This window comes from Salvia hispanica, chromosome 6 (genome assembly GCF_029641045.1).
Source record: "Salvia hispanica isolate PSC_SH4W2 chromosome 6, Shi_PSC_v1, whole genome shotgun sequence".
NCBI classification, from domain to species: Eukaryota; Viridiplantae; Streptophyta; class Magnoliopsida; order Lamiales; family Lamiaceae; genus Salvia; species Salvia hispanica.
The window spans coordinates 13,829,472-13,900,700 of NC_142697.1; the positions used below are offsets into that span (position 1 = coordinate 13,829,472).

Consider the following 71,229-nt stretch of genomic DNA (forward strand, 5'->3'; position numbering starts at 1 on the left):
GGATGGCATATTAGGTGACTCCACCTCTATTTCCTCTTCTTCTTTCTCTTCTTCGGGTACTTCCTTAGCTTCCACTTCGGGCATAGGAGGACTCTCATAACTTGTCCCACTCCTCAAGTAGATTGCCTTGCAATCTTTCGGATTTGGAATTGTAGTGCTTGGGAATTGCCCCGGTTGATGAAGTTGACCCACGGTTTGAGCAATTTGACTCATTTGGTGCTCCAAGGCCCCCATTCTTGTAGCAACTTCTACCACCGCCTTCTCAACTTTATCAATTCTCTTGGTAGAGTGTTCCATAATCCCATCGGTCTTCTCCATCAAAGCTTTTAGAAGCTCATTGGTAACATCACTTGAAGACTTTGAAGTGCTAGGTGAATTGTTAACCCCACTTGGTTGAATAGCATTATTCGGATTCCCATACGAAAGATTTGGATGTGTATTGAAGGATGGACGATAATTACCACCCTCATTGTTGGGGCGATAATTGTAGAAGTTCCTTTGATTTCCTCCTTGATGCACATAATTAACATCCTCTACGGTAGGTTGAGGCTCTACATTGGGTGCCATCCCCAAACTTATGCTATCCACCTTTTGATTGAGAATCATCATTTGTTGGTTGAGGAGATTGAATGCATCCGAATCAACAACCGAAGCTACCGGCATAGAGTCATCTCGACCGGAGCTCCAACTCTTGCTAGTGTAGGCAAGCCTTTGAAGCATCTTCTTGCATTCATCGACCCCTTTGTCCAAGAATGATCCCCCCGACCAAAGGCTAGTTGACTTTTGATAAATTCCGAGCATCCATTGTAGAAAAGGCTCACTTGATGGCCCGGAGACAACCCATGGTTAGGACACTTCTTCAACAAAGCATTGAATCTCTCCCATGCTTCGAACATAGACTCTTGACTCTTCATTTTAAAGTGGGAGATCTCCGCTTGTAGGTTGAGAGTAGAGCTAAGAGGGAAGAACCTCTCCAAGAACTTTTTGGCTAAGTCGTCCCAACTTATAACCGAGCCCGGCTCAAGGTTATCAAACCAATCTCTAGCATATCCCGTCAATGAGAAAGGGAATAGCCTAAGCTTGATTGTATCTTCGGGAACCCCATTAAGCTTGGTAGTGTTGGCAATCTCCAAGAATTTGGCTAAGTGCATATTAGGATCCTCCGTGGGCCTTCCCGAGAAAACACGTTGCTCCACAAATTGGATCAATGCCGTCTTCAACTCAAAATTGTTGGCATTCACTCTTGGATCAATGGGTGGCATTGGGATATTAACGTTCCCAAATGCATTTCTAACCGGTGCATCTCTTCTCCTTTCCTCCTCTCTTTCCCTTCTCATCTCCTCCATTTGTTGTTGTAGTTGGAGGATGATTTGGTCTTGATTAAGGGGAGGTGGAGGTGGAGGCGGTACTTCCTCGTTGTTCCCATTTGGATTTTCCATTGGCTCAACTAGATGTTGAGCTCGTGCTCTCCTCCTTCGTCCTCCTCTTCTTCTATTGGCGGCTTCTATCTCTAAATTAATCGGCTCAAGGGGTAAATGCCTTGAGCGCGTGAGCATAAAAACCTACACAACACAAGAGAGGAAACAAAGGAAAATTAGAGCTAAACTAGAAAACTAAACTAAATAAAGCAAGTAAATGTCTAAACTAGTATTCTCTATTTTATCACAATATCAAACACAAAAGCAAATTAGTCCCCGGCAACGGCGCCAAAAACTTGACTCATGCTAAACTTGCAATCAAAATGTCACCCACAAGTGTATGGGGGTATGTAGCACGTGGCAAGTTAAAATTATCGATCCTCGAAGACTAAGTGCCGGCTTGAGTACTACGATGCAATTTAGAACACTATCTAGACTATTAGAAGGGGTTTTTTTGGTTTTTCTACACTAAGATCAAAGAACAAGTAAGAAAGTAAGAGCAAAAGGAAATTAAGACAAGAAAAAGGATAGTTTTCACTCAAGTTGGAAAGATAGGGATATTGATCCGTTGGTATGGATCACGGGTGTTCACCTAGGGATCATGCTCATCTAAATGGTCTTATGTGTGGCTAGGAAGGTCGGGTTAATTGGTTAGACCCCCTCTCGGGTGCACCTAACACGTTGATCGGCCTCTAAGGTCGGAGTCTCCTCCCTACACTTCGAAACCAACTCCTACAACCTACGGACCCAAGCCCTCTCTCTAGCTATGTCTCTCTCGAGCACATACAACGCACGGAGTTGTTGGTCATTTAACTATATAATTAAGCATCTTTCAACGACAATAATTAGAATAAGACATATCAAACTGGTAGCCAATCAATTGGATAATGAAAAAGCACAACAACCAACAAAACCACCACATAAGACATAGATAAGCATAAATCAAGATTTAGCCCATGAATTCCATACAAACTTCACCAATATCCCTAATAAGAACTTAGCTACTCATAATGGAAGCTAAGACAAAAGAAAATACAAAAACTTCAAAGGAAAACATAGTAAGAAAAGGTAATAGAACTCCCTAATGTAGACTTGATGTTGGGGAGGATCTTTCTTCTTCAATCTCTTGAAGATGGAAGCCTCCTTGCCTTCAATGACTTGTATCTCTCGATTTTTTCTCTCAATTTGTCGTGGGGAAGGTTAGGGTTCGAAAATGAGTGAGAACCCCTTTTATATTTGAAGCTGTCAAAAACACCCGACCGGGTGATTTGCAGGTGGCAAAACACCCGACCGGGTTTTCTCTCTGGAACCCGCTAGTTGCACGAAACACCCGACCGGGTTTTCCGAGAATGGAAAACACCCGGTCGGGTTTCTTCTCTGGAATCAGCCATTTGCTCCATTTTGCTCCGTTTTGACCTGTTTTTACTTCAAAACTCCGACAAACTCATTACTTCATCTAATTGATGACTATATGAGTGAAAACCTATTATAAACACCTTAAACCATCAAAAGCACTCTCTAATCACCCATAAAACAAGCCTAAACTATGAGTTTGTCAGAGGGCGATTTACTGAAATCAATGAAGTGTATGAAGGATGTAATCCTATCAATAGCTCAACAACATGCCCCAGCTGTAAGTGCAAGCTCTCTCATCTTCTTATCATTGAAGAAGCTATCATTGCAATTTCCTAAACCCATGGTAAAGATGAAGTGTAGAGTTGTTTTAACTGCTAGTTGGATCTTAGATACTGATTTTTCAAGACATATTTTCACTGAATCACTTCATCAACTGAAAACGATGAAGATGGTTTTGATTTTGTTGAATTTCGCTCGAAATTCAGTCACAACTGTAGTATTGTCGAGTTAGGGGTGTTGTGGAGATGTACAAACATGCTGGCACCTGGTAGTTCATCACTTGCATTAGATTTCAGAATAATGACAAAACACTTACAGAAAAAACACATAAACACATATGCATGAACTAGCTTCAACTTTTAGGCAACCGTCCCCACAAGATTAAGGTCAATCCAACAGGCTGCACTTCTCCAAATTGGCCCCTTCCCTTCTTCCACCTAATCAATCTATCAGTTCGTCAAGATAGCCTATTACCTTCCCAATTCTTGGTTTCACTCGATCACTCATTCCTCACAGGGATGTTAGGACCGAATCTCTCGTAAGTTGTTGCCACACCACTGAAGCGTCGGGTTATGAGAGTTTTCTCCTTTTTATTCCTGGGTCAGGTTGCTATTGCTCTCTGCCCTTAGACATATTTTCCCTGGACTTCGTCCAGCTTAACTCCTTTACCTGGACTTCGTCCAGCTTATACCTTCATAACCCAAATTTCCCCCTATTTTTTCTCCTTCGGGACTCTTCTCCCTAAGCATTCAGTGGCGGCCCCATTTCACATGTGTTAGCTCAAAAATATTAGGCTTATAACTCGCTCTTATAGTGGGGCTTCACAACTAAGTCAGCTAAGGCATCTTCTATCGTTCTTACTTCATCCAGACTGACCTCGGTTTATTAAAGGAAAAGGTTTCTAAGTTGAAATACATCATGTCTTCAATTTCTCTCACTAAGGAGATCATGTCGTATTATATTCACCAGCTCATGCGACACAAACAAAACTTAGACTTAACGACTCTTAACATTCTAAACACATACAAGCATCGACTCCCCTCCCCCTCCCACTTCACTCAAGCTTGTCCCCAAGCCATCGTCGTGAAGGGGAGAAATAGGGCAGTCAATCCAACATACAACACACAATATATCCAAATAAACTTCTCACACTTAGACCGAGCATCGGGCTAAGTGGGAGAAGACAACATTAAAACAGAAAATACAAACTTCTCACACTTAGACCAAGCATTGGGCTAAGTGGGAGAAGGTAAACACATATAACAATTATCAACAGAAACACAGACAATAACAAAGACATTAAAAAAACAAAAATTAAACTAATACAGAAAATAAAAGTTACTTGGTCATGTGGGGCAATTCATTTCTGGGTCTGGCCCCCTCGAGAGCCAGACTGGGGTGGGATTCCGGGTCGGTCATCTTCACCTTCTTCTTCGCCGGCAGTTCCGGCTCTTCTTCCTCCTTCTCTTGCTGCTTGGACACTGGTTTCTTTATCATTAGGGACTTTGATGTAGATGGGGTTAACACTGGCTTGGATGCGGATGTGACCACTGGCTTGAGCGGGTGTGGGAGTCGCTGGATGGAGGAACTGCCCTGGCCGGGCTGCTTGACCTCACTGCTGGATCCAGGAAGCACCTTCTGCTGGGTCAGGGAGAGTGTCTTCTCCACCCACTTTGACATTTTCATCATGAGCTCCACGGCCTCTGCTATCCGCTCATTTTGCTTGGAGGACTTCATCGCCAAGTCTGCAATGTTCCCCCGCAACGCCTTTATCTCCTTCCGGGCCCCGCTTAATTCTTTCTGCATTCCACCGAGTTCCTTCATCATCTCCTTCCTCATCATTTGCACTTCCTTCTTCAATTCCTCAACCTCCTCACTGGACACAGCCTCCACAGCCTCCGACTCCGTCTTCACTTTATCTCCCACCTCGTAGAAGAAGGTTTCCTTGCCGTGTGCCTGGAGCAGCCCTTTGTTGAAGAAATATTCAACGCTGAAGGTCTCTGGGGGCTCACACAACCTCCTTTAAGAAATGTAATGGAAAGTGGGTTGAAAAAGTTGGTAGAATGTGGGTCATACTTTTAAAGTATTAGTTTTATAATGAAATGTGAGTGGGAATAAGTTAGTTGAATGTGGGGTCCACTACCAAAAATGACAAAAAGTGAAATGTGACAAATTTTGTGAGACAGACAGATATGGAAAAACGTGACAAAATTTCAGGGACAAATGGAGTACTATATATGGAAATGACTCAACTGTGAAGGAACTTCCCGAAATAGAAAAATGACTCAACTATAAGGGAACGGAGGGAGTACATTGTTTATGGGTTGCTAGATAAATCAATGATCATTTAAATGGGTATAATGTTGTATTAGGCCGTTTTATATCGTTTATAATTAATGTTTATGAGAGGAATTACTTGGAATGTATATTTCAAAAGTGTTGGAGAAATCCCTAATAAAGATGGTATATCATTCCTTTATAGTAAAGATATGATCTTCAATTACAGATCTTTAAATAATTGCATTGGTGGAAATATAGAATTAATGTAACTTAATCTCTCTCTAATTATCATCTGGAAAAGTCCTCATGTACTATAATTTAAAAAACCCATCAAATAACCAAATTCTATTAAATATTACAAGTAGTGATTAAAAAATATTTTGGCATGAAACTAGATGATATAGAGTTGGTGTTTTCTAAGTTCAAACTATGTGAGTATGCATTATTTCTATTGATTATGCTTGAAATGGAGTATGAAAATGACTACTATTGTTTAAAGGAAGTTTTGAATAAATTACTTAGATGGGATGAAGAAGAAAATAATGTGATGTTGAGAGACCATCTTGATTCCCTTAATTTGCTTGTACTTTCCTAAATCCTCACTTGCTCATAATAAGAATAACACAGACAAGCACGTGAATGTATGTTACAAGAAGCTCTAAATAAGCATCCCTACCATTGCTGGCCGGACCGCACCTGGATCCCGACCTGCACCTGGGCCGCGCCTGGTGACACAGTCGCGTCTCGGGGCCGCGCCCAGGTCTATCCCGGCCTAGTGTTAGAGGTCTTCCACATTCTTCCACAATTTCTCCATTTCTATCCTATAATTATTTCAATATTTGTGGCTGGTATGGAGTGGTTTAACAGCGACGAACGGCAAATGAGCTAGTTCGTCAACCCCAACAACTGGTATCTACCGGCATCGCCCAACGCAAATGCAGCGCCTAGTCTGGGGGTGGCGTCCAACATGGACTTGCCATCGCTAGTTAACACTGATGAGTACGACATCAGTGATATGGAGTCCGCTCCAGGGAGGGGCAAGGCTGTGGCTGTAGCAGTGGATGATGAGGGGCCGAAGAAGTATAACCCGGAGGAGACATTGTGGCTGCCCAAGAACTTCATCGACGTCTCCGAGGATCCTATCATCGGCAACCAGCAGAGCGGTAAAGTGTTCTGGGAGCGGATTGCCCAGAAATATAACGCTGGTCAACCAAGAGGGACGTTCGAGCGTGGCTACGTGAAGCTACGCAAGCATTGGGGTCAGGTCCAGAAGGAGATGTCCAAGTGGAATGGCAAGTAGACTAACGTAGTCCGGATGTGGCCGAGTGATCACAACGAGATGGACCTCGTGGCTAAAGCAAATGAGGATTTTTATTCTAACGGGAAGAAGCACTTCAAGTACTATGACGGTTGAAAGATTACCGAGAAGAGCCTGAAGTACACCGATGGGGCAAAACTGGCGGGAAGTGGGGTGCCGAAGATAACCAAAGTTTCTGCTTCCGAAAACTACTCTTCGACGAAAGAGGTCCGATAATCGACCTCAACGTGACAGACGACGACATCTTCATCTCATCCCCTAGTACTCAAAGCCGTCCTATGGGAACTAAATCGGCAAAGAGAAAAACAAAGGGGAAGGCAACTACAAGTTTCCCCACTATGCCGCCGCCGCCACCCAATCCTTCTCTGGATAAGATATCCGACTCTATGTCGGATATGAGTATTACCTTGCGGATGGGCCATCTAATGGAATTGACGTTGAGGGATACCTCGACAATGTCGGAGTTCGACCTCGAGTTGCACCATGAGATGATTGCCTACATTTGCGCACAAATGAAGAAGTAGTTTTTTTTTTTCTTTTTTTTTTCATTTCTAGGACTTGTATTTTTAATTTTTCTAGGTTCTGTAATTTTTATTTCTAGGATTTGTAATTTTTAATTTCTAGGGTTTGTAATTTTTTGTTTCGACTGAACAATGAATTTTTCGTGTTTTAATTGTTCAACGTTTTGTATGTCACGTGTAAAATAGGTGGTAAATTGTTAATAGTGCAATTTAATAGTTGTGGCCTGGAGAAGGCCTGCAGGGTTAGAGGAGTTGTGGCCTGGGACTGAAATATAGATGAATGATGACGTGGATGAGACTTGGGGCCTGAATTTGGGCCGAGGTTGTAGATGCCCTAAGACCATGCTTATAGGTGACTTGTGGTCAACCGCCACATCACCACAAATAAAATAAAAAAAAAATTCAAAGTTGAAGCCCCTCTCTCTCCAAAACCATGGTCTCACCCAACCTCCAACCATCGGTCTCCACTCCTTTTAATTTCATCAGCCAATGAGATTATGCCAAATCTCATTGGTTGATATAATATTTTTTCTAAAATTAATATATCTTTAATATATTATATTAAAAAAATTATATAATTTATACCAAAATTCATCATTTTTCATCTTCTATAAATAGAGATCACATTTGCTATAGTTTTGCATATAAAAAAATATCATCTTTTCTCCTAATATAATCCTTCTTGTTTGATACAATTTCATATTTTTCAGTTTCCTTTGTTGCTTAGATTTTCAAAATAAATATATTCTATGATCTCCAAAATTTCAATCATTCCCAAGATTTCAATTATTGTAATTAATATTTTTTATTTACTTATTTTTATAATTTTTAGTTTGTCATATATTGTGTTTTTCTTTTTTTACTGTGCAAAAAATAAATATTTTATGTAATAATATTATTATTAAAAAATAATATAAACATAAATATATAATGATGTGGTTAGGTGGTCATTGATAAACCATAAAAAATGGTGTGGTTGAGTTGGATGAATATTGTTGATGTTTAAGATGATGTGGATGAGATAGAAATTAATTGAATATTAAAAAAGTGAATGGTTGGTTTGGGTTGGATGTTTGTTGATAAACATGGTCTAATATAATTATGTGTTATTTGAAATTATTTTGTGGAATATGATATGTGATTGGTGCAATAGATATGTCAGTGGTGTAATTGATATATGTTTTATATGGCATTAGAATTACTTGAATCATGGGATTAAAGAGGATCTGTGACGATCTTGCCCTGGATCTGAAATCACAATGGATATATTGGGACCTTCGGGGGTCCCGGGTCAAATCATATTGGGACCTTCAGGTCAATCACAATGGGACCTTCAGGTCAAATCATATTGGCATATTGGAAATCTCAAACAGATACCAGACTTGATTTGTCACATGATAATAAACTGGACAGAGATGCACATGCATATGGATATGAATATGTTTGATATTTATTACTCATGATTACATGTGTTGGTTAAAGGATATGTTTGATATTAGTTGTGAAAAATTAAAGGTAAGGTTTATGTACACTGAATTGTGGCTGTATAAACCACTAAATATTGTTCAGTAGTATTTTATAATTGTAAAAGTTTATGTTAGAGGAGTCACACCTCATTTCGCTAAATCGTGCCTGATGCTCGTATTACCGATATGGGTGCTTATTTAGTTATATTTGTTTGATTGAATTGAAAATGTACCCGATTATGGATTTGTCTCGGCCATGAAATTGAAACCGGACCGATGGGGTGATCAATTAGTCCATTAGATAACTTGAACCGAATTAAAAAGTGAAATTAACATGGTTCAAATTTATTGTCGTTGATAACAGTTCTGTGACATCCCTATTCGAAACATGCATCAATTTGCATATTGATATATATTCATTTATTATTATATATTTATAATGTTATTTACACAATTACATATGTATGTGCATGGGAGTGTCTAGTGCATGAAAAATATATATTTTGATAGTGATCCTAAATGAGATATAAATAATAGTAGTAGCATACTTTAAAAAAAATATATGTGTACTTAGCATTACGTGGTCACTATTTCATTGTGCCACCAATAATATGTGACAAATGTCAATTAGGAAAATTAGGTCACTATTTCATTGTGCCACCAATAATATGTGACAAATGTCAATTAGGAAAATTAAGTAACATGCATATATGCCCTGTATTTAAATAATTTTATGATGTATAGTAAGCAATAGCTTTATACTCTCTCCATCCCACAAAAGATGTCACACTTCCCTTTTTAGTTTGTCCCACAAAAGATGTCACGTTTTCCTTTTTAGAAAAAATTCTCTCTCACATGAATATAAAAATTATATTTTCTCTCTCCATTTAACACACAAAACAAAATCTTCTAAAATCTCGTGTCATTCCACAAATGTAACATCTTTTGTAGGACGGAGGGAGTATTTAATATGGATAGGGAGCCGCTCAAATATTCATAGATATATATTTTACATAAAGTCAGGAAGAAATAAAAGGAAAAAAAGTTTCCACCCCTCCAGCTATACAAAGTTGTAGATAAAGAAGGGAATGAGTCTTTGAGTACTTATTGTACTCAGGTGTGGATAATATCACACTTTTAATTTTACATATTTTATGTGGTTGATTACTGTGTTAAATTGGAGTAAATATTTTAGTTATATGATGTGAGCTTGAAATAATTATGTGTTAGTATTTGATATTGATGGTGTAATATGATATGGATATGTGATTTGTGCAATGGATGTCTTTGTTTTTAGTATTGGAGTTAATTGATGGAACATATGAATATGTGATTGGTGCAATTGATATATTTTATATGGTATTAGAATTACTTGAATCATTGGATTAAAGAGGATATGTGACAGTCTTACCTTGGGTCTGATGTCAATGATAATGGAAATAGACCTACGGGTCATATACAATGATAATGGACCCACGGGTCAAAGAAAATATGTAAAAAGGAGCATTCGTGGAAAGGTCAAATCAAAGAGGGACCTTCGTGGAAAGGCCAAAATGCAAAGAGGAGCCTTCGAGAAGGTCAAATCAAAGAGGGACTTTCGCGGAAAGGTCAAATAATTAAAAGGGACTTTCGGGTCGTATACAATGGAAATCCCGGATAGATACCAGGCTTGATTTGTCACAGAATAATAAACTGAACAAAATGGCATGGAGGAGTGATCAATTGCTAACTAATTAGCAATCTCAAACTAAGACTAAATCTTAACCATTAGATTAGAAGATCAAGTGGTTGAAATAATGCCACATGAATTATATTTTTAATTAAGAAAATTAATAAATAAAATTAGAGGGTATTAATGTCAATTCTCTCTCATTAAAATCATCTTAAAACTTTAAATTTACGTAACTCTCTCGATTTAAATTATTTTTTCGCAAAAAAATAATCAAATTAAAGATAATTTTATAAGGATTCCAACGAGATCTCAATTGCATGTTCCGACGACGTTCGGATGATGAAATTTTTATTTTAGTTTTCGTAAATGTTGATAACCAGATTTTATCAACAAATACATCGAAAAATCTCAATAAAACCATGTAAAAACCTCAATAAAACCATGTAAAAATCTCAATAAATATGCGTTGATATTTTATTGTACTATTGTTGATATTCTTATGTCATACTGTTGATATTTGTAATACACTGCTGATATAAAAAAACATTCATGAAAATTATCATATGATTACATAATGACGATATTACCCTTTTGTTGATACTCTGTCTACTATTTATTGAGATTCGTAAGATTTAATTTCATCCACTCATTTTAAAATCTAAGGGTGGAGATTTGGTCTTGATTTTGGATTAGGGTGCTGTAAGCATTGGAATATGACCCAATTGGCATGTGCATATGTATATGAATTTGTTTTTAATATTTGTTGGGTATTGCTACATATATTGGTTAAATAATATGTTTGATTTTTGGGTCGTGGAATTAAAGGTAAGATTTATATACACTGAGTTGTGGCTCATATAAACTACTCCCTCCGTCCCGCTTAAGATGATACGTTTTCCTTTTTAGTTTGTCCCAACTAATATGACACATTTCCTTTTTTGGTAACTTTCTCTCTCCAATTAATACACTCAACCACTTTTTCTCACTCCTATTAAAATATTCATCTTTCTTTATCTCTCTACTTTAATACTTACACCCACCTTCTCTCTCCAATTAAACACTTTAACCAATAACTCCTAAAATGTCGTGCCGGCTAAGCAATGTGTCATCTTAGCCGGGACGGAGGGAGTAATATTTTTCAGGAATAAGATATCAGTGAAATTATTCGTTGACGTGGGTCGTAGAAACTGCACGTGTTAGCAGGTTTGGCGGCTGTCGCATTTTTGCAACCTTCTCCTCCTCATCATTTTTGCATATAGATAAATATATAGTATAAAGAGTGGTGAGAGAGTCTCACTACTGTTTAGAATGTTTTGTAATACGTACTTGATAAATGTTGGTTTTTGAAATTTTATAATATGTGTGTTTTTGTACTTAATGTGTGGATTATTTCTTTTAAAATTTTATATTTATTTATAGTAAGTGCATAAGTCATAAGAGTTGGGATATGACAAGTTCCACATTAAAACTAGCCACTTTCTCTCTCCTAAAAAACGTCTCAAAACTTTTAATTCAACTCTTTAATTTAAATTGTTTTTCAAAAAAAAAAATACTCATACATACTATAGAATAATGGTAAATTTTACAAGGTATCCACAGACTGCTAATTGCATATGTTAAAACCAATAAATTTGATAATATTTTGTATTTGTTCATACATTTTCGAACAGCAGTCAACTTTATATTAATTGATACTGCTATGTCTTTTCCTAGAAATTGGTATATAATTAAACCAAGGGGTAGTATGATCGATGTATTCACAGACGTCCTAATTACACACAGAATTTGCAATGCAAAAAATGTTTGCAAAGCTAAACAAAAAAGTTCTCTCTAACATCTGTATTTGTTAACACGCAATTGACTATTTTCCGAAAATATATAAACATGATATAAACATTATTAACTTTTTTAATCTCAACATGTGAAATTAAAATATTACTACTATTAGTTTAATTTGATAGTACTACTACAAAGAAAAAACGAATAAAAAAGGATTTCCTCAGAAAAATATTGCACCAAAATCAGGGTTCCAAAATCAGAAAATCAGATCACATTTGAAAATCGAAATCTAAGCTCGATTGTTTTCGATCTATCAACACACAGAGACGCAAAGGAGAGAATATGGTGAGAGAAGTATCGGAAAGCTGTGTGGAGAGTTTGCTGGCGGAGATAGTGATGTCGTATTGCTCAGGCTTCTACGCCAACAAGCCCGAACTCGCAGCGCGGAGGATCGAAGCCATTGGCTTTCAGGTCGGTCACCAATTAAGTGAAAGGTCAGTTGATATCTTCAAGGAAATGTGATGAATTGATGTCCTAAATAGGGAATTTTCAAGGATTGTGAATTTTCAGAATTTTGAGAAGTCACCCTATTTTCGAGGGGTTTGTGCAACCTGGGTGTCGATTTCGACTTGCATTCGCGCAAGAATTCTTGAAAACTTAAATCATGAGAATGATTTTAAGCTAATATAGTTTATTATCGTTTTCGTTGAGCTTATTTCGTATACCGAAAGTGTTGGTTATAGAGCGTGAGGTGATCGTTTCAATAAGTCTATTTGCTTGAAGCAATATTCGATCACAACTTTAATACGAGCGCCTAACATCCTTCAGTGATACTACTAGTTTCATTCATATGCAGCATTAGTCCCTCTTGATAATGCCTCCCTTAGCTCCCTAGTAAGATATGACCCTAATGTATGATTCAATGTGGTCATTTATGTAAAATTTGCTTGGATAATTTTTTAATTTGAAATAGTTCGTTATCGAATGGGATCTAATCAAGTTTTCTATAGAGTAGTTCAGGTAAACCAGATTTAAAAAGGCGCCTTCGACTCTTGGTAAATTTGACTTTCTGCAATTGGTAGATAAAGATCCTATGCAGGGCATGGCCATACATATAATGGAAATATGGAATATATTCGTATATCATGGCCTCGGCCCTGGATTAAGTTTCAAATTCAGAGCTCATATATCTGTAGCCAATCTTTACAGTATGTTCACCTATAAATAGAGAGTGAATATTCTATGAGACTAAACATGTATCATGTGGCTTGTTCTCAGCCACCTGAGAATTCTGGACACATTGCTTGTTGAATAAGGTTTTGTTGTGACAATATGGTCCAGATTAGTTCTAAGACTTGAGTACCATCTTAACTTCATGTATGATATATCGTCCTTGTACATTGATGTTAATTAGTGCCCAACAGAAATTATATCTCATATAGTAATGCATAATTACTAACTATGTTTGAATGTCATTGTCTCATACAAGATGAATACCAAACACAGATTCTAATAAGGGAAGGATGTGCAATTGACAGACTGAAGTGGGATTCTGATTTCATGGCTAATTCATTATAAACCAAAAGATGTATAGGGGTGGAGCAAATTGTTTTTGAGACATACAACTATTCTGCATCATCTGAACATTGCAATAGGATTGATATTTAACTGTAATAAATGCATGATATATTGATACTTGATAGAAAATGTTGGATGCTTAACAGATTTAGGGGGGAAGACTCAAATTAGCATTTTTCCTGCGGCATATCAGTTTTCTTATCTGTCATGCATCTGACTACTTTAGTGTATGATAATTTTTCACTTCACACGCTGAGTTAAGATCATTATTTATCTTAACTCGGTTCGCATTTCTGTCGACTAGTCATTTCCGTGTTATGGTTTTTCTTTCTTTTGGGTTCAGCACAACAAAGTCCCTTTTGAGCGAGAACTTTCTTATCCAAATACAGAATGTTTTGATTTACATATTTTCATCCTCAGCCTTTCAATTTCGCACTTAGGTACACAATGGATCGACCAAGGTTCACCGATAACCTGGAGGCCATCAAATTTATCTGTAAGGACTTTTGGTCCGAACTCTTCAAGAAACAGATAGATAACTTAAAGACAAATCATAGAGTAAGTACCAGAATTTGAACACAGCTTCATATTACCCTAATGCAAAAATTGGTGACATAAACCCTAATTTTTCTCTCAGGGTACTTTTGTATTGCAAGATAATCGATTTCGATGGCTAGCACATATGTCTATTGACCCATCAGTTCAAGCATCTGGCAATATTCAAGATCCTTCAGCAATGGCGGAAAACAAATCAGCTCAGGCTACTGGAATGCACCTATACTTTCCTTGTGGAATTATAAGAGGAACACTTTCAAACTTGGGAATAGAATGTGCAGTTTCTGCAGATATATCCAACCTCCCAGCATGTGAGCTTAATACCTTAATTACATTAATAGTTTTAGCTATATATAGAGGGAGAATTTAATTGTTACATGGATGCTTGTGCTTAAATGATGAAGTTGTGCCATTTATTACCTTTACTTATCAAAAACATTTGTGCACTATATTCCAAAAAACTCCTGAAGGTTTAGTGTTTCACACTTCCTGGACATGATGCACATTGTCAAGCCCTCACCCTGTGATGCACTCTGCCAGGCCTTCCTCTAGCCCCCTATAATCCTCCAGTCGTTGTGTTGGTCTATCTGATGTTCAATCCATCTTGCCCTCTGTTGTCTTATCTTCTTTTCTTTTGTGTTTCTTTGAAGAATCACGCAATAACTGGTTATAACACCTGACCTCCCAGACTACTGTTGCACAATGCCTTTATATGTTGCATTTTGCTCTTTGGGGAAAGTTTTTCTGTATTGCATGAAGCCAAACATAGTCACACTTGACATTTCTGTGATTTTCTAAAATTGTATGCTTTCTCTTCATGCAGGTTCTTTCGTTATCCGAATCAAAGCCTGATAGTCCATCATAAAGGGCCGGAGATGCTGGTTGATTCTGTGTTAAAACTTTTTTTTTTCATTCTTACAGTTGGAGATCATAATCTCTAGTATACCACCTACCGCATGACTAAGTTGTCGTATTTACTCGATTGATTTAGAAAACTGGTTATTTCAATCTGCTGTGCTTTTATTACCAGACTTTTGGTTTTGTAAAGTCTACAGCTGTGAAATTTTGCACAGATGCGTACGGATCTTTGAAACTTCCATGTTAATAATAACTTTTTTTCCTGCTTTTTTTGGGCAATGGACCAGGCCTGCTCTTATGTCCTAACATATTCGATTAATGGAATTGGAAGAAATTATAATTCTAATAGATAACTTATGGAGTACTATCTCTTTCTCTATTCATTCCGGATTCTCTTGTTCATCTTGCTTGATTAATCTTAACAAATATAACGAGTTGGGGAGCTTTGGAATTTGATTATTCTGAAAAAGGAATTTACCATGACGCAGTATTACTTTGATCGGTATGTTGGGGACCGGTTACGCTCATTTATGAAATACAAGTATTGCTCAGTGTGTGTGTGTGTTGGGCTAGTGTTTATTTACCAATAAAAAAATTAACCATGTAAATTTAAGTCTACTAAGGGAAACATTCAAGTGCGGAAGAGGATGAAGAATCAGAAGGGGCAGTTCCATATAAAAGAACTCAACAGTTAATCAAATGACATGCCATCGGAAATGTTTTTCAACATTACTTATTCATAGATGCTGTGGTCCTGTATAAAAATGTTCCTGTCACTAAACATTCTAAATTTATAAAAACAAGAATTCACCGTAATGGCAGTGGTTTCTGTGATGAAATTCTGCTATACACAGACATGGACACATCGCAAGGGTGTTGCTGCCTTCAATTTCTAAGCTACAATTTCACCTTATAATGAATCCCATTGCTACAGAGCAAAACGAATCAGAGGTACTGGAGTACTAGTCAGTAGCACAAGCTGAGTATCAAACCAAAATTCACTTCTCTAGTTCTGCAAAGGCTGGAGTTCCTGCTCTGCTACAACCGAATCAACCGGTTTGTACGGGACTTCAGCCTGGCTCTGCTTCCTCCTCCAGATAAACCATCCCCCAGATGCCACTAGTCCAATTACAACCACTACAGAAAATGCTATGACCAAAGCCAAGTAATGCTGTTTCCACCATGTCCTAGACAAATGCAATCATGCTCATATTTAATAACAAAACTTTGATTATAAGATTCTGATAGTCTTACATGATGAAAACAAGTATGGCAAAATGAATGATACCACTTAGTATTATTAATACATAGTCCTAAATATATTATTGTTCCACAAAATAATAAAAACTTAAAAATTTTTGAAATACACGCAATAAGAAAAACTTGAAAGCGCATATATGAGTGAATGTAATCATATTTCAGTACATAGATAGGAAAATACTATCATCCACTAAAGACAAGAAAACCTTCCTTGGCAATTTATAGGAAAAAAAATTGCTGGAGCCTAAATTTTCCTTAGCAAAAAAGGAATTGTTATGCCTAGCATCAAATGAAAAACAATAAAAGAACATTTTAATTTACCTCTCAGGTGGTGGCTCCATGCTCCATCCAGACAATTTGTAGCTTCCAAAACTATCAGGGAGATGCAACTCATTTCCACTCAACCTAGATAAAATTTTCTAACAAAAGATAAAAAGATGTTAATCTAAACGGACCTTGTAACCAAAATGATGAAAATCTTACCATAGCGGTACTATTGGAGATATAATCATCAGATTGTGCTGGATAAATAGCCCATTTTAACAGTGTCTCATTCACCCCAGCAGTGTAGTTCGTCAACTGAACCTGTTATTGCACACATCTCAAAGGTAAGTCACAATGTGAATGTCGCTGGGTTAAAATGCAAAGAATATTGTAGTGCAACAAAAGTCCAATTTTAAAAAGAAAACAGAAAATCAAACTCAGTAACTGTACTCCGTATTAAATTCCAAACATATCAGCAATTTGTATTGATCTACCTGAGAGGGCTTAACGTCTAAATCCTTTCCAATTGACTGAACAAGTTCCGGGATGTGAGGCTTCAGCTCCGTGTAGTTGATGGTCAACAACATAGAGAATTTTATAAAGCCAATTTTAACATCTCCTGCACCTTAAGGATACCAAATGTAAAAGTTATTAAACCATTCTAGTTTGGCTCACACAACGCAAAAATAGTAACATATTAAACCTGGAGTTTGGGGTTGAGGCGGTCCAGATGGGGCAAGTTTAGGAGCCATGCCCGTGGTTGAGTTCACCCCATCCGTGTCGGAAGGAAGAGGTGGTGAGGCAGGCGATAAGTGAAGTCTCTCCCATAACTCGGAGCAATTGGTTTTCCAGAAACCAACCTTTTCATGCTCACGGTCATATGTTACAAGTGTGTTTCGGACAATTATACCTGCCATAAGAAGAGATAAGATATCCATCCTTCAACTTTCAAATTTTGACCAAAAGATAAACCAGACAGTACCTCCCAAAAGAGTGGTTGACTCCTTTCCATTCTGGAAGATCCCAAGACAGTATGCACCATGGACCTTCGAGTGCTGTATTTCACAAGAACAAGAATCAGTGACCATAAAATCTGACTCTACTTAAATGCTAAGCACAGCGAATATATTATGTTATTGATTGTGCATCACAGTACTAAAAAGGATATGGGGATAACATGAAGAAAATGACTTTACCCTGAACAGATAATTTTCGGGGGCCAACAACAGCTTTTGTCCATTACCAAATACCATTTCAGCGGATGGAAAAGCTTTTGAAAGTTGTGCAGCATCACTGGAGCAATATTGACATTTAACATCACAAATATAAGTAACAGGAAACTTATACTATATAGCCAATTCCACAACAAAAATCATATTACCTTCCAGCGCCTGAGAAGCAGATATCATTATAGTTAGGGTCAGGCCCTTGTATTCTTTTGAGGGATTGGGTTTCCTTCAAAATCTACATGCAAAAATGGGAGATTAGCTAAGACATGTCTCTTAGGACTTCTAAAAGCAGTATAATCCACAAATGAATATTACAGCTGCTTTAAAGGCCTCAAATGCAGCTTGTGGAAGATAAGCATAGGTTGTGCCACTATCCAGAACAGTTCCATGTTTGCCATCAAAAACCTTGGGATTTAGGGGCAGCTTTTTCCCAGCAACACGAATCTCATTCAGCTCTATATTGTAATATGGACTGTTGCCATCCCGAAACTAGAGTAAATGTGTGAGATCTATCAAGTGTACTTGTTAGGATAGAGCCTAACACTCAGTTGTAAGTCTTCCGAAGCGTACCTGCGAACAGGGTCGGAATTTGAAAAAACCATCTCCTTAGGGGAGGAAATTCCTCCAAGAACCATTGAACCACCACCCACATCCATTCCACCATAGCATAACGAGAATGAATCACTGATTACACCTTTCTCAACAAGCTGATCCACGATACTAAGATCTCCACGACCTAAACCCATTATCCCATCAGCATGTTGGCTGTAAAGATCCCCTGTTTCCATATTCTCACATCCAAAAGTAGCTCGTTGCGGTTGTAGATCACTTAGATTGCCAAATGATATTATGTCTACTCCCAAGACCCCACTGCTCGAACTCATTTCAGCATATTGTCTTTCATAAATACATTGTTCTCTATCAGTATCGCAAGTGCAATCAATGTTGCACTTTAGAGGTTCATATGTGATTGACGATTCCGGTTGGAACTTCGGATCCTATTAAAAGAAAGAGAATCTCAATAAAATTGGGTGAAAGAATACGAAAGGTGTAATGTAGATTACTTGTTCATAAGAAAGTGATATAAGTACTGTAAACAGAAAAGACAGAGTCACCCATAATAGTATGGATTATACCTAAAGCACTACTGAATCATTAAGTAAGAAAAAAGAAGGTAGTCCTTACCCAAAATTAAAAGAGAGGAAAATAGTGTACACCAAACTGAAAATACACATGATAAAGTGCACTGATTTCACACAAACAGACCTATATGCTCCTCAATCTAGTGAAGCTATGATTTTCTCCCCCCTTTCTCTTTCAAGTCGGCTACACCTTAGAGTATATACCACATAGTAAGAGCTACTCATCCGCTCCCTCTGTCCATTTTGTGTTAATTGATGGGAGCATAATTCAATTCATCAGGTTGATCTCAATGGATACGATATTAACAAATCAATGTTGGCCTTTAAATATTTGAATCGATGCATAGTACAGGGAAAAACAGAATACCGCAACAGTATTATTCTCACCCTTACTCTGCAAGTTGACACACATTAATTACCAGCTATAACGACCACCTAAAGTTTTGATTGGTATAAATTAAGGTAATTACCAGATTTATTTCCCACAATACAATAAAACGATTAAAATTCGAAAGTAAATAAGAGAGCGCTGCAATCGAGGAAATTTTCAATCGCAAAACAAAGAAGAAAAGAAAGGAATTAGAGAGAAGAGAACCTGATGCTTTCCACACTGTTCACAAGTGGAGCAAGGAACATAAGTAACAGTACTGCCAGTATCAACTATGAGGGCGAAACGCTGCGGCGGAGTCCCGATCCAGAGGCGAGTGGTGTAATAGCTGCATCAGAGATATCCGAGATCGGATCTGGCATGGCAAGAGAAAATGTGAAATTGAAAGAGAGAAGAAGACGCAAACCCGTTAAGGAGGAGATCGTCATGGAGAGGCATGCGAGCATTGGGGATGGTGCTTGCGTGGAGATGGCGTCGGGTGAAAAAGTGATCCTTGAGGGCGTGCTGCTTGAAAAAGAGGGGCAGGATCATGGCGTTGCCTGTGGTACTGGTGTTATTGAGAAACGTAAGCGAATGGTAATCCGGAGAATTGGATCGAAATACAGCGGCGGAGACGGCGGTGGTGAAGAAGAGGATGGCGAGAGTCAGTACCCAAGCCATTATGTGAGGCTGGGGCGGGGCCACCGTCGATCGGAGAGAGGGGAAGATTCAGGTGAAGTTAAAATGGAAGAGATTTTGTGGAGTTATTTTCTTTTCAAGCTCACTTTTATTATATGTGTGCTCGAATTATAATAAAGACTTTTATACGGAGTAGTAGTATTTTTTCATTTAAATGATGCATATATGTACCATGTGGAATTTAAACATTATCTTTATTTACTCAACAATGACATACTAAAATTTGAAAACTACCCCACATATTTTCTACAATCATCTACAATCATAAAATCAAATCTATAATATGGATCTTAAATGTGTCCATTATCAATCATCTTCACCAACGTTATTTCTTTGCTTGTTTGACATCGATGATATTCATTTTCAATCTCGATTTCTTTACTTTTCGATGTATTCACTGACCAATGTCGAATTCTTCACATTGATATTCAAAATAAATCTCCAATTCTCGATCTTCATCAAATCGCAATTTGATGGACGTGGGTATCCACAGATACCCAATCCAAAAATTTCGGGTATCTGATCCCGAATTTTTCAAAATCTAGTACCCGATATCCGATTCCGATTTTGATTTCGGGTACCTGGATACCCGACTCGAGTATCCAGTTCGAAATAATCGGGCATCCAGTCCCAATTTCAATTTCGATTTTGACTTTTTTTTTAAATATTAACTATAAACTTTTAAAAATACAAACAAGTAGTTCGCATTAATACAAACTTGAAGTAATATTTAAGAGAAAATAACTACAAACTTTTAAAAATTCAAAATTCATAAGTTACCAATCACAATTATCCTAATATTTAATTACTTAAATTTTTAAAAATTAGAATTAATACATTATTTTAAAACCCTATGACTATGAGCATATAGAAATTAGAATATAAAGCGGACAGTTGGGTACTTGGGATTGTAAATAAGTAAGAATATCATCAGTCAATATTACCTACGAAAATTAGGATAAATACATTATTCATTGGTTTTTTAAAAATATTGGGTAATTCGGGTAACCCGATATCCAAAAATCCAAAATTCTGAATACTCGATCCCGATCTAAAACTCGATTTTTTGGATTTCGGGTATCCAATTATCCGACTTTTTCGGATTTTAATATCGGATATCCAATACTCGATATCCTTTTGTCAGGCCTAGACATGGGTTATAATTTATTACTTTGTTTTTTATTAATATGTATTTAATACGATTTTTATTAACACTAAAATAAAAAATAAAATTGTAAATTAATATGTATCATTTCCATGATTAGCTTCAAAATAATGCAGCACAAATCTCATATACTTTCCCGTTCATAGATTTTAAAGGTTGTTTTGATTAATTAAAAAAAATAGTATTAAACTAAGAAAGTAAATAAATAAAGAGAAGATCAAATAAGCAAGGAAATCCTATGTTTCTGATTTCTTAACTCTCCTGCATTTCTAATTAGTTAGTACAATGTTTATCTGTCTCAAACAATACTAGGACGATCACAAATATAATCATAAACCTCATTTTAAGTTCATTTATATTAGGGCTGAAAATTTCAACACGACACGATAACGATAGTCCAACACAAGCATGCACAAAAAGTGTTTGGATCAATTCTTATTGGGTTGATGTCCTTATAGGGTTGATCAGTGAAAAACATGATAATTTCAGGTTGATTTGGGTTGGATTGATAAACCCTTGTGGGAATTATGTTCAAAATAAAATATGTCCAATATAAAATAAACTTGATAAACCCTAGTGGAGAATTATGTCTACTTTAGTTTTCTTGAATCCCTGTCTTGCTTTGCATTCTTGATCTCAGAGCTCCCACATGATTTGTGAATGTATTGAAGAATAAAAATATGGTGTTGAATGTTGATCCTTGAAATCTGGGCCATAAATTCTTATAATTTATACTCCTCGTAACATGGAAGGTAATTTTTAGATCGCTTCAGTTCATACAAGCATGATGAATTGATGTGTTGAGCTTTCGTCATTTAACAGTTTAGCCTAGTGATACGAGTCTAGATTACGACTAAAAAGAAAACTCTCGGGCCTAGAGCAAAAGAACCTACGAATACCACTTTGTTGCGACTGCACTTTGCATAGGAGAGTTTGAAAAAACGTGACTAATATGAGATTAAAGAAGATGGAATAGAAAGAGGATGAAGATGATGCCACATGCTGCAACCTAACTTAAATCCTTAGCTCGGAGATATAGATGATGCAATGAGATAACTCAATTCGAAAGGATTGAGTGGGAGTTAAACAACAATACCATAATATCATAAGTAATAGTAAATTCTCACATCATCAGTTGTTCTAACACTGGAAGCTATTAAAAGAGTTATATGGTGCCATGCATGAAGACATGCATCGCAAAGAGTCTAGATTTAGCATTTCTCAACACCTCCTCGGACATGTATCAATTAGGTCAATTTAAGATCATTTATTTTTGTGTATGTGTATGAAATAAAACAATTTCAAAATAACCTTCCATATTATAACTAAATCAATCTATGACCTAATTGATATCTAAAAATAATCTTCCTATGTATTAGAATTTGGTATTTTTTTTAACAATATCCTATATTTATAAATTTCTTCACAATTTATACATCTACTGATCTACATTTAACAAGTTATATATATGTGGACCTCAATCCTACTCCTTTTTCTCTATTTCTTTTATAATTAAGTAAGCAAAATTAGTTGGGGTTACTTACACTCTATTGTTGAAAATAATTTTCGGAAAACACAAATTGGAAAGCGTTAAAAGTAATAAAGAAGAAGTATATATTGAGGTAGGAACCTTGGATTCTTCAACCCAATGCCATAAAAATAAATAAAAATCATTCAACTCTGGTCTATTAGCAAAATGGTATTTATGGGGGAGTTCAGACAAGTGTTAGCTCCTCCGATGTGACTGCAAGAGCATTCCGTAGCGCCACCAGCTCTTCTCCTGCGTCGCATATGTAGGCCGACGCTTGTCTACCCGACAGGGTCGCTCCTTCCATGCTATCGATGTAATCCTGTTACACAATATCAGATCCATCAAAGTTATGATTGTAAACAAGCCAAACTACTCCCATCTCAACTAGGTGAAAACCTTAAGCTCAACACTAGCTAGCTCGTGAGCAGCCTCGTTAAGTGAACTAGGTACAATATGCCAAATTTATCAAACAGTAGCATGAACGCAAAACCGATCTGTAAAATGGAAGAGGCTAACCTGTTTAGTGTAGGAGCCAGCCAGGAAGAAGTTCTTGATTGGTGTCTTCTGGTCTGGTCGAAATGGATCCTTACCTGGCCCTTCTCGATACAACGACTGTGCAATTTTTACAACAGACGACCAGGTAACCTCCAGACCTTGTGAAGAAGGGAAGAGCTCCAAAACCTGATGTCGACAAATCATTATCAGCAGGGGCAACATGATAACAAATATTGGTCATGGCTTACCAAAATAACTCAAATTAAAGCTTTAGGAAACAATTCTGATATGTCATAAAGCATAAAAGACACTCTAGAGGTTAAAAATCTAAAAATAAGTATAATCAGAGTTTGGAGAGGTCACTTTAGTTGCCAGTTGAAAAATCATAAACCAGTTGCTAAAAACATAGCGCTTTATCCTCGCAATAGTCAACAGTTTCATCTACTAGACTAGTAGTGTTTCTCTAAAGAGCCAAGCAGTGGAATTAAGGCAAGCCTACCTGCTTTGATACTCTCCGTATGATTTCCTCATTCGGTAGACGCATGTAAGGGTCCCCAGGAGTAAGTACACATCTATTAACAGACAACATAGTGAGCCAATGCAGAAACCATACAGAAAAGACACAACTCGAGGTAAGTAGCATTCTCTTACTGAAGCAAGGAGCCTTGGCCCTCGAGGTAATAATTCTCTGGTGATGAGAGGGCAAGGTCTGCAAAACATGAGAAATCTGCATCCGGAGTGTAAAGTAGGTTGTCCAGGCCTGCAGCTTGCCTCAATTGCCTGACCATCTAAGAGTTAATAGTTTGACAGAAAAACAGAAGCTATTTGAGGAAATGAAACTATGACTGTCGTAAAATTAGATGCAAGACAACGCTCACCTTGCACGTTCTAAGTCCCTTAGCTCTGTAACCCAACCATTATATCGCAGTTGCACTGTAACAACGGGTACTCCCACCAATTTATAAATATTGTCAAAGAATTTCGAGTCCCTCCAACTTTGGGGAAGTAATCTTTTAATTCCGGGGACATCACAAGCTGCAAGCACAAAAGCTTCCTCAGTTTATCCAGCAAGAAGAAAAAAAGAGAAAAGAGAAACGATGGCATGTTCATGATCACTGACCTGCTACATAAACATCAGCTTTTATGATTTGCTTTTGAGTAGCCTGAATTACGAAAGACAAGCTGATTAGAAATCAAGCCGGGCGAGCACTATAAACTCACACCAACAGGTTAGGACAGGGTGAAAAATAAATTGTCTGAATAGATGTGTGAACCTTGGACATGGCTAGCCCCTTTACATATACACTTCCATCAGCAGCTTTATCGTATAGGATTTCTCTGCATCCCCACCTCATATGGAACCTAAGATGGGAAACAATAAAAAGAAATTAATCTGTCAACCAACCCAAGAACTGTAGGTACATATATAACAACCAGTATGTATTTGTGGTCACCTGCCACCCTTTGCCAAGATATAGTCTTTGATAGGACCACTCAAATAAACATCTGGAGAACCTTTAAGCATGCGAAGTAGGGAGGCCTCGGTTTTAGTAGCAAAAAGTGAAAATATAGTGAGCATACAGCGTGCACTAATATTATCACAGTCGATGAATCCCAGGGCATAAGCAACAGGATCCCACATCTTCTGGATGCTCTTGCGAGTACCCCCTTTAGACATGAACCAGTCCGAGAAGCTAATCTGTTGTAGTATAAAACAAAGCAATTACTAAAAGCCAATATACCAATGAGAGGATAAATTACATATAACTACATAAAATTATAAAACAAAGTATACATAACCCTTTCAGATTCTGCTTCGCTGACCCGGAGTGAAATAGGCTTATATCACAAAATGAATAATTATTCTACTCTCGTGGTTCATATTTTATTCCATCTAAAAACCATAATCTTGTGCTCCTACTCTTGACATACAACTTTCTCACAAACTTCACAGATAAAATAGGAAAGAGGCTAAGGAGAGAGAACACGAACATTATCCAGATCCCGTATGTCCCGCATAGCTCCATCTGGATCAACAAGAGCCCTTACAACTGGACTAAGGGCAAGTGCCAGTGCGTTTCTTGCTTTATCATAAGGCTGCACATAACAGGGGAAACACATTATTCTTTAACTGCAAAGACAACAACATCCAGAAACCATAGCTTTTTCCTTAAACTGCCTACTGTCAGTATAAATATAGCTTAAATCTGAAAGCTCTGTTCACCAAGACAAGTAATCGTGATCAGAGCTAAAAACAACATAGTTGAGATACCACTATGCCACATAATGCTAAACTATAATATTGTTCCTTCAGTGAAACAGACAGAGATGCAGCAAGCACTGGGTACCTCGAGCTGATTGGTCGTCAAGAATGCGCTAATTCCATGAAGTGGCGCTCCAATTGGTAAGCGGAAATCAAGTTCTGCAATTGGAGATGCAATGAAATCAAACATGTGGTGTTTTATATGATTGCACAACCCTCCAATTGCAAGTGTGTTTTTGCTCAAAATATGAACTGACTGCTTATTTATTAATTGCATTCATCATACCGCCAATTTCACCGCCTTTGTTGACAAAAGTGTGAGTATGATCCTTCACAAGCAGATTTTTCTCACCTCCAACCTGTGAAAATGTTGGTAACAAATAATCAGACCATCACATAAAACATGATTGTCTATTCCCTAACCTATTTCTGATCTCAGGAAGGTTCACTTCAGATGCAGTTATGCAACCTATATCTAATCAAACTCGTTCCGCAAGAAAATCGAGAAAGTTGGTTTTACCTTTTTCAATAAACGAAACAGATTGTTGTAGCATCCAAAGAAAACGTGCAGTCCCATTTCAATATGATTACCCTTTTTGTCAACATAAGAACCAACTTTTCCACCAATGAAAGACCTCGAGTCATATATATCCACCTGCATTTGTATCCATAGCTCATAAAATGATACACACAGCTATATTCCATTAAAACAGAATTACGTATCTGCCTACCAACTAAATACTCCCATGTTGATTATCAACGCAACAAGTTAATTTACCTCATGGCCTTGGTCCAAAAGCTCCACTGCAGTCGACATGCCAGCAAGCCCAGCTCCGATAATCGCCACTTTTAGCTTCGGGCCGCGGTAATGCTCAGGTTCTGGTGGAAATAAACCTTTTGGAGCTACAAGGCAAAGAATCAAAATGAGAGTAACATCATCAAAAAACTACGAGAAAAACTAGAATCAAGCAACAAAAATTCAACTTGATAAAACCTCCGAAATTCGAAACCAATTCTGAAAGCGATCAGCAGCTCAATTTCACCTACCATTAGTTCTCATGTCGGAGACATTGGAGTCCAAATCAGAGCGGATTGTGACCCTGCGGACTCTATTGAGCTGTTTAGCAGATGATCCGATACGGAAACCGGAGCGGTTCCCATTTGCCGGAAGGCAAAGAGAAGCGGAAGAAGCAGCCATGCACCACACCAACTTCTTCTTCTGCTGCTGCGGATTGAATTAGTATTCACAAATAGGAGTAGAGAATTGATATAGAATGGAAGGAGGAGTGATGAATGGTTATTTGTAGGTGGAATCCGAAGAGACGAAGATGCTGATGGTGAAATTTGTCTGTATTCAAGGCCGAATTGTTAGAGCTCTGTTATTTGCTGTTGCGTTGTGTATGAGTATCTGTGTATTTATTTTTCATTTTTCTTGGTGGAACTGATTTTTTTGTCTGTTTTCTGCACCGCCGTGACTTTTTCCGTTTATTTGGGAAGGACAATTTAACGGTCAACTGCGATGCATAATAGCTCACCCTCCCCTAGAGCAGTTTATGATCCTTCCCAAGGTTTATAATTAATTGATATACTACAAATCACATTTACAATTTTCTTTTACAAATTTGAAAATTGTGCCTTGTAAATATGGAGTATAATTTTGTTTTAAAATGAATTAAATATTATATTGAATTTGTGAGTATTTTTATATATAATTTTCAATATCTCAACATTTTATAGCACTAATTAAAATTTCCTTCTCTCATGAATTCTAAAATGCGTTTCTGTTCTTTAATTTTTAATATAAAATAGTAATACTACTGAATATTTACAAAATAGGAGTAATAAATTTTCTCAAAATCCAACATCTTAATAAATTCTCAAATTTGAAAAAATCATTCGAATTTTAAATGGATCATGCATGTTGACACAAGTATACTATATAGTACTATGTATCTTCATCTACTATAAGTTTTAGTGATGGATAATGTGGATTTGAATGTAAAATTAGTGAGATAAAAGAGAGATGGCTAGAGATTTTAAAAAAAATAATTGAATTATTAGTGGAAATAGGCAAGAGAGAAAAAATAAGACTAATTTTCATAAAAAGAATAGTGTAATAAATTCTTTATTAAGATAATCCTGTATGATAAATGAATTTCAATTTCTTAGTAGTCGTATTAGTTTTTTTAGATAAGTTCTGAACAATCATTAATTTGTTGCCCCTAAAAGTTACACCAAGCAATAAATTCACTCAGAGTAGTAAACTTATGATGTACTGTAATTGAGACTCTTTTTATATGTGAGCCCAAAAATTTACTCCAGAGTCTCATTTTTAAGTGGCGCGAATTTTAAGAAATGTTAAGAAAAGTGGGTGAAAGAAAGTTAGTGGAATAGGGGTCCCACTTTTATATATTAGTTTTAAATGATATGTGAATAGAATGAGTTAGTGGAATGTGTGGTCTCTTTATCATTTATGGTAATTATGAACCGAGACTCTTATTCGTGGACGGACCAAAATGAAAAAATAAGACTTTTATTTGTGGACGGAGGGAGTATTTGATTAGAAGGAGAAATAGAAATAGAAAGACGACATTTGCTAAAAAAAATAAATTTCTAGGGAGTATTCTATTTCTAGGGTTTGGTGTAAACATTATAGGCTTCCCATACTATGTTTGATTTATTTAAACTTAAAAACTTAGTATATGCTGTAATCAAACTCAGCCAGTCAGCTAAATTTGTCATCTGTAATCGAATTAGGATTCGCATACTTCCGCACCAAGGTTTAAATTAGAGTTTATGAGTGGAGTAGTATTTTGTTAAACGTTTGCTACTATTATTGTAGTATAATTTAATTTTCAACTAAACTTAATTAATATAATTAGAATTTTATAATTAGGACGAACAACCTTGCATCCAATTATCCAAGAGTGTATGCAATATGCAAATACATATGGACGCTAATACAACCTAATTACTAACAAAATTTATATTGTTAATTTGTAATAGTAAGTAAAATTATATAACGAAGAAGAATAAATTATGGAAGCAAAAAATTAAATAGTACTGTATTAAAATCCTGTAATAGTGGCTAATAAATTTTACGATAGTCGTTATTTGTATTTTAATAAAACCATATTAATCTATAATGAGTAAAGGAGTATGTAAATTGTTCGAATTTTATCTCTGTCTGCATAGTATAATTAATAGCGTAGCTACTAGTATAGAATTTTATTTGTTTGACCTTTTATTTAACATAATGATCCTGAGCCGTCAAAGATAGCCTAGTACCTATGCAGCTAATATATATCTACGGGTGAACCTTCGATTTTCAGTTTAATTTATTGTTCGAATCAAAATGAAAAATTAGATTTTTATGAAAATTAAAATCGAATTGAACTTATTCAAAAAATGAACTAAAATCAAAATCCAAACTATATTAAACCAATCCAATATAAAAAAATATATCATATCCAATTTCAAGAATAAAATTAATTCGAAATAACACAAATCATCCAATATTAATCAATATTATATCATATCCAATTTCAAGCATAAAAATAATACTCCTAGAGAAAGTATACAGTAGGTTTGTGCTGAATCACAAACAAGCTTAACAAAGTTCGCTACATGAATCTTCCAATTCTAGAGAAATGTTATGATTAGTTCTTAATAAATTATAATATCCACCATTAGACAATACTATTGTTTGTTTGGGAATGTCCACTATCCTCTAATCCACCACATGCACCAACAATGCAAAATTGCTGCACTTTCCGAAAGTAATGCGCCAATATAAACAGATAGTTAAAAAAATAGTTCCCACCTGAAAAAAAATTGTTTGGGAATATGATTTTTTTTTTAATTACTAAAATGTCTTGGTTTTTCAATAATTAGCCCGTTAATCTAAAGATAATCCATTACGAAAAAAGTGAATGTTTAATATGATTTTCACTATCGAGTGATTTCTTTCCAATTTCTATATTGAGAAATTCAGTGATAATTTACATGTACTATACATATATTCCTCCCAAGATTATTTATTTCCATTGAATTTTTGGGCCATACACTCTCTCCTTCATTTCCCACCAAAAAAAAAAACTAAAATGACTATTGATAGAACATATACATAGTTGGAGGTTTCCTCACCTCAAAAGACACCCTTATAACCAACTTGTACATGCAGCCATGCAAATTGTATATATATGTTGGTATCGAAAGAATCACATTCCAAAATTGAGGAAGAAAATTTGAAAAGATGAACCAAGAACAACCAAGCAAGCATGTTTCAGACACAATTAGGGAATTGAATGCTCAAGAAGCGGCCACCCATCCTCAAACCTCCTCTCCTAATGCTCATAGCAATGTCGTCGCTAGCCAGAAAGAACCTGTTGGCGTTCAGGTACTAATTATTTTTTTTGGTAAAGCAAGCAGACTAAGCCTGAAGCGTTCAGGTATTATTTACCAATTATGCCAATACTTTTGTTTTCAAAATTACTATAAGAATCCAAATTTGCTATTCAAGGGGATCAAGGAGATCGAATCAAGCCCACTAGGGTCACGGACAGAGCAACGAGGGGAAATCACCATCGGTGAAGCACTCGAGGCAACTGCTCTCACGGCCGGCCACCGCCCTGTTGACTACAGCGACGCTGCCGCCATACAGGCTGCTGAGGTCAGGGCCACCGGCCGTACCAATATAGTACCGGGTGGTGTCGCTGCGGCTGCTCAATCTGCTGCTACTCGCAATGCTCGGTTGCCTAACGATGAGGAGAAGACCAAGCTCGGAGAGATTCTTTTGGTCCCTCCTCTTTCACTCTCATCAAATCAAATAATACTTCTACAATGAAATAAAATTACATATAATAATGCATTGCATGCAGGATGCGAGTTCAAAGCTACCGTCGGACAAGCCGGTGACACGCAGAGATGCAGAGGGAGTGATCGGCGCTGAGCTGAGGAACGATCCTAACCTATGCACCCGCCCAGGTGGCGTAGCGGCCTCCATCGCCGCTGCGGCCAGGCTTAACCAGACAAATGCTTCCAATAATAATCAAAACAAAACCAACTAGTAAAACACAACTTCTAATTTAGCCATCATTTACAAATTGCAGGTGGCCTTAATATGAGACAAAGATCATAGTTGGTTTTCTTTCAAGGGATTGTGTATATATTTATTGTTATTATTTTTAGTTTCGCTTTATTTGATATATGTAGTGTATATACACGCCATCCTTGGCTTGTTCTTCTTCCTTTGTTCATCACTAGTGTTTTCAAGTTTGTATAATTCAACATTTTTCTATGTATTGACTAATTGTCATTGTACTTATTATGTATAGTTGAATAAGAAATTGTTTTTGTCTTCTGCTTAGTAGTACTGTTTATGAGCTTTTCAAATGAACACATGTTGACAAACCAGTATCAAGTGCAGGAAAATGATGAAGGGAGTCAGGGACATTCTGTGCAGTGTCAAGAAATAGAAGATGAATGATAGGTAGCCTGAAACAAGAGATGGTATATATACATTACAAGGCCTTTGGGCAAGACTAGACTTATATATCTGACGACTATACAATAATGCCAGCCCAAATACAGATTATTTTCCACTTGGGATTCTTTGTTTTTCTCTCTTTCAACCATGTTCATAGATATACATTTACAGATCAAAATCCCATTCACTTGGACACATCATTTTGCTATACTCACACTTGTGCAAATGAAAAAAAGTCTTAAGGTGTAGAATTTACTTGTGGTTGCTCTACATGTGAAGAAACAACAAGCCGCTGCAAAGGCTTTAGCGCCACACACAGCTGGGCAAAAGAGGGTCGCAAATTCGGGTCCCTGGCATGGCAGCAGGCCAGGTGGAAATTAGTACGTATAAGAGATAAACATAATGAAATATTCACAAATACGTACGTCTGCCAACATTCCCATATTATCCTTCCAACAAGGGGATCAACATCTTTTGGTATGTCGAGACGACGGTTTTGGAAACCTACTGCACCTACAACTTGCATAGGATTCATTCCGCTCCAAGGCAATTTGAGTGTTGCCAGTTCCCACAGAATAATACCGAAGCTATATACATCACACCTGTCGACACTCGCAGCAGGTCAAAAGGATGGCTCTTAACTATTTTTAGTACTTCATTGATACAATAATAACAAGTTAAATTTGTCTATTACTGTACTTTTAGTCAATCATTTGGCTACCAACTTTACATGAGATTAAGATAAGCCTTTTGGTCGATATGTGGTCACCAAAGCAGCATAGAACATCAAATATTGGATATGACTGCGAATGTTTATAAGCATACTTACTTTTCATTTGAAGGCTCATTTCGAAGAACTTCTGGCGCCATCCACTCGGGCTTCACCCCAAAAGTCAATAAACACAAGAACAGAAAAATGTCAGATAAAGAACAACATATATCATATACTAACATTGATTGCTGAAAAAGGCATTATTAGCTAGGGCGAAGCTCACCGTTCCTGCAGTAGACTTAGATGACAAAAATGTATTGTGCTTCAAGCGTGACAATCCGAAATCACCCACCTGCATCACATTTCGTATACAACTAAAACACCCAGCCACCAAAAATAAAGACCTGCTCATGGGCTTTGATTTATAAAAGATTACTAGACTTTAAAAAAAATGATAAATTCATGGGCTTGAACTGAATTTATACAATTTGAGAATACCTTGACATTCCAGTTATTGTCCACTAAGAGATTAGGAGATTTTAAATCGCGGTGGACTATTGTCGGTATACTTGTGTGTAAGCAGTTCATGCCTTTAGCCTACAATATGACCTCCAAACATTTGTATTGACAAAAATAGGAAAGTATTGTGAAAAACATATCCAAATTCGACATCTGTACCACATCCAGAGCCATTTTAATCCTCCTCTTTTCATCAATTTGACAATGAGGGCGATGAATGATCCGGTACAAGCTTCCACTGGAAAACAAAAAATGATATAGGAAGGACTGAGGTCCACTGATATGATTACATGAAAACATGATCCTTAATGGTTAAATGCTAAAGCATAACATGATCCACAGGAATAAGGAACAACTACAGTTGAAGCAACATACCGAGGCAGAAACTCAGTAATGATGGAAAGGTTTGGTGGGCGAGTCACTGCCCCCATAAAAAGAACTACGTTTGGATGGCGTAACCTACGCATTATCCGTACCTGAAATACAAAAGCCACATTTTTGTGAAATAATATACTAGCACACAATAGTTATTACATACAGCTTTAAGAAGAAACTCAGAGGGTAGCAGCAAACGGAAAGGTGACTTGGTAGCATAACCAATTTAACTCTATGTAAGTTTACAATGTCTATTCATGTCAAACCATTGAGGAACAAGAAATGCACAGGAAAAACCATATTGCCATTCATGATGTTGAAAATACTGTAAACTCAATACAATCCAGTAATTAGTTACACCAGCAGACGTAATGATTTTGACGACTTCTGGATTTTCTTCAAGGAGTTTTTGTGTTGAGTGGGAGGCAGTGTACAAGAAATTTAATCGGCTATCAGTAGAAGATATGCTCAAAATCCTTTGGGGGTATCGTTGCACTAATCTAACAGGCCAGTCTCTCAACTGTATCAAACATTTCAAGTTTACAGGAAAATCAAGGAAAGCAGGTCCTTACTTCTCTCTTGAACTCGTCCAAGGCGGCACCTGAGAAATCTTGGTCAAGAAACTTCTTCACAGCAACTTCCTGTTGACAAAACAATCCAGATTCAGGGTTCAATATGTTCAAAAATGACTTCACTGTTTATCTACCAACCAGAAAGCTATTAGCAAAAGTAAGGGGTAGAGCATAAATTCCGCCCCTGCTATACCAACACTACTACATAGAGACCAATCAAATTACATGCCAATGTGAGGTTTTACAAAACAGACGAACATACTTGTATAAGTTGTATTAAAAAATCAATTATCTCAACAAGGGGGCATGCATTTACAATGCTTAAACAGGTCTTAACAATTACTACAATCAAGCAAGGGTTATTATCAAGCTATTAAAGTAACAAATTTTCTGTGCCCCAGAGCAAATCTGCCTGGTCTTATTAGACCTAAATGGGAATATGTCAATATATGTTTTTGATAGTTGAAAAAGTTCAGAATGATATCGACAACTTACAGTGCCATTCCAATCAGCATGGTAGACCTCTCCATAGGAACCTGAATAAGGTAGTACACAGTGATTTGACATAAATCATACATACGAGAAAAATTATGAAGGACGCCTACAAACTTATTAGATGATACAGAAACAAAGAGAGAATACAGAAGGAGCCAGTACCCAAACATTATGATGATGATTACAGTTTTAGGAAGTGCAACCACAGCCCAGATCACGAGCACAAAGAAAGATTTCATAGATACTTAAAACTTAAGGCATGTAATGTTGCAGCAGATAAAAAGTGGTAGACAACTACATTACCTAGTCCAATCCTTTCACCCAGGACAAGATCTTCCCAGACGATTTCACAATCAACAACATCATCAATCTCTGTATCAGCATGATTAGTACCAAGATTGAGTGAATTGCTAGAACCTTCATTTCCCTTCATTTTCATATTTGCCATGCTTAACCTGTCTGGCAAAATTTTCTTTTCCCCATGCAACCTAGTTATGACACTCTCGCTGTCTCCTACTTTAGACTCTTCATTCTTAACAATGTCCCTATCCTCCCTGAGATATGTTTCACTATTATTCAAACTAGAATCTTTCCCTGGAGGCAATTGACCATGTCCACTTTCACCAGATGCTGACATAAAGTTGTTATTATATGTATCGTCACGTCTATCTGCAGAATCAATTAAGGATTTTTCAGGAAACTTAGAGGCTTTGGCTGGTGGTTTTGAACTTGTGGAAAGGACTGATGGTGCATTTCCTTTCTTAGTTCCTGCATTGTTCTTCCCAGATGATCCTTCTGGAAAACCAGATTCGTTTTCTTTAGGAACGTCATTCCACGCATGACGATTTTTCCACATCAAGGGTGAAGGAGGGCGGCCACTGATAAGATTATTCTTTGAAAATTGCATTTTTCCAGCTTCATTTGAAATATCATTCTGTACAACTGTTTTGCCAGATCCTTTTAATAGGAAGGGATTCAGATCAGCAAAAAGATTTTTTGGGTCTTCAGTGGTTTTTGGGCTGTATGGAACCACATTTAAATTTATCCTGGCACCATCACTAATTAAGTTTGGTCCACGGCCCCCTTTATATAGTGAACTTCCAATTCCCTGAGACACACCATGGCCCGACTGATTAGCAGAAGGTACATTGTCATGAAGTCCAGAAGTCCCTACTCCATCATTAACACTAGCATCTGTAAGAAGTGCTTCTGGCTTCCAGTATGTAGCACCCAAAGGCAAATTATATCCACCCAAATAACCAGGCTGAGTTGATGAAACTCTAGGGTCTGAACTGGGAAGCCTACTTGACTGTGTACTGTATGGCTTCAAAGGAGTATCCCTTCCACTAAGAGCATCGGCAGGGATTAGTGTCCCAGGAGCTCCCATGAGATCAACCAAGCACTCACTGCACCAGAAAAATGATTTACTTCAAGTAATATGTAACAGGAAAATATGTAATAATTGACCGATAAAGTATGCAAACCACATTAGCATGCCTAGGAGTATAGTGAGTGGATGATATGGTAAAAGCTATTACATGTGAGATTCAAGAAGAATATTCAACTATATACATGGTCCTTTAGCTGACAATAAACTATCATTCCAAGAAACAAGAATTTAACCCCTCAACATAGTTAACACTTACAGATGTTAAACTGCCCGTGACTCGATGAGCTGACCCAACTAACATGAGAATTCTAGGGTTAGGTGCACAATTGTGTCAGCCTATTTAATGTGAACAGAATATAAGACGGGCCTTTTAAACAGGAGCTTGTTAATATCTTCCCGAAAACCAAAGATTAGCCCATTTGAATTGTTTGAGTCGTCCAATAGTGGCCCGTTTAACTACAACCACATAGGGTTTAGGTTCACAAATTTAGAAACCATTTTAGCTTAAGTGATTACTCAGAGCCTGTAAGGCCCAAAGAGCTATGGCTGGCTTGCTCTAGATTAAAAGAAAGAGAATGGGCACACCACAATTTTCAAGATTTCCTGAGTTGAGAAATACGAGAGGCGTCTATAGGTTTCCCTTTACACAATATAGTTTTCAATTAGCTATATTATCACAAGGTTTACAACAAATGTTTCTCTCTTTCATAATAAACCGGTCTTCAACATTATAAGAGACGACAAGGATCCTCTCATCCAATCAGGATTTAAACAAAAGAGCCATTATCTAAAATAAATACTCCCTCCGTCCCATGCTACTTGCTCCATTTCCTTTTTTCGGCAAAAACTTTATCCTTTCTCTTCCTTTATTCTTTCTTTCTCTTTCTTACTTTGTTCTCTCTTCATTTAACCTTTAAACATCAATTTCTTAAACTTCGTGCCCAGAAGAAATGCATCAACTAGCTAGGGGTGGAGGGAGTATATATTTGATATGTTACCTATCATCATGTAGCTTTATGATGTTAACAGCATCATCCTCAACACCAGTGTAATGACTACCCTTCACTAATCTGCAAGGTATTCCAACACTATCAGCTAACGCCTGCATCCAAAAAAATAAATAAATAATGGAACAGCTCAAATGCAACAAAAATTTGATATCATTATAGCATAATAAAGGGTCTTGAGCACTTCCTTTTTGCCCTTATGGACAGTATAAAGCTTTCGAGTTGAACCTATGCAAGCCTTTCAACAAGAACAAAGAATCCATTATTTGAGTGGAAAAGAAACCTATTCTGTCATAGCTAAATCCTTGACAAAACTTCACTGTCAAACTCTGGAAGAAAGGAAAATCCATTGGCTAATTGCCAACCTTTCAATCCAAGTAGTTATATAACTGGGAGATTATATGCATTGACAAAGATTGTTCCACATCTTAAAACACAAGGAAATCCAGAACAACCAGACTTCATGGTACTTGCTAGCGTCTTAGATCACATTTTAGAAACATGGGAAAGACTTTTCAAAGAAAGTATTTGCGAGTTCAAATTAAGGTTATATGCTCCAGTTTGTAGGTAATTAATATTTATAGCCTACCTTTGGCTGCATTATGAAGGCTTCTCATGCCCTCATCTAGAAAATGTTCAGAAAATGTTGAATTTGTCTTTAACCTCCTACTTCAGAAAATTGTGAACCAGTAGTATATATAAAAACTGCCTCAAGTACAATCTCACAATTCCACACATTACAACTATCTTGATGAGACCTTGACACCTTGGTGAAGAGTGAAGACAAACTAAAACTATTTCAAAGAAAAATAAAAGTGGATATACTAAATTTCTTAGAAAATGTACTATCGAGTAAAGGTTATTTTGGGGTAAAGCTGTATTTACTTATCAAAGAAAACAATGTGGCATTGAGTGTCAACCTCTAATTGTTTTTCCTGACGAAAATATTTGCTTGAGTATGTAAACAAATTGCAAATATGATCCAAGTAATAAAGGCCCATGTTTCTTTTGGATCCCAACTCCAATAGGATCACCATGCTTTGTTAGCCCATACTGCTCCAGAAAAAATTCCTATCGTTAAAAAGAGAAATGCCTCAAGGAAGCCAGTATATGACCTTGTTTTAGAACCTTTGGCCTTGTAGTTACTTCATCCCCAACTCCAGCACATGTCTCTATGAGTCACTCGTAATTTCAACAGCATTTTCTGTTCCTAGATCCCGCAGACCCCAAGCAAGTATCCTGTCACCAAACTACTTTGGTGCATCATTTTCACCTCAAATCCAAAATCATTTTCACCTTATTTTTTTTAAGAGCAGGCATAACATTTTATAAATCCAGAAAAATGTGTTGGGTCAACAGCTCATAGCTTCTAGATGGTGTGTTGTTTTAGCGTTTTACACAAATCCTAAGGTTTCACACTCTTGAATTCTAAAGCAATACTTTCTCCTCATATTTGACAGCATAATTGAATTCAAAACCATGAATCAGAGTTCAAGTTCACCTAAAAAGAAGGAAGGGAAACATTTTCCTTTTTTAAGCCTAAAAAGAGCACCTAAAAGACTTTCTAAAATAATCAGCAATACATCATCTACCTATGCAATGGATACGCACCACATGTCACTTACGACTTATGTACCGCCAAAGGAGGTATACCTGCCATTGGTATAACAGAGAATAAAAGAGTAAAATAATACTTAAGAACTTCATCTTGCCTTGAAAAGCAATGCTCGGTGACGTGAAAGGCCAATTCTTAAGGATCCAATAGGCAGCACACTGGTGTGGAGAGATGTTCTCAACTTCATACTTCTTTCAATCCATTTAGCCAAAATGACATTCGCATCACGTACAGGACCACCTAAATGTTCTGTAACAAGTTCAGCCAGTCTCTGTATGAGCAGATTGATCTCAGATGTAGGGCAGTCTAATTCAATGCAGTGTGCTATCTGCATCAGCTCCTCCAAAGCTGGGTCTATTTTTCTGTTTACAATGACAACCTCATAATCAGAGGCCCCAGTATCGCTTTCAAGATCTGTAAGAGAAGGCATGTTCCCTCGAGATGCTGGATCAGAAGATAGATTATATACATCATAGAACCCATCCACCACTCTCTCCTCAAAGTCGAGGACACCAAAATTCTGACAGGAGATGAAACAAACACAAGTTGACATCACAAAAATGAAGTTCAGTTTTTTATCCAATTTAGAATAATTTTAGCAGTAAAAGAAATAATATAAAAAATTCATGAGCCAAACAATACAATGAGCTATAAAAAAGGCAATGAAGTCCTTTAGGATCTGGACAGAGACCCTGTATTAAAGCCAATGATGTGCTCCAAATTGAGGCCGACAAAACTTATTCAAAGCATAAATTGTCGCTTCGCACCACTACGATTGCACATATTGTTCAAAGAATGGTATATTGCTTGTATTTTAACATATAGCTCTACATAGCAACCAATTTCAGTTTGCCACTAATACATCTTATTATACTAGATATCAGTGGTCTTGTACACGGAGGGGATGTTCGGTTTGCAAGATTGTATCTCGGGATTAAATATGTGGTGTGTTCCGTTCATGAGATTGAATCCCACAACTCAATCCTAGATGGATAATCATGTGATAATTAGTCATAGCCAACCCCCTCCAACTAAAATAATCTCACAAATTAATCCTAGATTATATCTTAGTACTATTTTATCTAGGAAACCGAACACCACCGGAGGCTAATATTTATTACCAGGGCCACGTTCTTGAGGTCAAAACCTATGACAGGGATGGATTATTTTAACTTCCCAAACCTGCTCTCAATTCAAACACTTATAATAAGAAAATGTGTTTGTTTTATTTGTTCGATCAATACTTACTATTTTAATCATACATTACCATTACAGAGAAAATTACCATCTAACCTTTTATCTGTTGATGTTAATTAATAACTACAGTGTAAAAATATGTCTCAATATATTACAGTATTCATGCTAACATAAAAAATATTCACCACTTGTCATTATTTACTAACTAAAAACAAAACTAACAGAATGCAAAGGCAACCACCAACAGTGAAGCAATATACTACGATATATATCATGATCATCCCTAAATCAGACATTCAACCTAAATTGTGTATATCGTTCAAAATCAGAGTATATTATGTAATTTAGTCTCTTGTGATGTTCTAAAAGCACTGACATGTTGATCACAAACCTCAATGACCTCATATAGAACTATACCAACCATGCAAAATCTCATCAATTATCTCAAGATTCATTTGTGTTGATGTTGCACACTTGCATTTTTGTAATGTTGCACACAAAGCATATCTGCATATACATATATTGTTGAACATCTTATGATGGCATGCAAGACCAGATTTTCTACTCTATTCATCAAGAAATGGAAAGAAAACATAGATATCACACCCAAGTTTTTGGCATATCAAAACACCTTAAGCTACAGCCCGTGTTGCCATGATCCGGCAACTAAAAATTACGAAAATCAATTGGCTTAGTACATTTTCAATCCAAAGGCATCATTTGGGTCAGAGACATTTAACAGTAGCCTTAAAGATTATATCATACACTGCAGTTAACCTTCACCTACCCCGCTTCATCAGAACAAAAGAACAAACCAGAATAACCACCTAAAGTATACACTGATTAAAAATCAAAAACAAAAAATCATCCACATGGATTGAATTTTTAAGAGCAACGAAGTATAAATTTAGTAAATATGCCCCCAGCTAGAAGTAAAAACTGGTCTTTAGTAAATAAAATTAACAGGTTGATTGAACCCTTCAAGTCTCGAAATTATCGCCATCCGGATTATGAAATTGGACACATGTTTTCAAGGGCGCAATTAGGGTCAACAACAAGTAAAGCGAACTAACCCAGTAGCGGCGGGACAACAAATCCGCAGCAGCCTCGCCGTTATCCGTGGTGCGGATCGGGGCTTTTTCTGGGTCAATTAGGGCCGAGTCCTGGCCAGACGACGACACGCTCAGAGCTAGCGCCAATTGGACCTGGTACTCCTCCTCGGAGGCATAATAATCCTGCTGTGTGTGGTGCTGCAGGCTATTATTACCCTCGGTGGCAGCAGCACCGCTACTGGGAGCAGCTGAGACGGCGGGGGTGCTGGTGGATGAAGCGGCGACGGGAGAAGAGGAGGCAGCGCGATTATCGGAGATGGGCGGCGACTGAGGTGGTGGCGGTTGTTGAGGGGTCTCGTTGGAACGATTCGGGTGGTGATGAAGCTTCTTGAAAATGTGTTTCATTTTGGCTCTCTCTCTCTCTCTAAGCTGCTTGTGAATTGATTAGAAAATGTGAAGCGATGACTGTAAATGATTTGCACTTTGTCAAAAGAAAGAAGAAGAAATAAATTACGCGCTAATATTGGGATAAATTCATACAGTTTTCAGTTTTGTGTGTTCAATTGGGCTGGACAGGCCCGGTAAGGCCCGACTAGGTTAAGACCCAATGTTGGCACATGCTCATCATATCTGAAGCCCAGCCTTTGTATTTTCTAATTTCTGTATATGAAAAGATGCAAAAAATATTATAACATGTATTCATGTCTTAGTATAAAGTTTTTCCATTCACAATTTTACTTTTTATCTAAAAGTTCATAACTAAAGAAAGAATTAATATTATTATCTTTTTTAGTAGATAATATTGTTGATATTATATTTTTAAAATTAGAAGTGTAGAAACTAATAAATTTTAAAAGTGTTATAATTATTCAATAGATATTAGGTTTTGAATACCATCAAGACACGAATAATGTTTTTATCATAGCCATCTTTTATCATGGATAAAAAATAAATTAGATGAATTTTGTGTTCTTTTAAAAAATCATTAGTGTTTCAATTGATTCTATTCAACCTACTTTTATTCTGAGTTGCAACCTACTTCCTCCGTCCCATATTTAGAGTCACATTTAGTTATAGCAAGGGTTTTAAGGAATTGGTAGAGTGTGTAATTAATGAAGTGAGATGATGGAGTGTGTAATAAATGAAGTGAGTTGGTTGAAGGTAGGTCCCTTTTTCATTTTTTGGTTTTTCATTTTTGTTTTGATTTATTTTAATGTAGATAATGACATTTTGATGTAATTTTGATGAACAGTGGGGTAAAATTGTATAACCAAATATGGAAAATTCTAAATATGACTCTAAAACTAGGACGGATTTTTATGGCAAAATGTGACTCCAAAACTGGGACGGAGGGAGTAATTGAAAAGTCCATGCTTCTAAAATCTTCCATACGATAAAAAAATACTTTCTTTCCTTTACAGCATCCGCAGCGGTGCTCGCTAACACGGACGCCGTCTGTGCCGCTGGTGCGGTGCACCGCTGCTCGCCGCTGCGCTCAATCCGCTAGCACGGCGCTGCTCGATGCATCGAGCACGTCCGCGCCAACGAGCACACTGACGTGGTGCAATTCTATTCGCCAACGATACGTTGGATTTTCCTTTTTTTAAAAAAAAATTGAAACTAATACCAAAAATTAAAAAATATATATTTTTGGATTTTCAAAAAATATAGCCGTTTATTACCATTTTTTTGAATTTTTTAAACTTTTTTTGAATTTTTTTTTATCCCAAAAACAACTATAAATACACACATTCATCATCCACTTTTTCATACAACACATTCATCATCCATTTCATAAAACTCATCTACATCTTCCTCACTCACTCAAACCCTCTCTAAATTCAAAAATGGATTTCACCGATATCATTGCGGAAACAGAGTGCGAAGAACAAGAATACTATGAACAATATCGTGCCGCCTATGAAGCCTATGTCGCAGCCAATATCCCCGCCCCTCCTCCTCGACCAACTAGATCAACTCGCCGCTACATCCCTCATGATCGAGAGGGAGCCAACGAAAGGCTCGTTGCCGACTATTTTTCCGACTAGCCGCGGTTTCCAGAAGATTACTTTCGGCTCCGTTTTCGCATGTCAAAACGGTTGTTTATGCGTATTGTCAACATATTGTCCACCCGTGGTTAATACTTTCAATCACGCAGAGACGCAGCTGGTCGGCAAAGTCTCTCGGCGTTGCAAAAGTGTACTTGTGCCATCCGACAACTTGCTACTGGGCAAACGGCTGACCTCTTCGACGAGTATTTACATGTGGGTGAGTCAACTGGAATCCTATTGATACGCTCGGATTTTGCACTGTTTTAAGGCCATTATTTGGTCCGTTTTTAATATCAAAGTTGTACATGTCCATTATTTGCATATTTTATCTATTTTTGTATTTTGACATATTTTGTGAGAAATGTGCATATTTGAGCCTAAAAAGGGAGTTAAAACGCGAAGTAGGAAATCTGGAGAGCTTCAGGTAGCGTCCGGCGACCGCCGACGCTTAGCGAAGACAAAGACACGCCCGGCGACCGCTAGGAAGTGTGTGGCGACCGCCACAAGGAGTCAGAAGCTTCTGGACTACGCGCGGCGACCGCCGGCCAAGGTGCGGCGGCCCGCCACAAAAACGCGGCGTGCGACAACTGTCTTTAAACTCAATTTGCCGGCGATCCTGAAGTTCGATCAGGGCGTTCTACACACCATTCTCTTCGTCTTGAATAGAGATTCACGATGGTACAAGAATCACCTCAATCGGAGTTCTGTGGAGAGAGTTATGGCCGTTCTACCAAAGTCGCGCAAAGCTGCTAGCTGCAGTCTAGGCAGAAATTTGAAGAAGGAAAGAAGATATTACCTTGTGAAGCCAAATCTTTCTTTCTACTATGGGGAACGAAAATTACATCTTTCCTAATGCTTGGAGGAAATTTATTACCAAATTTAAATCTTTCTAAAGCCTATATATACCCCATAACCTCATTCATAGAATTCAACCCTTCCATAGCCTCCAAAAGGGGAGTCTCCAATACTACTCCTCCAACCCTAATCAGAGAGCTTCTACTTGCAAAATAATTCACAGAGATCAAAAGCTAGAGTACTTCACTTGTGCAAGGAGTTGGAGAAGGATTTCAAGAACATCAAGAAAGACAAGGATTCAACCTACGGGTTTTATTTGCTTTAGTTTTATGTTCAAATTGTTTTCCCTTCAATCTATGTGTTTAGCTTATTTCATTATGTGTAACTAAACTCATAGGATTCTAGGGATGCGTTATTAACGACTTTGGTTATACAATTCCTTTTTCTATTTAATATCCGTTTTGTTTTTACTTTGTTTCTTCCCTAAGTAGTTTTGATGCTGCATGATTGAGTGACACAATCTTGTATGATTTAATATAGCTTGCTTCATAACTGTGAGAGAGTTCTAGCGAGTTAGATTCACTTAGTAGACGCTACAATTAGCTTCCCTTAAAACGACATTGTTAATTGAGAGTGAGGACTTTTCAACGGTCTAAGGAGCTTTATGGAGTTACGTGTTAGGATTGACAACCCTAATTTTGTAATCAACGTTTGCATCGCATGAGCATAAGCTAGGCGACTCGTCCTATCAAAGTAATAACTGTGCTAGGGTATTGAAGTTTGGAATTTGTATAACCATAACTGTGAACGCACATCCCTGGGATTCCCTTATCTCTATCGATTATCTTCGTGTTTTATCTGCATTTAGTTGTTATATGCTTTATATTGTTTTCTGTTTTCAAAAAGTTTTCAAAAAGTTTTCAAAAACCTTCCATTCTTCCAGATAGTAATTGAGTCTTAGTAGGAGATAGACACTTTGTGTTTGCCTTCCCCGTGTCCGATATCCGGTATTGACCTTTAGCTTAATATATATACTTTGTATACTTGCAGCTTTATTTAGTGCTAAAAAATAGTGCATCACCTATGCCTCAAAATTTTTTGCTACGGTGTTCGTTCTGCTTTCGGCAAGGAATTCCTTCAGGCACCCACCACCGAAGATTGTCAACGGTTGCTTCATCTTCACGAAACAGTCCACGGTTTTCCCGGTATGCTAGGCAGCATTGACTGCATGCATTGGAAGTGGAAGAATTGCCCGACTGCTTGGAGGGGTCAATACTTAAGCGGCCACAAAGGCGGTGGCCCAACGCTTATCCTTGAAGCGGTCGCCGACTACCGCCTATGGATTTGGCATGCATATTTCGGTGTTTCCGGATCCAACAACGACTTCAACGTGCTCTATTCTTCATCACTCTTCAATGATGTTTTAAATGGTGTAGCACCGGCGATTGACTTCACCTTCAACGGAAATGCATACCACATGGGTTACTATCTAGCCGATGGTATCTACCCACGATGGTCGACTTTCGTGAATACGTTCAGCAATCCGCAAGACCCGAGACGGATTCTTTTTGTGCATCGTCAAGAGGCTACTCGAAAAGACGTCGAAAGAGCTTTTGGGGTCCTTCTGGCCCGATTCAACATTGTAAAGGCCCCGTCTCGGTTGTGGTACGTTAAGAATATTATTGCTGACATCATGTACACGTGTATTATCTTGCACAATATGATTATAGATGACGAAGGTCCGAGGGCGGCTAACTTTAACGACGAGGATGAAGCCGGAAGCTCAACCGCGAGGTCTCCCCCACGCCGAGGTGTGCATACGACGGTGGGCGAGAGGATCGAAACAAGACACACAATGCGCGATAGCAGAATCCACAATGAGCTACAAGAAGACATAATCAAACACATTTGGGCGAAATTCGGCAACGAGTAGTGGGTTTTTTTTTAATGAATTTAATTATGTAATTTTAAATTTTTAGGATTTTAATTATGTAATTTTAAATTTTTAGGATTTTAATTATGTAATTTTTAATTTATTTTAATTTGTAATAGTAATCCGGGTATTTTTAATGCATTTTAATATTATGAAAATGTTTTCTTTAAATTAAATAATGGAATGGTGGGACCCTTGAGCATATCCTTGCGGAAGAGCATGGATGTGGCCTGTGGGTGTTGTGGTCTTGCCTAAGAGCATTGAGTAAAAGTGGGTCCGGGTCCACGTCCGTGCTTTTGCCAAAGAGCACGGATGTGGATGCTCTTATAATTAAGGTGAAACTTTTTTACACAAAATTTAAGAAATGAATGTTTAATGTGTTAAGTAGATATTTAAAAAAGTAAGAGAGAGAGAAAGTAGAAAGAATAGAGTAGTTATAAAGTGAATAAAGTAGATAGATAAAAAAAAGTAAGAGAAAGAAAAAGTAGAGATAATAGAGTAGCTAGAAAGTGAATAAAGTAGATAGATAAAAAAGTAAGGGAGAGAGAAAGTAGAGAGAATAGAACATCTAGAGAGTGAATAGAGTAGATAGAATAAAATCAGAGAGAGTAAAGTAACATTGAGTAAAAAATGTAAATTATAATGGAAATGACTCAACTATGAGAAAACTTCTCAAAATCGAAAAATGACTCAACTGTAAGATAATGGAGGGAGTAATAAGGTAAAACATAATGGGTCTTTAATCTGCTTATTACTGCTTAGAGATTACGATAACATTTAAATATACTTGTTGTTAACTGTTAAAAGTGACATAGTCAAGAATTTTCTTTTACTTGTGTGTTAGTTTTAAAATCTTGACTCTGCCACTAAGCATGACATCCATTTGTTACGGATTTTAGAAAATATAAGTAAAAAAATAGTAAAATATGAATCTCACTTTAATATTTTTAGTTTTATAATGAAATACTATAAATTATAGAGTTATTGAAATGTATGGTGTACTTCAAATTTGTGAGTTTAAAAGTGAAAACAGGAGTACTTATTAGCGAATAAACTGAAATATAAAATATAGGAGTAACTTTTATTGTTGGACGGATAGAGTAGGGGTGGCAAATCGTGCGTGTTGTGTCGTTATCGTGTTGATACGATAACAACAAACACGAACATGATCCGTTAAGAAAACTCCAAACACGAACACGAACACGAACACAAACACGAACACGACCTGTTACCCTCAGACACGAACATGACATGAACCCATTAACGACACAAACCACTTCGGGTCAACACGACATGATAACAACACATATATGACACGACACAATAACGACACTATAATAATAATATTATAATATATTAATATTATTTCTAATATTAAATTTTAAATTTTAATTTTGAAAATTAAATTTTTTAAAATAAATAAAATAATAATAATATTATAATATATTAATATTATTTCTTAACGTCTAACACAAACACGAACACGACACGAAGTTTTCGTGTCGTTATCGTGTCGACACGATAGGGGCACGAACCCAATAAGTTTTGACAAATACCCATTAATTTCGTGTGAGTTCGTGTCGTGCCAAAAATTGTCAGCTCTAGGATAGAGTATTATTTATATGCTATCACATTTATCTGCAATTAACGTATTTAGTTTCTTTTTATGTGAGTTGAGTGATATCACTTAAATGGGATACAAATATCGATTTACATTTTTAATCAATTTTATATAATAATTATATTATAAATACATATATTTTAAATCAAAGTATCAATTGTGAAAAAATGAATCCAGGGCAATGATGAGAATGATGATGTCTCACAACGACAATAAGCGACAAAAGAGCATTGGACTATGACTTGGAATTCCACCATGTCCATAGCTTTCGACCCCACAAAACAAGGGCTAAATTTTTGTAGTACTACTATATACTTATTATAACCCAGGTTCCTAATTTGCCCACTCCTTTTATGGTACATACTCTTAATAATATTTGACTTTGTATTTACTCGCATGTCATAAATGGGATAAGTGAGCAAATGAACGTGTTTATAAATTCAAAATCAATTGGGATAAGTGAGAAAATGAACGCATATTTATTAATTCAAATCGATGAGACCAATCATTATAACTTCCATTCATTAATTTTTGCAAATAATTGTAAGATTAAAGTCCAAAACTTATCTCAAAATAGGGTTATTTTATAAATTTGGTCTAGAACATAAGATTTGGTATTTGTATTCTTAATTTATAAATTTGATCCGTTTATTTGCCATTTTCAATAGAACCGTCAGAATTTAGTCAAATAATTGAATAATTCTTTAGCCAATAAGTATAATAATCATATAACACCCCAAAGCTATCAATTAGAAAATAGAATGAGAAAATATTACTAGAATTTTAGTACGTATATAAATTACATTTTTTTTTACATGTGTTATGTGATTTTTTGTTATGTTTGATTGAAGTGAATAATTGATTATATAATGTGAACCTGATAGGATTATGTGTTAGTATTTGATATCGATTGTGAAATAAGATATGGATATGTAATTGATGCAATTGCTATGTTTCGCATATGGTAATGAATTTATTTGAATTGTTGTTGTGACAATCTTGCCTTGGGTCTTATATATATGGCAATAAACCTACAAGTCATATACAATGACAATGGACCATCGGATCAAAGAAAAAAGATGTGACACCACTTATTGAGTTTTAATTAATTGTGTAAAGGGTGTTACAAACACATTATTAATTTGGTGGACTAATGCTTATATTTCTCAGCTCAGTTAGAAGCCTTATAAATGAGCATTCTAAGTTGACTCGGTCGAGTGAGATTTATCTCTCAAAGCACTCGTCCAAGTAGAAACTACTGAAGTTTACGATGAGTCGACTCGAATGGGTTGTGTAATGGTGCAATTTGACTTGACTGGGTGAGTCGGGTAGATTTTAGTGCTAATTCCCACTCGGTCGGGGAGACTCGTCTAGTGTTCTCCCAGTGTTCGTTTCTTTGCCACTTTAGCCCGTTTTCACTTGTTTTCTCAATACATTCTCAACAAACTTGTTAATTAGCCAATTGCTATGTAATTGATTGAAAACTCAAGATGCGAGCTATCAAACTTGACAATATGCACAACAATCAACTAATAGAACATCATTATTGTTTCATGCAAAAGATAAATATGATAAATGTTTTCAGTGACGTAACAACAAGCATAAGAGAATAAACAATAACTACAACTACTAACTCATATATCACCTAGTCAAACAATAACTACAACTACTAACTCATATATCACCTAGTCAAGATGGCCTAACAAGTAGATGCACTGTTATTTTCTCTCACTCTCAGATGTATAAAGTGATGGTGTATACACTTAAAATCAAAGTTTCATGCAATGTTATGAATGTAATCCTAAATTCATAAAAGTCTTTAATTCAACTTATAATGTAGGTTCTTTAGGAAAATTTAGGGTAAGTGACGTAAATATAGCGTAAAACAAAGGTGACGAAGCTCTACTTCACAATAGATCACAACACTAACCATATCAACTCAAATTTCAGAAAACTAGACTTAGTCTAATTTCTTCCCTTTCTTACAATACCATTTATTCTTTTCTTTTTTCAATCATTTCTTCTTTTTTTCTCAACTTTTTTTCTTCTTTTTTTTCCGCTTTCTTTTGCTCATTTTTCACTATTTTCATTTTTTTTCCTTTTTTATAAATACATTTCTCTTTTTAGAATTCTTTACTTGTACCCCATCTCAAGTAACAGTACAAGATATATTTATCTTCTTCAAGGTTCAATACAATAAAGTTAAGATTTTATTTATAATATTGGCTCATGAACAAAAATAGACTTTAAGGCTTAGTTAGAGAATTTTACGAGTAAAGGGTCCAAGTGTGGATTAAGATTAACTAACAATGATGACCTAACTTTATATGTCGTTCACATCCATTATTTAGATTCCATAATATAGTGATCATGTTTTCAAAATCAAAGTCATGTACTCAATCAAATTACACATCGATGATACTGAGGCTCAAAACTCACTAGGTATAAGCATAACTGCATAAGACAAGACAAACGGACAATTCACTATAAACCATATCATGATAAAAATGCGAGTCACTAGCTACGAATACATATTTTAAAACTAAACTCATTTGTAATATTATTAACAACTCATCTATCTATATTGCATGTTTCAGTTTTTCATCCCATTCCAACCTCACGTGAATTTCCACAAAGAAGAGAGTCACTAAAATAAACAACACAAACAAAACAAAATAGAGTGAAATAAACAAAACTGAAATAAGCAAATCAGAATGAAACCAAAATTTGTAAAAATGACAAGCAGCTAAGAAGAAGAGACCAAATCTATGTGAAACCCCCAAACATATTTAATACAAAGCATGAATAGGTTTGGGCGAGGTGAATTTGGGAAACTACCTTTACTATGGAGAAAGAGGTGGATGATGAAATGCTAAAATTAAACATTGATTTTATCTATGTGTTCCCTCCTTTGCCTCTACTTGACGTCATTCTGCTAGTTGGAGAGAACTTGAATTATATATATCTTGTTTTAGCGTAAAATAAAACCCTAAACATGAATTCTACAAGGGAATCGATATCTTGATGGTTCTCCAAAGAATCGAAGTGGGTTACTACTTTTCCACGTGATGATCTTCAGAACTCGACCAGAGACCTTTTGACTCTTTCCCAAACTTCTATTTCGATCTTAGAATGGACTAAGTTTATAAAAATTAATAGGTCTTGAGTAGAGAAGATGCATAATTTTATATTCTAAGTAGGAGTAAAATTTTGATCCCTATATTGTATAATGGGGATGAAATTTTCTGAGTATATAAACTTTTGTCTCTGTCTCTCATCTATTTATCTATTTATAAAGTTATGTTGAATCATCAGAGATCTACGGAGGTTTGTTGGGTCACACCTCTTTGGCTTTTAATTATTTAAATTGAGCTTCAATTTAATTCAAGTTCAATTAATTAATTAAATCTGCTATTGACTTAATTAGTTAAAATACTTTTTCAAGAGTGGTCTAGTTCAAAGTTCTTATTTATTATTCATAGATTAAATTCCAACGGATCAGATTCTAAATAATAAAACTTAATTCCAAGCACCTCTTAAGGATATTATTAAGTCATACTTGCATGTGGTGTGATTCAATATAATAGCAATCCTAACACCATTAGACACTGATTACTACTACCTAAGATATCAAACTTTTTGAATTACGAAAAATCTGCACCTTTTGATTAATCAAAGCCTATCTAGGTTGTGAAAAAAATTTACTTCTACAAGGTTCCGGCTGGATCACCTACTGTGATGACATGTTCCACGACCCAGCCTTCAATGTAGAAGACTTAGACTGATTTTACTTTCCAGCATTTTAATTATATAATTAAATATATAATTAAAGACGGTCAATACCCATTAAAGTAAAATACACAGCATGAAGAAAACATTTATTATTTTCATTAAATAAGGAGAGTTTACAATATACAAACAATTTATCAAATTCATAATAAACTCGAAAAATGCTCTTTAGTATATATGTTCCAACAATATGTTGTTATATATTGGTAATATATTGTGCTGATGTGTTAGTCGATGTTATTGTGTTTGATGATATTTTAATAGCAAAACACATCTTTAAGTCCTTATATTTTGATTGTTTATTTCAATAGATTCTTGTACTCCTTCCGTCCCAAGGAAGATGACCCCTTCCTTGGGCGGCACGGGATTTTATGCAGTTAATTTTTGTGTGTTAAGAGGAGAGAGTAAAGTAAGAGAGAGGGAATAAAGTAGAGATAAAGGTGTTTCCATTTTAAGTAATGGGTCATCTTGGTTGGGACAAACCAAAAAGGAAAGTGAGTCATCTTCAATGGGACGGAGGGAGTACAATTTTTCAGTTTTAAAAAGTCCTTGTACTTTTATATTTGATATATTCCAATCCTTATTTAACGGAACCGTTAACTTTTTTCATTATAAAATAACACATCATATATTAATTATCTAAATATATTCCACCTAATATTCTAGTTGGAAAATACCAACATATCATAAATATAAAACAAAAGACAAAAAAAAAAAAAAAAATAAAACCTAAAATGGCGCACAAAGACTAAGAAATTTGTTGTTTGATTATAAGAGTCCGAACTCATTAAAGAAGAGTGATATACGCGTAGGTTATTTAATTGGAGTTTGAATAATAATTAATTTAATATTTGGTTCTAATAATATAAATCCGTGAAATTCTTTTAAAGTTTTGGAATTTTTTAGGTTTTATTTTAGTTTTTTTTATCTTTTTTTAATATTTATGTTATGTTATATTTTTCAATTAGGATATTAGGTGGAATATATTTAAATAATTAATATATGATGTGTTATTTTATAACGGAAAAGTTAACGATTCCGTTAAATAAAGATTGGAATATATCAAATATAAAAGTACAAAGACTTACTAAAACAGAAAATTGTACAAGAATCTATTAAAATTAACAATCAAAGTACAACGACGTGTTTTGCCTATTTTAATCACTAACATAGTTCCAAGTTCGTCATGCTAAGCGGAGCTATACATCATATATATAAATTAGTATGGTTCCAAGTTCGTTATATGATGTGATATATTGGTAATATAATTAATGTGCATGAACGTGGAAGAGTGGTGCAGCTCGGAAAATGACTGCTAAAAGATGATGATATTGATTTTGAATCAACTTCCATCAAATGACATTATTGTGGTTTCCTGGGCCATTATTCCATACTGATTAGCAGCAATGCTACTTAAATTAATGGCGCTATGAAAATCAATAGTTCGAGAAAACATGATAAAATAGATTACCGCAAAATAGACCATCTTGGCATAATAAACAGTTCAATAAAACATGTTAAAAGGTATATATAGTGAATATTGAATATATTTATGCATAAATATAAATTCCGGTAAGATAAATGTATGATTTTTACTCATCCACGATATATGGTATGACAAATTCAAGACTGTATATCTTACCTGTTGGAATCGTGGTCCGATCAATGCAATTTGACAGATCGTTCAAGTGACGAAATATTTAATTTTGATAAAATTAAATAATTTATAATCGATCTACGCTTCGAGTAGATGATTGTGGTATATTCATTTTCTCTAACCCGATTCCCGGTGAGTGAGAAATAATATATCAAAGAATGTCACGATATGGGGAGATATATAATTAATTAAATAAATAATTAATTAATTTTGGACACATAGATAAAACAATGTGTCAATTGAGCATATGAAGAAAGCTTCGTAGAATGCATGCACATTGATCGGGTTGTCCAGATACATTTCTGGAATGAACAACTACGTGAGAGGTGTCTAGATACATCCGTCCAGGTTCATCCTCCATGATTGACATTTGTAACGTCTGTAACGACTAGTAACCCCCGGCAGTTACAATCTAGCCATCATGACACACATTATGAATGTTGACTCTATCAATTCAAATGAGTGGGCTTGGCCTATAAATATGTATGCATACTCTTGCATTCTATACACCATTCACAAGCATTCTACAAAGCATAAGCTCTCTCCCTCTCTTGCATTGTTCTTCTAACGAAGCTTTGCCCTCTCCTCCATCCAGTTCGCCGGAGTTCTGTTGATACCGGGGCGTATCTCGTCTTGCGGAAAAAGGACTCCTCGACTCGGCTAAATACTTTACGGTTTATTGTTTCGAATTATTCATTGTAATTTCGTTTCAGTTTACTTTACTTTATTCCTTCTTTTGGGTTGTATTACGCCCTGCTAGTGTTTATCTCTTGTAACAAAGAATCACCAACATTATCGACCGACACATAATATACATACACTAAATACAAATACTGTACACAAACATATATATACTGCACACACTATACATAAAATCAGTGGTGGAGCCAGAAATTTTACGGTAGGGTGTCCAAACGACCATTGAAATTTGTGTTCAGTGCTAATGAGACACGGAAACAGCTCGAACATAAGCAATATAAAAAGCCACACGTGAAAAATAGATGATGAATTTGTTAGAATATACTATAACACCAATTTTACTAATAATAATATGTTTACATATTTATAGATCAGATAGTTAATGTTCCAAAAAAATTTATAATAAAAGAAATAAATAAAATTGATTTTATTAATAGTATCATGTAATATTTAAAATATTTATAGAGTCAAAGAATCAGTTTGTACTCTGAAAATCTAATATAAATGAATATGAGAACATAAAAAAAATTACTAAATCAAGAAGAAGAAAAAAAAAGTAAATGAACAAGAAGCATAGACTAAATGATTCAAAAATGTAAGGAGCATATTTTTAAATACGAGAACCACTCTGGGAGAGTTTTGAACCTTGGACCTCACAAACAAATGACCGACACTGAGACCAACTGCACCATATTGTTGATATATTAAACATTGCATACACATAAATATATAGTAATTAGGAAAATGGCTGAGGGGCCCTGGGCCCACCGTGGCTCCGCCCCTGCATAAAATATACGCACTATACACAAACTACACGCACATACAAACACACATTGTGTGTGTAATATGTGTTGTGTGTGTGCACAAATTCTTTAAATTCTATTTCATGTCAATTACTTCATTTTACCAAATATAAGATTCAGAATTAAATGAGATTTAAATGCATTTCAATTCAATTCTAGAGAATTCTAAGTCCAATTTCTTATACAACCAAACAGGCCTTAAAAGTTCTCATTTTTATTTTAAACCGTCTCAAATATTTTTTCGATCAAAAGAGAGAGATACAAAACTTGAATTCTGAAATCGGTTGAAATCAATGGCAACGATGGTTCTCTGAACGTGTATTGATAAATGGAATTGGCATGAATATAGACGTATGTATTTTTTTTATGGTTAGTTCCTTTAATTGCCCTCTTTTTGCCCTTTAATTGAAAAATTGACACTTTTTTGGCACCAAAGGCAAGAAAAAAAGAGAGGAAATTACAGAAATCCAGGGCACCATGCAAAGATGCCTCTTTCCCTATTCAATGAAACAACTTTGAAAGAAAGCATAGGCTCATCAGACAATGGCTTTCCAAACGTGAATTCTTGATTCCTTGCTTTAGGCCCTTTGCTCCCTTTCTTTAGTATAAAGACTGCCCACTTCGTATTAGCCTCATTCTATAATCATTTATAATTGGACATATTTAAAATATACAGATAAATATTACAAATGTTCACTCAATCCATAAATGCTCCATTCGTGCATGATAGAGTATAATATGGTATTCAAATGAATTCCTTATACATTGCTTTTTCAGATATATATACTATAATTCTTGGATCACATAATAGTTTAATTAATTATATCATGTGGAAGACTTAGATCATGAAAAAGTGCTTGCGTCGATACTTTACTGATAATGTATGGTTTGAAAGTTAATAAAAATGTAATCGATTCGAAGCAATGATGCAGATTGATGGGATAAAATCAACAGTTTAATAAGTGGGCATTATGCTTTAACAAAATTTGATATATATATGTATATAAATTTCCATTTATATTGGCTTGTATATCAATGATGGGTGTAAGAAATCATGATTATTCATGATCAAACAAAATGAGTCACATCTGCTGCTGTCTGTAGATATATTGGTATATGATTGTGATGCAAATACAGAAAAGGGACTGGTTGAGAATTGTACTGTCTGATCTATAAGTTTCCATGACATAATAGTAGTGGGCTTTTGTTATCCCTTTCCTCCTGAAATGATGCAGAAAATTTCATGTCATTCAAGGCCAACAGCACCTTGCTCTTTTCCAAGTCATGTTGTCCAATGATTCCACAAATAATTATGTCCCTCCATGGATATAATTCGTGCACTTACCATGAATCATCTTGCTTCAAAGTTTTTGCTTCCAAGTAAGCTATATTATGGAGAGGACTTATGTCAACAAATTCATGAAAATGACTCTTCAATGTGGGCCATCAAGATTGACATAGACATCTCATGAGGGCTTGCTAGTGTCTGTTGAGAATTGAGACAATTAACTCATGACAAAAAACCATATTTACTTGCACATGTGTGTGTGTTTGTGTGTGTTTGTTTGGAAGTTTTGGCTAATGATACAAGAGCACTCTTTTCCATGTGAAAGATAATGGATTTATCTTTACAAGTGGAGATCAAAAGCAAAGATCTCTCCTTCCCTCTCTGCTTTTGCTTTTTCAGCTCTCCCTTTAGGACTATTCCATCTTCTATTAAAACTCAAATACACATTACTATAGTGAACATTTGGTCCCATTCCTTGGGACAAATTAAGGAGGGAAAGAATAAAGCAAAAATTAAAAGTAGAGGGAAAATAAACTTTATTGGTTGCTTCTCCCATGCAATCCTATATGCTAACACAATTAAACATTCTTACAACAAAAACATTGTAATCATTTAATAATAATCATCATCTTTTGCTTCTCTTACATCCTACTGTATGTTGCAGGCACATGAGCCATCTTTTCAGCTGTGGGAATTGCAAGAAAAAAAAATGCTTACTTTTAATGCTGTATTTAATAGTACTAACACTTATACATCAAAGTACACAAATTTTATGTCCTCAGCTATTAATTAAGTTTTTTTTTGCACAATTTTCACACATAATCTTCTGGGATTTTCTGTCAGTATAAAATCCTCTCAGCAATTTCCCAAAACCCTTTTTTCTGATTTAAATAATTCACTCAAGAAATAGACCAAAAACTCCCTAAAAAAGAATATGTAGAGAAAATTTTTAGCAATGCTCCTTGTAAGGGTACAGAGTGTGAGCCATGCAGAATCTGGATTGAATGCAGGAAATGGTCCCAACATTCAGATATAGTATACTTTTGTTTTAATGCATTGCTAAAATACACAAAACATTAAATTACTGAAAACTACAACCCAAATCCACACATCTTTCAGCTGTCATTTTCATTACATGGGGTCAATGATATACTAATATGCTAGATGAGTATCTTTGTAATAGTGGCATCAATTGATTACATCAACCCCACCATTATTTATTTTATATTTATACATAGATATCGATGAAGAAGAAGACCATGGTTATGATATGAATTTATCAGAAATGGCTGAGCCAGCTCAGCCATTTCTTGATTGCTCAAAGTGCAATTTCATCACCTTCCACTCAAAGTGAGAGAAAAAAGCAAAGGAAAAAAACTATATTTTTGATATCTCTTCGTTTAAAGATATGAAAGTGTGACAATGTAATTCAAATAAAGAAGAAACAAAGTGAGAGAGAGAGAATCAACTTTTGCTTTTTGTTTCTTCATAATCTCTCATCTTTAAATTTCGGTTATCCAACGGCTGTTTTTCACCCTCTCTCCTCTCTCTTCTTTTTCCCTTAGGCCTAACCTCGTGTTTAAACCTCTGCAAAAATAAAATTTCTGCCGCAACCAAAATTCGAACTAAGATGAGCTGATGATTAAAGCAAAAGAGAAAAGGCGAAGCTTAGCTTCTTCCTTGAAGTTGAAGTCTCTTTTTGCAAGATGATTGATTCTTTACCTCTCTACAAACTTCAACTCTTTCATATTCCCTCTGCTTTCCATTTCCTACACTTCTCTTGAACCATTCCACGTAAAAAATGGCGCCCTTCATTGTCCTACTAATTATAGCATCACTCGCAAACACCTCCTTCTCCTCCACCCTCATATCGGACTTCCACGCGCTGGTCGCGTTGAAGCAGGGATTCGAGTTCCCAAACTCCGCTATCAGCGGGTGGAACTCCTCAAACCCCACTTCAATCTGCTCGTGGAGCGGCGTCCAATGCCTCCGCGGCAGAGTGGCATCGCTCGACCTGTCCAACATGGCCCTGTACGGCTCCATCTCCCCCGACATTTCAAGGCTCGACAGGCTGGAAGAGCTCTCCATCGATGGGAACAACTTCACCGGCGAGATCAATCTCGAGAGCATGAGCTCCCTCCGCTTCATAAACATCTCCAACAACCAATTCAGCGGCGGCCTAGACTGGAACTACTCCAGCCTCCCGAATCTCCAAGTTGTTGATGCGTACAACAACAACTTCTCCTCTGGCCTACCTATTGGGGTGGTGAGCTTGAGAAACCTCAAGCACCTCGAGCTCGGAGGGAATTTCTTCTACGGAAGAATACCTCCGAGCTATGGCGAGCTAGCCGGATTGGAGTACTTATCACTAACCGGAAACGATCTGCAGGGGAGGATTCCTAGAGAGTTAGGCAACCTCACAAACATGAAGGAGTTGTACCTAGGCTACTTCAACGTGTTCGAGGGCGGGATCCCTCGAGAGCTTGGCAAGTTGACGAATCTTGAGCATTTTGATCTATCCTCGTGTGACCTGGACGGCTCAATCCCTCCGGAGCTGGGGAATCTGAAGTCACTGGACACATTGTTCCTGCACGTAAACCGGCTCACGGGGCCAATCCCGAGGGAGCTGGGGAACCTGACGAGGCTGGTGAATCTTGACTTATCTCTGAATGCGCTGACAGGGGAGATCCCGTACGAGCTGATAAACCTGAGGCGGATCCAGCTGATGAACCTGTTCATCAACAGGCTGCACGGCTCCATCCCGGACTTTGTGGCTGAGTATCCCGAGATGGAGACGCTGGCGCTGTGGATGAACAACTTCACAGGGGTCATACCTAGGAATCTCGGACAGAATCAGAGGCTGCAGATTCTTGATCTGTCTTCCAACAAGCTCACTGGTACTGTTCCTCACAATTTGTGTGAATCTGGGCAGCTCAGGATCCTTATTCTTCAGAAGAATTTCCTTTTTGGCTCCATTCCACAGGAATTAGGCAACTGTTTGAGCCTGGTGAGAGTGAGGTTGGGAGAGAACTACTTTAATGGCAGCATTCCTAGTAGCTTCATATACCTGCCTCAGCTTAACTTTCTCGAGCTGCAAAACAATATGCTCTCTGGTACCCTGTCTGAGAACACCGACTCTTCATCCAAGAATCAAAGTAAACTGGGGCAGATGAATCTCTCAAACAATCAGCTTTCCGGGCTGTTACCGTTTTCCTTATCCAATTTCGCATCCCTCCAAATCCTATTGCTCGGTGGCAACAACTTCTCCAGCCCCATACCGCCTTCTGTGGGAGAGCTGCATCAGGCGGTGAAGATTGATCTAAGCGGAAACTCTCTCACGGGAGAAATTCCTCATGAAATCGGAGAATGTCTACATCTCAACTACCTGGACTTGAGCCAGAACAACCTCGCTGGCCCAATCCCGCCGGAGATATCCAACATCCGAATCCTCAACTACCTAAATCTATCACGGAACCACCTGACAGACGCCATACCCCAATCCATCGCCTCCATGAAGAGCCTCACCACCGCCGACTTCTCCTTCAACGACCTCTCAGGTAGGCTGCCGGAGACAGGGCAGTTCTCGGTGTTCAACGCCACCTCCTACGCAGGCAACCCCAAGCTCTGTGGCTCGACAGTGAACAACCCCTGCAATGCCACAGCAGGCGCCGCCGCAAAATCGCACAACGCGTTCAAGCTGGTGTTCGCGGTGGGGCTATTAGCGTGCTCGCTGGTGTTCGCGACGGCGGCGATCGCCAAGGCCAGGTCATTCAAGAGGGGCAGCAGGTCGGATTCGTGGAAGATGACAGCGTTCCAGAAGGCGGAGTTCACGGTGGCGGAGGTGGCGGAGTGCGTCAAGGACGGGAATGTGATCGGGCGGGGCGGGGCGGGGATAGTGTACCATGGGAAGATGGGAAACGGCGTGGAGATCGCGGTGAAGAAGCTGCTAGGTTTCAATGGCATAAACAGCCACGACCATGGATTCAAAGCAGAGATCAGGACGCTGGGGAATATCAGGCACAGGAACATCGTGCGGCTGCTGGCCTTCTGCTCGAACAAGGAGGCGAACCTCCTTGTGTACGAGTACATGAGGAACGGAAGCTTGGGGGAGGCGCTCCACGGGAAGAAGGGAGGGTTTCTGAGCTGGAATTTGAGGTACAAAATCGGCCTTGATTCCGCCAAGGGGCTCTGCTATCTCCACCACGATTGCTCGCCCTTGATCGTGCACCGCGACGTCAAGTCCAACAACATTCTCCTCAACTCAAACTTCGAAGCTCACGTCGCGGATTTCGGCCTCGCCAAGTTTCTGGTCGACGGCGCCGCGTCGCAGTGCATGTCCGCCATTGCTGGCTCCTACGGCTACATTGCTCCAGGTACGTACACAAACGCTTTCATTCTAAGAGAATTGATCGGAAATGACATTGTCCATGTGTTTGCAGAGTACGCGTACACGTTGAGAGTGGACGAGAAGAGCGACGTGTACAGCTTCGGAGTGGTGCTGCTGGAGCTGGTGACGGGGCGGAGGCCGGTGGGGGAGTTCGGGGAAGGAGTGGACATCGTGCAGTGGGTGAGGTGTTTGACGAAATGCCGCAGAGAGGAGGTGAGCCGCATCCTGGATCCGAGGCTGACGGTGGTGCCCAAGGATGAGGCCATGCACCTCTTCTTCGTCGCCATGCTCTGCGTGCAGGAGAACAGTGTAGAGCGCCCCACCATGAGAGAGGTCGTGCAGATGCTCTCCGAGTTCCCCCGCCGCTCGCCGGACTTCCACTCCTCCTCCTCCTCCTCCAATCACAAAATTGGAGTATGATTTTTTAGTTTTTAGGAACACAAATTATTAAAAATAACTTTCGCTTTTTTGGGGGTCTTTTCTGTATTTCTATAATTTATGATCTTATTCCCTTATGTGTTTTTTATTTTTATGATTTTACTTTTGGGAGTCAAATAATTAGGTGTAGAAATAATTAGTGTGTTTTAGTATTCATGTATTATAGTGTACACAGAGAGTAATGCATTAACCATTTTTGGGGGTGAATTACATTTTGGTGGCTTTATATTTCTCGAGATTGAGTTATAGAGTTTTTTTTTCATTTTGTAAAATCAAGATATTAACTAAGACCTCGTTTGATACTATGGAATTGGGATGTAATAGCTGAAAACTTGAAAACTTGAAAACTTGAAATTGAAGGCTTCAATTCCAAATTCAATATTTAGAATAAAAAAAATATTTGAATTTAAAATTAAATTACAATTCCAAATAGATAAATCTTATAGAGTAAGAAAAAATAATACTTCCTCCATCCCAAGATAAGTGACTCATATTCCTTTTTGGGACGTCCCAAGATAAGTGACTCATTTCCTTTTTTGGTATTCTCTCTCTTACTTTTTCTCTCTACTTTATTAACTCTCTTACTTTATTCACTTTCTACTTTATTAACAAAACCCCATTTCCTTAAATCCCGTGCCGAAAAGTTTATGGTCACTTATCTTGTGACGGAGAGAGTAAGACTTAGCATTCTGTCTTCACAAAAGTCAGATAACATACTTGATATTTGATAGTACAAATTAATAGATATTTATATCTTTAACACAGAAAATAATTTAATTAAAGAGGAAGACTCGAAATACTTGCAATTCGGTTTGGACGGACAATCTGTATTATATCTGTAGTGGTTGATAATAATATTTTAAACTGGGCTTGAATTAAGTTGACTTTAATTTAACTAGTATTAACCCACGCGCGATGCACGACGAAATATTTTTTCATCATACGATTTTAAATTATTAATTAATTAATTAAAATAAAAAATAATATAACTATATAAGATTAAAAATAGAAAAATATACTATAAATAACAATTCAATAAATATACTATTTAAAATGGAACTAAGACAGAATCAATTATTTGGACAAAGAAGAAGAGAGTATCAAGTGTTGATACTTTTGAAAAATATGTTTAAAACAATCATTCAAATCTCTCTACTGAAAAATGTAAATCAGAACATATACACGTAGAACTCTAACTATTGTAAGAAATATTGAGATAAAATTCTCGAGTCAAGAATGTTACGATTCTTCCCTCTCTAAGAATTGCAAGAAATATTGGGATAAAATTCTCGAACCATATATACACGCGGTACTCTAACTACTGCGATCAAAAGAAAAAAACAACAACAAATGAAATGGAAATTGCCCAGTTAATATTTTTGAGATTTTTGTATGCATGTTTATAATGATAGATTGAAATTAAAGTCTAGAAAAAACATTACAATTGAAAATCTATTTGGAGATTTTGTTTGTGGGGCACACTATGGTGCCATCTAAATTAAAGTGACAATGTAACTCTATTCTTAACCGTCAGATCTCCTATATAGATGGCTTAGATTGAATTGTAGAAATAGAGTTTAGAATGCTTGGTTGTGATTATTGTCTTCTTACCAGGGTAATTGTGTTTTTTTTGTTGGAATTAAATTCGAAACGTAAAGGAAACTCCTGGTTTTTTTGGGCGCTGATTCACTCACTCTCTTCCACTCAGCTATAACGCACGCCCACTCCGTGAAAAACTGAATTGTTTCTCTCTCCAAATCTCTCAATACTATCATCTACCGATTTTTGTTTCATATATTCGATCAAACCCTAGTCTGCGAGCGATTTGTGTCTCTTCTTCTCTGCGAGCGATTGTCACACCGGCGGTTTCTCCCAAAAATTGGCGCTTGAAGTTTGCAGCCAGTCTCTTCAACCTCCGTCTTCTCCATCCGAGCGTTTTGTGTTTCATTATTGGTTAGTCTGACTGCTTATTGAAGGTTGAGGGTTTATTGAGTAGTGATGAAGACTTAGAAATGTGCAGTGCAGTTTTGTGATATATCTCGATCTAACAGGTCCAGAGGATTCGACTAGACTTCAGAGGCTAGAAGATCATGAAACTATCAGACAGGGGTCGTTGGATGCACTCTATTTCTTCAAAACCTCAACTCACTATACTACAACTAGCACAGAGAAGTAAAGGATCGATCCCACGAGGACGGATGTGTTACGAAACTGCATTTGAGGATGTTTTAGGAAAAGGGGGTTGGCTGCTGCCACGCACTTTTTTTGGGTCGAGAACTTAAAACTACTGGGTCTGAGAGATAAGAAAAACTTTACTCTACCTACTGGGTCTAAGAAATGAAAACGTACGGAACATGCATGACTGAGAGAAATGAGATATTTTAAAGTTCTAAGACAACTGCAGTTAACTTAACTAGACAGACTTTCCTAATTTGGACAGACAAGTATAAAGCGAACAGTGGGGACAAGTTTCCTTAAACTACCAGGGTCTGGAAAAGTATGCAGAAAAGTAAAAAGACAATGCAGATAGTACTGACAGGGTCTGGAGAACATGCAGAAAAAGCAAAGTACATGTGCAGAAAGTACTGACAAAAACAGATCTGGTTCTAACTACCAACAACTTCATCTTCTTCGGGAATCAAACGAGAATAGCAGATAAACCAGAGTATTAAACACCATGAAAACAGAGCAAACTTCAGATCTAAACTTAAAATGAGAAATTAAAGCCTAAACTAACATATCTACGCTACTGGACCTAGAGGATGCAGAAACAGATAGTAAATAGCCATAATCATGCACAACGTAAACAACAAACATCAGATCTACGAAACTCCAACTCAAATCCACCACGATTAAACAAATCCGAACATCTCCATACATAAATCCACAACCTCCATCAACAAACCAACAGATTTCAGCTCCAAACATCCAACAATCAACAAGAACGAAAGCGAAAAGTAAGAAATAAACGTCAACTCAGCGATATCCAACAAAAACCAACATAAACTTCCATAATAACGAGAACTAAGTTCGAATCCAGCAAATCAAAGTCAGAAACTAGAGCTACGAAACTTAAAACCAACAAGTACTTGAAACGAAACAAACTAAACAAAGCAAAGTAGATATCGTTTCTTCGCCTTCACAAGGCGGTGTTACACAGCAGCAAAACAACGATGATAAACACGGTAGCCAGGATCACTCCATCTCCAAGTGCGCAACAAGTGAAATGAGAAATTTGAAGTGTGGAACTAAGGAATGGAACAAGAGCTTGAACTAAAAGTGTGTAGAAGTGGCTATCTTGTTCTTCAAGGTTGAGCTCTTTATATATGTGAGGCTCTGATCCCTAGGGTATCCCTCTGGTAGTTAGACGCTTTTGCCCTTGAATAAGACTCTTTAAAATAATCTGCTCTTGCTTCATTCTGCTCCTGTCGCCAACTTTTAATTCTCCCAGGTCCGAACGACGACTTCTGATTTTTACTTCAATTCCATCTCTTTTGCATCTGCCAGGTCAGGTAACAGCAACTCCTAGGTCCGGCAGATTTACTACACACCTGAACTCATGAACACACATTAGCGCCCCAAATGCACAGAATTTTAGCCCAAAACCAATGCATGAAACGAGCCTTATCAAGTGAGTATCCTCATTTGGGTTAATTTTGGACCTGTTTTCACCAACATTATTCCAAAATTCTGGGTTGAATATTCGTTTTTTTTTCTGGGTTATTTAATTGAATGAATCGTACTCAGTTACTGGATTGCATTTGTATGAATCGGTTTTTGCTTCGTTACTCTTCTGAAATATTGTATTTGATGCTTTGGTCTAGTTTATTATTTGCTTTGTTCTATGTTGTTGTTTGCTTGAGTGTCATTAAAATGTATTTGTTTGCTTATTGAAGATTGATATTTTGCTCATTCTAATGTTAGGAAATGTTGGGTGTCATTAAAATGTATTGGTTTGCTTACTGAAGATTGATTCTTTGCTTATTATTCTAGAGTTAGAAAATGTTTGGTCCCATGACAGACCCTGTTTCATACGTTTTTGTTACGTTTTTTTGGCATTAAGAAATTGCTTGTTTTTATTGTTTTGGTTGCTTTGTTCTATGTTGTTGCTTGCTTGGGTATCATTAAAATGTACTCCCTCCGTCCCAAGATAAGTGACTTGTATTCCTTTTTGGGGTGTCCCACTATAAGTGACCTATTTCTATTTTTAGCAAAAAGTCATCTCTCTTACTTTATTTTCCACCTACTTTATTCTCTCTTCTCTCCTCTACCTTTCCCTCTCTCATACTTTACTCTCTCCACTTTAACTTATTTAAATACCATTCCTTAAATCCCGTGCCCAAAAGAAGTAGGTCACTTATCTTGGGACGGAGGGAGTATGTGTTTGCTTTTTAAAAATTGATATTTTGCTTATTCTAGAGTTAGGAAATGCTGGGTGTTATTAAAATGCATTTGGTTGCTTATTGAATATTGATTCTTTCCTTATTCTAGAGTTAGGAAATGTTTGGTCTCATGATAGACTCTGTGACAGGTCCTAAGAGTGCAGTGCAGGTTTGTGCTGTGTGTGATATCACTCAATCTAACAGGTCCAGAGGATTCTACTAGACTCCAGAGGCTAGAAAACCGTGGAACTATCAGAAAGGGGTCGTTGGGTGCACTCTGTCCCTTCAAAAACCTCAACCCACTATACTACAACTAGCATAAGGAAGTAAATGATCGATCCCACGAGGAAGCAGGTGTTGCGGAACTGTAATTGAGGATGTTTTGGGAAAGGGTTGGCTGCTGCCACGCAATTTTTGTGGGTCGAGAACTTAAACTACTGGGTCTGAGAGATAAGCGAAATTTTAATCTACCTATCGGGTCTAATAGATCAGGAGAACTTTACTCTACCTACTGGGTCTAAGAAACGAAAGCGTACGGAACATACATGACTCAGAGAAAATGAGATATTTTAAAGTTCTAAGACAACTGGGGTAAACTTGACTAGATAGACTTTCCTAATTTGGACAGACAAGCATAAAGCAAAAAGCAAGACAAATTTCCTCAAACTACCAGGGTCTGGAAAGCATGCAGACAAGTAAAAGAGACAAAGTAGATCGTACTGACCGGTCTAGCAGATATGCAGAAAAAGTAAAGTACATGCAGAAAAGTACTGACATAAAGCAGATCTGGTTCTAACTACCAACAACTTCATCTTCTTCGGGAATCAAACGAGAATAGCAGATAAAACAGGGTATTAAACACCATGAAAACAGAGCAACCTTAAATCTAAACTTAAAACGAGACTTAAAACGAGAAATTAAAGCCTAAACTAACAGATCTACGCTACTGGACCTAAAGGATGCAGAAACAGAAAGTAAATAGCCATAATCATGCATAACGTAAACATCAAGCACCAAATATGCGAAACTCCAACTCCGAAACACCAAGATTCAACAAATCCAAACATCTTCATATGCAAATTTCCAACCTCCAACAACAAACCAACAGATCTCAGCTCCAAACATCCAACAATAAACAAAGACGAAAGTAAAAAGCAAGAAATAAAGATCAACTCAGCGAGATCCAACAAAAACCAACATAAACTTCCATAATAACTAGAAATAGGTCTGAATCCAGTAGATCAAAGCAAGAAACTAGAGTTACGAAACTAAAAACCAACAAGTTTTAAACGAAAGCAGATAAGATTGTTTCTTCGCCTCCACAAGGCGGTGTTACACAGCAAAATGACAACGACGATGATGAGAACCACGGTGGCCAGAATCCTCCATGTCCAAGTGCGCAGCAGTCGAAGATGAAAATTTGAAGTAGGGAACTAGAACTAGAGCTAGGAGAGCGTAGAAGTGGCTGTTCTCGAACCTCTTTCTTCTTCAAGGTTGAGCTCTTTATATATGTGAGGCTCTGATCCCTAGGGCATCCCCTCTGGTGATTTTACGCTCCTGCCCTTGAGTAAGACTCTTTAAAATAATTTGCTCTCGCTCCATTCTGCTCCTGTTGCCAACTTTTGATTCTCCCAGGTCTGAACGACGACTTCTGATTTTTGCTTCAATTTCATCTCTTTTGCATCTGCCAGGTCAGGTAACAACAACCCCTGGGTCTGACAGATTTACTACGCACCTGAACTCAATAACGCACATTAGCGCCCCAAATGCACAGAATTTTAACCCTAAACCAATGCATGAAACGAGCCTTATCAAACTGCTCACACTTAAACCATACTTGCCCTCAAGTATGAAGACAAGAAAGAAAAGGAATAAGGCACGTTTCAATGCATGGTTTTCCCCTTAAACGACTCTAAAAAAAAAAAGAAAAGGACTCAAACTACTAGACCTAGACGCTAAGGACTTAGACAAAGAAAACAGATAAAAACACATATCAACACATAAACATATAATTACATAAACTGGTTTATTTTCTAGCAGCCATCCCCACAAGATTAAGGTCAATTCAAGAACCTACAGTCTCCGAATCTTCCCCTTCCCTTCTTCTATCTAATCGGTTTGTCAGTTTGTCAAGATAGCCCCTAACTTCACTAACTGTTGGATTCGCTCGATCACTCATTCCTCACCAGGGATGTTAGGATCGTTCGCTCTTTATATGCCATACCACTGATGCCTCGGGTCAGATAGTTCCCCTGTCTTAGCTCTTATTATAATTTTCTCCTTCCCTCCTTGACTTCGTCCAGCTTATACCTCTCTGGACTTCGTCCAGCTTATAACTCCAAATTTTTTTTTTTTTTTTTTTAACCTGGACCTTGTTCCAGTTTATTCCTCCCTTTTTAGACCCTGGACTTCGTCCAGCTTATACCTCCAGTACCCTTTCCCTAGGCCGAGAGGTTACTTCTATCACCAAAAATTTTCTCCTTCTAAGTTCTTTCCCTAAGCATCAAGTGGCAGCCCTCTCTTTTATGTGTTAGTATAAAGTGTTTAAGGCTTATAACTCACTTTTATGGAAGGCTTCACAACTAGATCAGCTGAGGCATATTCTATCGTCCTTACTTCGTCCAAATCGATTTTGATTTATTAAGGAAAAGGGCATCAAAGTTGACATGCATTCTCTCTTCAATCACTCTCACTAAGGGGCTTTGCTTTCTATTCACCAGTTATGCATAAACACATAATTTCCTACTAACTGACTACTACTAACTCCTAGACCTAGTAAACAGACACATATAATTGACACTAACTTGCACTAACTCCCCCCCCCCTCCCACTTCACCATGCTTGTCCCCAAGCATTTTTTTGTGAAGTGGAAAACAGGGCTAAGTTAGTGCGACACCTAACAGACTCACAAAACACATATTATATAAAAAAACAAACTTCTCACACTTAGACCGAGCATCGGGCTAAGTGGGAGAAGGTACACAAATTAACAAACACCAAAGCATGCTATATAAAAACAAACTTCTCACACTTAGACCGAGCATCGGGCTAAGTGGGAGAAGGTACACAAATTAACAAACACCAAAGCATGCTATATAAAAACAAGCTTCTCACACTTAGACCGAGCATCGGGCTAAGTGGGAGAAGATAGCTAACACGTATATACATAAAGATAACACAAGTATTCACAGACACATAAAAAAAAACGGCATGCTTTGTAAAAAAAACGAACTAAAACATAAAAAGACGTAAAAAGAAAAACTAAAATTTAAAATTACTTGGTTGGGGGGGGGGGGGGGTCAATTCTGGCTCTGGTCCCCCGTGGGACCAGACTTCTTGGGCATCGTCTTTGCTTTCTTCTGGCTGGGCTTGGGTTCATCATCCTTTTTGGCCTTCTGTTCCCCTGGCCTGGGGGTATCCTTCTTCACTGGTACACTTGTTGTGGTCTCACTGTCCTTTCTCTTCTTCTCTGGTGGCATTCCTTGGGTGCTGGGGGCTGGCTTCTCTGGGGTAGCTCCTGGGGTCAGCTGCCTAGATTCTGTGGGCAACTTGGGAGGCATGCGCTGCTGCTGGGCCCGGAGGATCTTTTGGTCAACCACAGTGACCATCTTCATCATTGTCTCCACGGCCTGGGCCATCTTGTCAGCTTGCGCGGCCATCATCTCCCTCTGAGCCACCGCCTCTTGGTGCAGCTTCAGCAAGATCTCTTGTTGCTGCACCGTATTTGCTCCCAGCTTCAACATCGTTTCCTCCATTCTCGTCCGCCACCCTTCGTCTTCCACCTTCTCTTCTCCTTCATCATCTACCTTCTCTGTCTTTATCTTCACTCCGTCAGCTTTCCCTACTTCGTAAAATCTCAACACGCCGTCCTTCATTATCGTCAATCCCTTGTTGAAGAAGAACGGGAGATCGAAGTATCCTGGATCGCTACACATTGGCAGGTTGATGACCGAGTTGGCTATCTTCATTGACACATTTCTCTGGAGGTATGCTCCCAGCAAGTTGCACGTGTAGAGATGGCGGTCGGAGTGAGTTCTGACTCTCTGGCACGCATAGGCAGTCCAGTACCCGAGGTGGACCTTCACATTGTTCAGCATGCACCACATGAAATACAACTCTGGAGTAGTGAGGGTTGCACCCACTTGACCCAAGAGATTGTACCCGATATATACTTGTGCTAATCGGAGTACAGGGTCAGTGATGTTCATCCCCTTCGATGCGCTTGTCTTGAACTTGGCCACCTTCTTGTGGGCAACCATCCTCCAGGCCTGCTCAGCATCGAAGCCAGTTGTATTCTTGGGCGCGCCGATCTCTCTCTCATTCCACGCTCCTTCTTCCTCCTCCTCGGGTGTCAGTAGCCCCAGTCTCAACGACCACTCCCTTATACTCATTTCCATCTCCTCGTTGAATATCATGAAGGAGATTGTGTTCGCATCGAGATCCGTAGATTGTTTGAACTTGAAAGATGTGAAAAACTCCTTTGCCAGAGCCACCGGCACCTCCGCATTGTTGTGGTTGAGAAGCCACTCAAACCCGATGCTTTTGAAGTAGGAGGTGAACTTCTTCTCCACTCCTAGTTCCTCCAGGTCCGAGAGGCACAACTTCTTTCCGAACTTCGCCGATTTTCCGTTCGTGGCTCGGCCATCACATGCCTTCTGCAGCTTTGGGTCCTCAAACTGGACCATGGCTTCCAACAACCTCTTGGTCACTAGGACCTCCATCGTCTCAAACGGGCTCTTTTCCACGGCTGGTATCTCAGCCTCCTCTTTGTCTGTTGGATGGGCAAATGGCACACGGATCGCCTCCGGCTCGCTAATCACCACAGTGGTGTTTGCGGGGCGAGATTTCTTCTGCTGGGGCTTGGCGGTATGCTTCCCCTTCCTTTTCCTTTCCGCTTCGTATCTCGTCTCCATAGCCTTCGGAGAGATTTCCTTCTCGGCTGCCACAGTCTCTTGGACCAGGGGGATTTCGTCCCCTGCCTCCTCTGTGTCCTCCAGCCTTAGGCGCTCGGGCCTGCCTACCTCTGCCTCATCCACTTGCTTCATATTACGACGGGAGTGCCTCCTCGTCAGCCTCTCATCAGTTGGTGTCCCTTGTTCATCAGTAGTTATATCGTCTATCACGACGATGTCAGTTTCTATCCCTTCACACACTTTCTCGGCATCTTGTTCATCGCCGTCTCTTTCTTCCTCCTTCTCAATATCCTCTCCTTTAGCCTTTTCTTCCTCCTCAGTCTCCTTCTCAGCAACTTCCTCATCAAAACTCTCACCTCTTCTCAGCCTCCTTGTCAACAACTGCCTCACCTTCTTCACCTACGCTGCCCTCACTACCCTTCCCATCATCAACAGTCTCCTCTACACCCTGTTCCTCCGTCTCTTCCACATCCCCTGTTTCTTCTTGCTCCACTTCCTCTACTTTGTCACCCTCCCCACCATCCTCACTCTCCTCTTTTTCCCCTTCGTCCCCTGACCCAACGGCCTCTACATCCGATGTTTCTTCTTGCTCACCTTGACTATCCCCTCTCTCCTCTATCTCTAATTCCTCCATACCCATCCTATTACCCTCCTCAGCATCAGTTTCTTCTATATTTTCAGAGGGTTCGGCGTGGGGCTCAGTTTCTGTTTGAGGAATAGTGTGTGGGGGGTTCGTCTCTTGAGTTAGGGTTTCGGATAAAATTTGGGGGTTTTCTGTGTGTGGGGGTAAGGTTTGTGCAGTGGGTGTTTCGATTAATGTATGGGGTCTTGGTGGAATTGTAAGTGGGGTTAGGGCAGGAATTACCTCTTCTTGTTTCCGGCATGCCTCCGACATTTTTGCGAAGAATTTGCTCGCCTTCGGCCCCTTCCCGAACTTCCTCATGAATTCTTCTATGACTTCCTCGGGATCCGGTTCTACTTCTTCGGATTTCGCCTCGGCGGGGTTTTCTTGTCCCGTGTTTTGCTGTGGTTGCACTACAGTCGGTATGGGCTGCGGTGGAAGTTCCGGTGCGGTGGGGTTTTCTTCTTGTGGCGGCGTGGGTGTTTTCTCTGCCATGGGAGCCGAACTCGTCGCCTCAGTCACCTTCTTTGTGGTCTTTTTCTTTGGTGGGTTTTTCCCGCGGGCTATGCGCACCGATGGATTTCCCTGCATCTTTATCTACTGTGGTGGTTTACGGCGGTGTCTTTGTGGTGGTGGCTAACGGCGGTGATTAATGGTTCTCGGATCTGCAGAGAGAAAGAAAAGTTTGGGAATTAGGAGTTATGAGAAAATAATTTTAGGTGAGGGAAGTTATTTAGTTTTTTTAGGGAAGTTATTTTTGGAAAAAAGAAAATAAAAGGAAATTAAAATAATTAAAAGGAAAAGAAAAGGAAAAGGAAAAAAAAAAAAGGAATATTATGATTGGCTGCAGGCGAACGGTCGCGTCTCTGACGCGAGCAACCGTACGCCTCGCCAGCTTTTTAAAATTCAAAATTCAAACTTCCCCCTGATTTTCCTCACTTCCCCCTGACCTGGTAATCCGAAACACTTAGTAAAAAAAAAGAAATTTGCTGAACGTCTGGGTCAAAGAGATGAGCCTTTCACACTTGTGCATTTCCACAGACGATCAGAACTTTCAAAAATCTTTTTGGGTTTTAGAAGTATATAATTAATTTTTTTTTGTATTTTCATAAAAAAAACTTATTCATGTTATTTACACCTAAATGTTTAAATATTCTTGGGAATTAACTGGTCCAGTCAGCTGATCGAAAATTTTACCCTATCTACCTGACCTAGTAATTCCCGAAGAATATTTAAACATGGCTTACTAGGCAATAGTGGAAGGTGTGTGGAGTGGAATTTCTTCCACTTCACACAACTCCGAACTATCCCTAAACACTTTCACTCTATGACCATTAACAAGGAATGGAACAGAGTTAGCATTGACTCCCTGAATTTCCACTGCTCCATGCGGTCGAATGCCAACGATTGTGTAAGGCCCTATCCATTTTGACTTCAGCTTCCCAGGCATGAGCTTGAGCTTTGATTGAAAAAGGAGTACTTTCTGCCCAACCTGCAGCTCCTTGACCCAGAGGTTTTTATCGTGCCAGAGTTTGGTCCTCTCCTTATACCACATGGCTGAGTCATATGACTCCATCCTTAATTCCTCCAGTTCCTGCAGTTGCATCTTCCTCTCTTCCTCACAGGCATGAGCCTTCATGTTCATTTCCTTGACTGCCCAGTATGCTTTGTGCTCTATCTTCACGGGCAGGTGACACATTTTTCCAAATACCAATCTGTAGGGTGACATTCCTATTGGTGTCTTGTAAGCAGTTCTGTAGGCCCAGAGAGCATCGTCTAGACATTTGCTCCAGTCCTTTCTCGAGGTATTCACTGTCTTCTCTAGGATGCCCTTTATTTCTCGATTCGAGATTTCGGCCTGCCCATTGGACTGGGGATGATACAGAGTAGATAACCGATGTTGGACTCCATACTTTCTCATCAGCGCTTCAATC

At 37.7% G+C, this 71,229-nt stretch overlaps 6 protein-coding genes, 1 non-coding gene and 1 pseudogene across 8 annotated transcripts; 4 read left to right on the forward strand and 4 right to left on the reverse strand.

Annotated features, from left to right (window-relative positions):
* Positions 1-1,337, reverse strand: part of LOC125198115 (uncharacterized) — a 2,354-nt pseudogene extending 1,017 nt beyond the window's left edge.
* LOC148923256 (small nucleolar RNA R71) lies at positions 838-944 on the forward strand. The gene has a single exon (XR_016133103.1). It is a non-coding gene; the product is annotated as a small nucleolar RNA R71 (small nucleolar RNA).
* Positions 1,338-12,292: 10,955 nt separating the features above from the next.
* On the forward strand, positions 12,293-15,347 carry LOC125203487 (Transport protein particle (TRAPP) component). The gene is made up of 4 exons (XM_048101839.2): positions 12,293-12,583; positions 14,108-14,225; positions 14,305-14,533; positions 15,046-15,347. Exons 1-4 carry the CDS (start codon positions 12,432-12,434, stop codon positions 15,072-15,074), a joined length of 528 nt encoding a protein of 175 aa, XP_047957796.1. The 5' UTR covers positions 12,293-12,431; the 3' UTR covers positions 15,075-15,347.
* A 450-nt stretch (positions 15,348-15,797) lies between these two features.
* LOC125203699 (aspartic proteinase 36-like) lies at positions 15,798-20,133 on the reverse strand. 2 transcript variants are annotated; one of them, XM_048102110.2, is made up of 12 exons: positions 19,770-20,133; positions 19,571-19,691; positions 18,404-18,831; positions 18,149-18,305; positions 17,986-18,068; positions 17,801-17,897; positions 17,587-17,659; positions 17,308-17,514; positions 17,099-17,223; positions 16,824-16,925; positions 16,662-16,759; positions 15,798-16,267 (listed from the first exon to the last, which is right to left on the reverse strand). In XM_048102110.2, exons 1-12 carry the CDS (start codon positions 20,021-20,023, stop codon positions 16,087-16,089), a joined length of 1,926 nt encoding a protein of 641 aa, XP_047958067.1. In that variant the 5' UTR covers positions 20,024-20,133; the 3' UTR covers positions 15,798-16,086. The 2 variants fall into 2 exon arrangements, with proteins under 2 accessions (XP_047958067.1, XP_047958066.1); XM_048102109.2 differs by having other exon boundaries at positions 17,099-17,229; positions 19,770-20,132.
* A 2,663-nt stretch (positions 20,134-22,796) lies between these two features.
* On the reverse strand, positions 22,797-26,874 carry LOC125203525 (zeta-carotene desaturase, chloroplastic/chromoplastic). Its single transcript, XM_048101891.2, has 14 exons — positions 26,543-26,874; positions 26,274-26,398; positions 26,016-26,150; positions 25,782-25,854; positions 25,581-25,654; positions 25,225-25,329; positions 24,687-24,931; positions 24,507-24,594; positions 24,353-24,395; positions 24,111-24,267; positions 23,884-24,012; positions 23,732-23,804; positions 23,254-23,418; positions 22,797-23,056 (listed from the first exon to the last, which is right to left on the reverse strand). Exons 1-14 carry the CDS (start codon positions 26,691-26,693, stop codon positions 22,922-22,924), a joined length of 1,698 nt encoding a protein of 565 aa, XP_047957848.1. The 5' UTR covers positions 26,694-26,874; the 3' UTR covers positions 22,797-22,921.
* Positions 26,875-29,696: 2,822 nt separating this feature from the next.
* LOC125205174 (late embryogenesis abundant protein 47-like) lies at positions 29,697-30,863 on the forward strand. The gene is made up of 3 exons (XM_048103996.2): positions 29,697-29,894; positions 30,018-30,293; positions 30,376-30,863. The coding sequence occupies exons 1-3, from the start codon at positions 29,751-29,753 to the stop codon at positions 30,562-30,564; spliced, it is 609 nt and encodes a 202-aa protein (XP_047959953.1). The 5' UTR covers positions 29,697-29,750; the 3' UTR covers positions 30,565-30,863.
* A 96-nt stretch (positions 30,864-30,959) lies between these two features.
* EDR1 (Protein kinase superfamily protein) lies at positions 30,960-40,393 on the reverse strand. The gene is made up of 13 exons (XM_048103995.2): positions 39,939-40,393; positions 37,766-38,188; positions 36,045-36,148; positions 33,960-35,062; positions 33,657-33,697; positions 33,162-33,230; positions 32,590-32,690; positions 32,374-32,452; positions 32,194-32,292; positions 31,979-32,047; positions 31,813-31,862; positions 31,409-31,585; positions 30,960-31,333 (listed from the first exon to the last, which is right to left on the reverse strand). The coding sequence occupies exons 1-13, from the start codon at positions 40,320-40,322 to the stop codon at positions 31,222-31,224; spliced, it is 2,811 nt and encodes a 936-aa protein (XP_047959952.1). The 5' UTR covers positions 40,323-40,393; the 3' UTR covers positions 30,960-31,221.
* Positions 40,394-55,994: 15,601 nt separating this feature from the next.
* On the forward strand, positions 55,995-59,588 carry LOC125208147 (uncharacterized). Its single transcript, XM_048107722.2, has 2 exons — positions 55,995-58,926; positions 58,993-59,588. Exons 1-2 carry the CDS (start codon positions 56,355-56,357, stop codon positions 59,358-59,360), a joined length of 2,940 nt encoding a protein of 979 aa, XP_047963679.1. The 5' UTR covers positions 55,995-56,354; the 3' UTR covers positions 59,361-59,588.
* The last annotated feature ends 11,641 nt before the right edge of the window (positions 59,589-71,229 follow it).

Excerpts from the sequence above, each read along its gene's own strand:
- EDR1 (XM_048103995.2), bottom strand. The coding sequence starts at position 40,322 with ATGAAACACATTTTCAAGAAGCTTCATCACCACCCGAATCGTTCCAAC. Across the intron at positions 35,063-36,044 it reads ATAAAGCTACATGATGATAG|TGAGTGCTTGGTTGATCTCA; the intron begins GTAACATATCAA and ends TTTCTGGTGCAG. Across the intron at positions 33,231-33,656 it reads ATGCTGATTGGAATGGCACT|GAAGTTGCTGTGAAGAAGTT; the intron begins GTAAGTTGTCGA and ends TTTTGTCAACAG.
- LOC125208147 (XM_048107722.2), top strand. The coding sequence starts at position 56,355 with ATGGCGCCCTTCATTGTCCTACTAATTATAGCATCACTCGCAAACACC. Across the intron at positions 58,927-58,992 it reads CTACGGCTACATTGCTCCAG|AGTACGCGTACACGTTGAGA; the intron begins GTACGTACACAA and ends ATGTGTTTGCAG.
- LOC125203525 (XM_048101891.2), bottom strand. The coding sequence starts at position 26,693 with ATGGCTGCTTCTTCCGCTTCTCTTTGCCTTCCGGCAAATGGGAACCGC. Across the intron at positions 26,151-26,273 it reads TTTTGGACCAAGGCCATGAG|GTGGATATATATGACTCGAG; the intron begins GTAAATTAACTT and ends ATACAAATGCAG. Across the intron at positions 23,057-23,253 it reads CTGGCTCCTACACTAAACAG|GATTACATCGATAGCATGGA; the intron begins GTTAGCCTCTTC and ends ATTGTGTAACAG.
- LOC125203699 (XM_048102109.2), bottom strand. The coding sequence starts at position 20,023 with ATGGCTTGGGTACTGACTCTCGCCATCCTCTTCTTCACCACCGCCGTC. Across the intron at positions 18,832-19,570 it reads AACAGTGTGGAAAGCATCAG|GATCCGAAGTTCCAACCGGA; the intron begins GTTCTCTTCTCT and ends TTCTTTTAATAG. Across the intron at positions 18,069-18,148 it reads TTGAGGCCTTTAAAGCAGCT|ATTTTGAAGGAAACCCAATC; the intron begins GTAATATTCATT and ends TTTTGCATGTAG.
- LOC125205174 (XM_048103996.2), top strand. The coding sequence starts at position 29,751 with ATGAACCAAGAACAACCAAGCAAGCATGTTTCAGACACAATTAGGGAA. Across the intron at positions 29,895-30,017 it reads AAGAACCTGTTGGCGTTCAG|GGGATCAAGGAGATCGAATC; the intron begins GTACTAATTATT and ends TTGCTATTCAAG. Across the intron at positions 30,294-30,375 it reads AGCTCGGAGAGATTCTTTTG|GATGCGAGTTCAAAGCTACC; the intron begins GTCCCTCCTCTT and ends CATTGCATGCAG.
- LOC125203487 (XM_048101839.2), top strand. The coding sequence starts at position 12,432 with ATGGTGAGAGAAGTATCGGAAAGCTGTGTGGAGAGTTTGCTGGCGGAG. Across the intron at positions 12,584-14,107 it reads GGTCACCAATTAAGTGAAAG|GTACACAATGGATCGACCAA; the intron begins GTCAGTTGATAT and ends TTTCGCACTTAG. Across the intron at positions 14,534-15,045 it reads TATATCCAACCTCCCAGCAT|GTTCTTTCGTTATCCGAATC; the intron begins GTGAGCTTAATA and ends CTCTTCATGCAG.